The 72,089-nt window shown below is 39.7% G+C and overlaps 1 protein-coding gene across 1 annotated transcript; it reads left to right on the plus strand.

Moving 5' to 3' along the window:
• The first annotated feature begins 30,531 nt into the window (after positions 1–30,531).
• LOC134623889 (platelet glycoprotein Ib alpha chain) lies at positions 30,532–35,179 on the plus strand. Its single transcript, XM_063468898.1, has 6 exons — positions 30,532–30,708; positions 31,842–31,937; positions 32,047–32,238; positions 33,128–33,223; positions 33,343–33,522; positions 33,863–35,179. Exons 1-6 carry the CDS (start codon positions 30,547–30,549, stop codon positions 35,177–35,179), a joined length of 2,043 nt encoding a protein of 680 aa, XP_063324968.1. The 5' UTR covers positions 30,532–30,546.
• The last annotated feature ends 36,910 nt before the right edge of the window (positions 35,180–72,089 follow it).

A 72,089-nucleotide genomic window follows, 5' to 3' on the forward strand; every position in this document is an offset into this window, starting at 1 on the left:
GAGGGGCACTCCCACACGTTCTGCCTGCTGCAAGGACTACACCGCCCATGAGGCTACAGTCTTAAAGGGACATGCCTGTAACACTCTGCCGTCGTATTAAATCATTTCGTTCATCGTATAATAGTTTTTAAAAAATACTTCTTCACATCAATATGCGGGCCGCAAGTAGAGGTGACGTGGGCCGCAAATGGCCCGCGGGCCACGAGTTTGAGACCCCTGCTTTAGATGCTTCAAAAGAGAACAATGAAAAACAGTTTCCGTTCAGAGGCTGTGATTTTAAAGAAAATGAGTAAGATGTTTGTCACATGAGGCGCTTGTCTTTCCTCCCCCTGTTGCAAGATGATCCAGGGCAACTTGTCCATTATTCGCACTCTCTATGTCTGAACCTTTTTGTTTGCATTCATGAATGGTATGATGGGGCAGTGTTGTGAATTGTGGGATGTAATTGTCTACTTGACTTTGTTGATTCTGTTCATCTGACGCAGCGTTTTCACCGGGAGAAACATTTTGTCATTATCCAATGCCGTCTTCATTCGTACAGAGGTAAAAGTCAAAAATAAAACAGGAAGCATACACAAGACAGATTCTCAAAACAAAAACAATAACTACACAACTTAAAATAATATGATTAACCCCATGGACCATGTCAGGGCTTAACAGAGAGCTATGATACATAATGTACAAGTGTATTGTTTGCAGATGTGTTTTTACATGCAGTTTTTAAAAGAGGCCACAGCTGGAATATTCAAACCATGGAGGAGGAGGACTCTTTCAACAACACTTCCTGATTGTTTGTGAGTTGTTTCACTTATCAAACATGATCAGAATTTCTGCCCTTCAGTGTTTGTGGGGTGTTTAAAAAGCTGTGACATCTGTCACACTGATCAGTGTAGTGAATTTCATTCAAAGTGTCCCTAAATATAAACCACGTCATGAGCACTTTAGTTGTGATTTACCAAACCTAATTATGATAAAGCTGTGTGAAAAGTCATATTTAATTGACATCAAAATATTATCAGTCATCAGGCAATCCAGTCATGGCCAGGAGGATGAAGGAGAAGTCAATAGTTTTGTTGTGTGTGTCAGAACAAAGAGGCGACTGCTGAATGTTACAGGTGTTACAGGAGTGATACATCTGCTGCTGTCAGGCCTGCAGGTATCAGGCTGTTGTTTCCTTTATCTCATAGTGGACAGAAATTATTTTTTGGAGTGGCACAAATAATTTGTGTGGCATCAAATTTGATGCAGAACACCTGATTGTTCTGTAAATAGTTTGAAATGTTTATTTAAAAAAACGCCTTGGCAGCATTTTTAGGTAAACAGCTGCAAAAACTTTGTTGTTTGCATAACTCAGTTACTTTTTTGAAGAAGTAACTATATAATTAATTGCCCAGCATTGGTCTTTATATCCTGTATTTTGCAGACAGAGAGTTACAGGACTCTCTCTGAGACCACAGACTCATACTCATAATACAAGTCAGAGCTTTATAAAATAAATAAATAAATAAAAAAGTTTTGTTTTCAAAATTGGAGTTCAAGTTATTTTTACTTCCAATAGTGTTAACATACTACACAGGTCATGAACAAGATTTTTTACATTTTCATTGTAACTGGGCTAAAGCAGTTAATTAAAAGTAGTCTATCATAAATGTAAATGCTGTAATTTGATTATTTTTATAAACTATGTAACTTGGATAAGACATGCTGGCGTGACCACAGTGCACACGTCTGCTGTTGCTCACGGTGGTCCAAGGGACCGCTCAGGGAGTTTGTGTGTTCGCTCAGACACATGAAAAATTAGAGGGAACATTGGTCAGATGTTACCTTGGTTACACACAACAAATAAAAAGTAAAACAAACAAAAAACTTTCCAAGTTCATGTTCGGACACCGATGACGTCACTCTGTTGTAAGGTTTTTTGTTTCCCTCAGATTGAAGGATTCATCGGCTATATCCTCCCACCACTTCCGATCCTAAACTTCACTGTGGGCCTATGCCTTTTTAATATATATATATTTATTTTAAATTATTATTAATTTATTTTAATTTATATTAGCTCACACTCGGGAGTAAAGTTTTAAAAGTAAAGAACGAGTTTAGTGTCTCTCAGTCATCCAGCGGCACAGTCTACTACAGCAGGTAGTCAGGGGCAAGGCAAATCCTCCCATTAAATTCGTTTCTGTTTAGCTCTTTAGGCTTTAAGGTTGCTGTTTGGGGCTATTGACACAAGCTTGACTGCCAACTTCCTGAATTCTCAGATTATTCTTTTGCTCTTTTGTCCACATCAGTTTTAAGTAACATTGAAGCCTCTTCAAGAAGCTAAAAAAAATACACATATCTATTAGGACTGCACAGTAAATGGACTGGTTCATATGTAGTGCTTTTCTACTCTCATTGAACACTTAAAGTGTATACAACTCTTTCATTCACCCAATCACACAAGCACTTTTTTAGTCTTTCTACCTCACACTGCTGTGAGATAGAAGGATATTTGGTATGCAGACTGGAGCAGACTGGGATCAAACCACCAACCTTCTGCTTAGTATGTGATTTGTTTACTTTAATCCTCAAGTAGACATTGATGTGCAAAAGGGATGTTTAAAAAATTCTTCCCGAAAAAAAAGGCACCTGATTGGTCCAAAATTATCCTGAAGCATGAAAATAAAACCGAACAGAAAGCCATTGTCAACGTGGCAATTTCTGTTAGTGTTTAAACTGTGTGTATTTTTATTACTAATAAAATAAATCTGTTCACTCAGTCACTTTACTGTTCTGTATGTACCTGATTATTAGAAGTCTGAAATGCAGTACATCAGTACATATTCATGTTTTTGTTGTGCACTATTGTTATTGTTGTTTTTTGCTTATAAATCGCTCACCACAACAGGGATGGTAAGACATGGGAATCCTCATATACCCTCTTCAGTAGTATGCTGAAGATTATTCTTTTGTATTTTCCCGAGGGTCTAGCGAATGACACAGTGCCTAGTTTTTTGGCACTCTTGCTTAGTCACTGATACTTGTTGGTCGGTGCTGCTTTCATCCTCCCAGTTGTCAAGAGCATTAATATCCTTGTTATTAAAACATTTAGTAAATATTGAGAGAAAAAACAAAACAATACTTTTTAATTTTAGATACAACTTAAAATGGCAAACAAACATTCAACATACATACAGTGGGATGCAAAAGTTTGGGCAACCTTGTTAATAGTCATTATTTTCCTGTATAAAACGTTGGTTGTTACAATGAAAGATGTCAGTTAAATATATCATATAGAAGACACACACACAGTGATTGAGAAGTGAAATGAAGTTTATTGGATTTATCAGGATACATGACCTGCCATTATCCAATGACACATCTGCCTCCTCTTCTTTTCTCTTTTTTCTAAACTGAACACCTGATGGCTTTGAACTTTTCTTGTATGAACACCCATCCCCCAACTCGAGGATCACCACAACATAATCTAACACACCTACACCTTAGTTCACAGATTCACTTTGTCTAAGGTTTATTTCTGGGATTTCGCACAACCCAGGATTCAGATCATGAATACATAATGGGCTTGGATTGACAATATTATGAATGAAATGTGCTCTATTTGGAAGCAGCCAGCCCCTTCTCTGTCGACAGGTTGTGTGTGAGACTTTAAATCATCAAACTGTAAAATATACATTTTAAATTGTTATTGATCCCTTTACCCCTAGTACTAAAAAGTAGATTTATTTTCTTACTCTTTTTATATATATTGTTTGTTTACTTGCACTACTGTAACTAGAGCCTCGTCGTCTCGTCCCTCTATATACTGGACTGTATGTAGCTGAGAGGACAATAAAGTTTACTTTGACTTCAGCAGCAAACAGGCGCACCGAGGGCTCTCGCGCTCACTTTTCGCGTACAGAATTTCCAAAAAAAACATCGGTGCAAATTATAAGTCTGTATCATAATATCATAATGTCCGGTGTTTTCGTGTTTGTTGGTTTGTTTTTATTTTTTTTAATTTAGTCAGTTGATTATTAGATGCCGCTTCAGCCAGCCAGAGAATCCTCCGCCGCCCCGCCCTTGCGCACCTCGCAAGCGGAGGGCACCCTTACTCCTAGCAATTGGGCGATTGAAAACCGATCGGTGCCTATGCCATTCCCAATATGCGCTGGCATGACGTCGGGGCAGCATGAGTACCAGTAAAAAAAATTTTTTGCCGATGCCCGTGATGCCGCCCCCACCACGATGCCGCCCCGGCCAACTACCCGTGTCGCCCGTATCAAAAACCACTACTGCAGTCACAACAGGATAACTTTGGATTAATGTTAACAATGTCATTACTATTACACTGTCAGCTTTAATAAGTATTTTAACAATGAATCAACATTCATTTGAAGACTGAGATTTAAATCTTGACCATAATGACGATCCTGTTAAAGAATCAACATTAATTTAATGTGATTTTACGATCTGGGTTAGGATGTTTCAGCACTTCTAAAGTGCAGTGATTTTGAAACACTGCTCAAAGTGCGGTTAAGACCGCCTTTATGACCGCCTTTATCCTCAGATCAGTATCATTTTTCACTTAATTTTTTTATGAGCACGTATTCAGTGAAAATTCCAAAAGACTCAGACATCTAGAAAAAAAACAAAGAATCAGATCAGCAGAACTCGAGAACACAGACATGTCTCCTGTAACTGCGACACTCTGCGGGACTCTGCTGTGTTTCAGCGTCTTTGTGTTTGTCTCTGCAGGTGAAATTTTAAAATTTAAATTTTTATAAAATTAAACGATATTTTCCTGTGAGATAAACAGTGTTCAGTAGAGTTATTTTCATACTGGTTGAGTTTGTCCGTGTGTGCAGAGACTGGGTGGAGTCACTCAGAGTCTAATAAAGACTTTCTCTTGTATTTTCTGAATATTACATTCAGTTGTCAGAATGTGATTTTATTCTGTGGAGCTGGTTAAAGAACAGCAGCATGTAGAAACACTTTTAATCGTCTCGTTTTGTTTTCTTTTTTTAAAATCAGCCTGCTGCCCCTTAGGACAAAGTCGGGGATCGGAGCCAGTTGATATATCTGTTACCGTAATCTGTGATTTTCACCTTTATTTAAACCTCAAGTTAAACCAGGGGCGATTCTAGAATCAGAGCTTTAGGGGTGCTGAGCACCCAGAGAGCTGCCCATCCAGGCAAGATAAACTTTACTCGTCACGATGAGACTTCTTTCTTTATTAAATCATAAGATTCTTAAATTTATCAAGTCTCTCTGTGCCTGGGTCCTCGTCACAAAACATGACATCACTGTTTTGTACATTTTAACACAATTTAATCCCCACATTTGTGAAAGAAAAGCAAAACACTTTTTTGAAAAGTCTGTAACAAAACCATCAAATCTGATAAAGGTTATTTAAATGCTGCAAAAGAAGAATCGATTGGAATTTAAAAAGAAAATACATATCCTAACCTTAATTGCTGCGGGAGAATAATGAATAGAATACAATGTATGAAAAGATCTTTAGTGCAGATACTATTATGGCTCTGCAGATTTTTTCTTTTCTTTTATCCTATGTCGCCTCACCTTGAGGTTGGCAAATCTGTCTATCACATTTTGGTGGTCAAGTCTCTCAAGCATCTCTTTCTCAACTGACATCACAGCCAGGTGCTGGAGTCTGCTTTGACCCATGGTCCTTCTCAGCCAGGTATGGAGCTGAGTCAAGACACTAAAAGACCTTTCACAGCTACAGCTGCTAACTGGGTTTGTTAGGGCAACCTGAATAACAGTTTTCAGTGTGGGGAAGATCCGATTATCCAGAAGATTGTACAATGTTAACATATCTGGAATGGCACCAGCCTCACTCTTGAGCTTCAAAAAGTTTTTGGCAACCGTGACTGAAGTTCAATATGGTAATGCAGTGCCAGGGCTGACAACCCAGTTTGTTTTGCAGATTCTGTATAGCAGCTTTAATATAGGAAGAACACAACTTCCAGATTGTATGAGTAAAATTAGTGGTTTTTTTTCCTTTGCCAGTTTAATAGTTTCTGTTTTGCCTGTTAGTACTCCCTGTCTGTTTTCTTACCTGGTTCTTCCTGACCTTGTACTTTCTCCTCATGTTCTCCTCTTTCCTCTCTCGTTCTTTGGACTGACAATCATACACAAATAGATTGTATTCAATTAGATTTAAAAAAAATACTATTAAGATCACTAATAAAAAAGTCTTCTCTCAGTGTACTTTCAACCAAAAGGCAAATAACCAAACCACATGTACATCTAATAAAAGATATAAACATTGAAACACTGATCCAACATTATCCTGTATTGATGGATCATTTGTTCTTACACTTTTACCTGAATGTGGCTCCTTTTTTGAAAAAAAACTTCCTCATATCCATTATGAACCTGGCTGTCTCTCTGTACACGCACACACACACACACACACACACACACACACACACACACACACACACACACACACACACACACACACACACACACACAACAAACAGGAGTTATAAGGTTAATGGGAATCCAGTCAGTTAGCTAGTAGTACCTTGGGTTCAATATCGGCACATGCACATATGACAAAATAACCAGTTTCTCTCATTACATTTCAAACAGGACAGTGTTAACAGCAGCAGGCTACGGACAATGTTAAGTTTTAGATTTTAAATAGGCTGTATACATTTCAATGGGAGCAACAAGACGGTCAAATATCGCTGATTTTACTACTGAGTAGGACGGATTGTAGGTAGCGTAGCAAACATAGTCAGGAAACACGTTTTCAACACAGCAGGTTACCTGGGTGTAATGTTTTTCAGCTAAAAAGAAACATGGCCTGACTCCTACCTAACTATATAAAGAGTAACTGAAGGTTAAATGCAGCTAATGTGTCCTGTTTTAAGCCAGGCACTTCCACCTCCGCTCCGCTGAGTCTCAGCCACCATCGCTCTGGCAGCAACGACCCTAGAGCCAGAGCAGGGGAGACGCGAGCTGGAACAAACCATTTTGGGAGGGGGGAGGGGTTATCTATACTTTTGTTGTTAAAATGTTCCATCTCAATTAAGTACTGTATGCTTTTTACATTTTTAGTAGTGTGTCCCACAAACAGCAAATATTGTAATAAAAAAAAAAAAAAGAAATCTTTGGGGGTGCCTTGATTCATTTTGCTGAAGCACCCCCAAAAATGGGCTAAAATCGCCCCTGAGTTAAACCATGAATTGAGTCGAGTTTAAATGTAAAAAAAAGAAAAAAAAGAGGTTTCTATAGCTCAAGAGTCAGATCAGCAGCATCTCTGCTGTAACTGCGTCACTCTGCTCCACTTTGATGTTTGTCAGCATCTTCGTGTTTGTTGTAAGTTTTAATTGTAAGGGACTAATCTGTCTGTCTCTGAGATAAAGATGAATAAACAAAAAGTGGTTTACATGTTACTAACCAAAACATTATTATTATTATTAATTTCTTGTACATTGTTTCAGTGTGTGTAAACATGACTTGAGGCTTCTTTCTCTCACACATTATGTTCACTTATTATCAGCACATGTTTTTGCTGTGTGGAAGCTAACATCTTGTTGTTTCTGACACTTTGCATGTTTATCATGAGGCTAAAATCCCCCCTCAGTCGGTCACAGGTAACTTGGTGGATGTTCAGAGGTTCATTAAATCCAACATGACTAAAAACTCAAATGTTAAAGGAAATAAACAAAATATTTAAACTAAATCATTTTGATCATAATTGTACTTTGTGTCACGGTACTGGGTCGTGCGACCCAGTCAGTGACGACTCAGTGTTTGAGTTTTTATGTATCTTTTGTATTCATTTGTGTTCTAGTTTAGCTCATCTAGTTAATTTCTAGGTTGCAGTTTAGTCCTTTTTTTCTCAGTTGTTTTTGTCGTCTCCCCCTGTACTGTCTCCCTGGTCCATGCGTCTACCTGTCATGTTTCATGTCTGTGTGGTCTTTGTTGTCAAGTTCGTGTCATGTCTATGTCTCCATGTTTCCTGTTTTATTTCGAAAGAGTCTGGTGTTCTTTGTTCATTGTATTTCGTTTCACTTCCCCTGTCCTGTCATTAGGTTCATGTGTGTCAGCTGTTCTTCCTCGTGTGTTTCCACTTCCCCTGCTCATCCCTGTGGGTATTTAGTCTCTGTGTTTCATTCAGTCTGTGTTGCATCATCTGTTACCATTCCTGTCACTCTAGCTACACGTCATTGCCTTACTTTATGTTTGGCTCACTTTGAGTTTAGTTAAAGTTTTGCCTCCTTCGTCTGTGTCCGCACCTGGGTCCTCCAAACACCCTCCACGCGGTCTGCCCCCACTGACCGCGACACTTTGACCTTTAACCTTTAACCTCTCTGCTCTGTGTTGTTTCCTCTTTCAGACCTGAAACTGATCACAGTTGAATCTGGACAGGACGTCATTCTGACATGTCAGGCTCCAAACATCAATACTTTAGAGTGGAGCAGACCTGACCTGGGAGATAAGAATGTCTATTTGTACCAGAATGGCCAATTCGAACCAAATCACCAGCATCCATCTGTTAGGAACCGGGTGGATTTGCAGAACAGACAGATGATGTATGGAGACGCGTCTTTGATTCTGAAGAATGTGACAATTGGTGACACTGGAACATACGAGTGTCGTATCAACATGGAAGGAAAAAGCCGCAAGGATGCTAAACCTGTCAGTGTCTTCTACCTCCATGTTGATCCTCCAGGTGAGTGAGTAGAGTTGAGTGTGTGTGTGATCAGAGGTGAAGCTGCTTCCTGGTTGTTGATGTTTGTTTCTAAAGATGTTGTTGATGAGACTTTGTAGAAAGCAGCTGGTCTGAGTGATGTGATCAGAGTGCAGTAGATAATGTCTGACAGCAGTTTGAAGAGGAAATGGATTCTGAGACCCCAGAATACAAGGACCCAAGGAGGCAACCATGCCACCCTCCTGGGAAGAGCTGAGGAAAGCCCCAAAACGAGATGTCACCCAGCAGCCACGGAGCAGAGGCCAGAGGGGGTTGCAGTGACGTGCCCGCGGGCTCTGCCGGCAGCCAGCTGTGTCAGAGGACCGGGCCTCAGGCCCAGAGGCCTGAGGGCACCCCACCCCCCGGAAGGGGCTCAGACGGGCCACAGGCGCCAGGGACAGCCAATCAGTCACCTGGAGTGAGTCGGTACACACATGAGTGGCCAGCCCCAGACACCAAGAACCACCAACACACCAACGTCTGAGGCCATCAGCCACTGGCAGGGAGTGTGGTGAGGAGAGATAGGCTACCATACCTTGGAGAGCATGAGATGTTCCCAGAGAGGTGGAGTCTAAGACCCAACCTGACATATAGACACAGACGAACAGGCGCACGCAGACTCAAACGTGCATTCCCACCCCCATATACAAAACCAAATACTCGACACTCACCCGATGTAGAGACAGACACAAATAGACACTGTACACACATTCACACTCCGCAAACATATTCTATATCCCAGGTCCGGGTACCCCTGCCCCAGGGGGGCAAACTGTACCCGGACCCAGGAGATGTAACCCTTCTCTCTGGGGTGGAGGAAAGCAGACTGCCTCCTTATCGGCAGTTGCAGGGAGGCCCCGCATCCCGACCCCAATCTGACGGCCAGCACCTCCTCCCAGCCCCAACGGTAAACAGAACGGGGGTGAGTGAAGACCCCAAACCTCCCTCCGCCCTTTCATATGTAGTGTTGCTGCGTGCTGTTCTAAAGTGCATATAAAACACAGGAGGGCATGGTGCTTCCTGCCAGAGAGCAGCACGGATCCTCCTGAAAACAATCAGTGTCTATATGCATTTAAAATTGAGGGTATGGCACCAGCACCAGAGGTGGGTTTGAATACACAGACCATCCTCTGCATGCTGTGTAACGTACCCACGCTATTTACCTATTTCTTTTTTATTAAGAAGCAAAAACAAAAAGGAAAAAAAAAAAAAAAAGAAACAGGGCGGTTCTGTTCTGTTCTTCACTCATCACCTACCTGACAGCTGACACCTCACACCTGTTTCTCACCTGCAGCTCAGACAGGAGGATCTGTTGGACTGAAAGCTGGTCTGGTAGTTCCTGCTGTGCTTCTTGTTGCTGCTACTGTTGTTGGTTTTTGAAAAGAAACACCAACAACAGCAGCAACAAGAAGAAAACAGTCTCGAGGTTCAAACGAGCGTCCTGCTGAACAACAGAGTGGACAACCTCTTCAGACTTAAGATCATCAACCAATAAACATCCAGTAGACGTCAAACACTCAGAGTTTGGATTTCTTTCTCATTTCTCTGATGATCATCATGTTCAGACTCAGACCAACAGTGTGTGTCTGTGCTGTCTGTCAGTGACTCTGAACTACTGTTTATTCATCTTCATGTTGTTCATGAGATTTACTGACACAAAGTCAAACTGTGTTACAAACATACTCGCATGTTTTGTTTTTTAGCTTCATGTTTAGCGGCTTTTTGTAAGAAAAACTAAAGATCAGCTGTTACAGTATAATTGTTGTTCTGTGAATTATAGACTATTAATAATCTGGCTCATTGTTCAGCTACAACCACTTTGGTTGACATTACTTATTATTCTCTTTTTGTATAAAATTTCAAGTTTTACAGCTTACAGAGCAAAATTGTGTAAAAGTAAAAATTTGTGTAGTTACAGAGTCATATTTCTTCTCTGATCCTGAACCTTTCTAACCCCTTTCATTTAACATTTCCTCCAGTGAATCTTTGTAAATCCAAATTTCTTCATCTATGTTAATAAAGATTTACATTTATACCTGCTCAAGGTTTTCCAGTGTTTCTGTCATTTGAAGGTTTTGATTTAATTTCTGTTTATTATTTTGTTACAAACTTGTCATCAATTAGATACTTCTAAATATGTAATCAGTTTAAACCTCTTTTTATATTTTCAGTTTGTTTCTCTCATCAGTGTCATGTGGAAAACTAAACGATTTCTAGGTCATCGTATTTGTCTATGTGTTTATACAGCTCTCTGCATTTAATCATTAGCTATTGTTAATCTCTGGCTCTCTTCCACGGCATGTCTTTTGTTCTTTTCTTTTTTTTTCCTTCTTTGGCCAAGTGGGATGAGAGAAGGCCCTCCCTAACCCTATATATATATACATACATGCATACATAAGTGTGTGTGTGTGTGTGTGTATGTATATTTTAGGGGTGCAACAATACTCGTATTGATATTGAACCGTTCGATACAGTGCTTTCGGTTCGGTACGCATATGTATCGAACAATACAACATTTTTAATTTATTTTATCAACTTTTCTTCTGACGATGCTGTCTGTGTTGACCGCTCAGTGGATCTGCGTTCCACTCCTCCGCCTAGGCTGCACTGTTGAGCGCAGATCCACTGAGCGCAGCGCATTTGAGCCTCCCCCACCCTCATTCAGATCTGGCGTTTGGAACTATTTTGGTTTTCATGTGAAGCGTGACCCTGAAGGTAAGCGCTTCATGGACAAAAGTAAAACAGTATGTCGGATGTGCCACGCAATGCTCAGTTACATTGGTGGGAACTAGTGCGTTAGCGCAGTTAGCTTGTTAACGTGTTGACGCCGTCCAGCCCCACGCACGGGGCGATCCGCGGTAACTCGTTAAGAGAGATTTACCGCGTTATGGCGTTAATGTCATTTTAACGAGATTAACGCTGACAGCACTAGTGGGATCACAACGAATATGACTGCACATTTACTCCGACATCATCCTAGTGCAAAGACAAGTGGAAGCAGACAAAAACAACAAGCACGCATGCTACAGACTTTACACGAGTCATTTAGACAGCCGTTAGCACATGATTCTCCTTATGGGGACCTGATATGTTTAATATGCTGCTGAGAATATACCCCAGAAGAAGCGTATAGTATAGCTTTTATTTTGGAAAGAGCCATTTCTCTGTAATAAACTCTCTTTTCCAAAGATGAGTGATTTCTCGATCAGATTTTTTTAAAATTATTTTCTTGTTTCAGCAACATTAAATTTAAAAACTGTACTTTTGAGTTAAAATATATAATAATTTTTATAAATGACAAATTAAAAAGGCATGAACATTTTTTGTATAGAAAAAATATCAAACCGTGACACCAAAGTATCGAACCGAACCGAACCATGAATTTTGTGTATCATTGCACCCCTAGTATATATATATTAGGGCTGTCAAAGTTAACGCGATAACAATGCGTTAATGCAAAAAAAAATTTAACGCAGAATTAACGCACTTACACACTTCCGACCTGTGACCTTAGGTCCGCACTGTTTTTTCAGAAATCAGGAAGCGACGCGGCAGTTATAAATGTGAGCAGAAATGGATAAAGAAAAAGGTCTGAGATGATGGTTCTCTTGACAAGACCAAAGTAATTTGTATTTACTGTCAATGTGAACTGAGTTATCACCGTAGTACGTCCAGTCTCAAATACCACTTGCTAGCCAACACACACAGCTAACACAGAGAGCCCTCATCCCTCTCGCTAAAGGCAGTTCACGCTGGATAGTTATCAAAGGAGACGTCTGGACAATTCTACAACCAACAAACTTTCAACAGCCATAGCAAAATGGGTGGCTGCAGCTTGCAGGCTGATTAACATTGTGGAGGATGAGGGGCTACTTGAAATAATTTGCATAGCGTCCAACGACTGCACGTATGAATTGCCTTCGAGAGTCACCACTGTAACCAAGATACACAACTTATGAATATGAGAAAGCCAAAGTCGAGAAGGCTTTGGAGCAGACCAACACAGTTGGGCTCACCGGAGACTATTGGACTTCAGTCGCATGCTTTGACAGTTATGAAGACGGAGGAGAGGCAGATCGCTGACATGTGCACCGAACACTTTATGCAGGTAAGACAGTGGGGAATTGAACACAGAGTCAGCACGCTGACCACTGACAGTGCATGCAACATGGTTGCAGCGGCCAGGCAGCTGCCATTTTAGCATATGCCTTGCGTCGCATACAGCCTCCATCGAGCCATCACAGTTTCTCTACAGAACAGTCCATTTAACAGTGCATTGGCAAAATGCAGAAAGGTCATAGGCCATTTCAAGCATAGCCCACCAAACGCACTGGAGCTCGAACAAGAGCAAATTGCACATTTTCATAGGAAAGAGTCACTTATGCAGGACGTATCAACAAGATGGAACAGTACCCTGGAGATGATCAAGCGTGTTCTAAGAAATCAAGAACCACTGAGAGTATTTCTCTCAGTATTTCTCTGAGGGGAGAAGTTTGTTTCCTGCTCAGTGGTGCTGCCAGCTTTGTGTCACCAGTCGCGAGTGATGGAGGTCTCCGAGGATGTCCCAGCTTACATGGTTCAGTTCAAGGAGACCTTGAAAGCAGAAATGGAGAAGCGAAAGGAAAAAACTAAAATCATGTGGCTCAGGGTTGGAACAGCACTGGATCCTAGGTTTAAGGATCTTAAGTGTCTGAGCAGACCTGACAGGGCTGAGGTGCGGTGCTTGATCAGAGCGTTGCTGAGGGAGAGGGAGAGGCCTGCACAGCCTGAACAACTAGCAACATATGAGCCATCTAAGAAAAGATCAGCTCTCATGCTTGCCTCAGACTCTTCATCTGATGAAGAGGAGGACTGTAATGAGAAATGTGTGGAGCGATACAGGGCAGAGCCCAAGGGCGTAGATTTGGTTCTGGCATTGGTGGGGACGGATGTTTCAACCACGGAACCCTGCCCTGTTTCTTTTTTTTTTTTTTTTCCTTTTTGTTTTTGCTTCTTAATAAAAAAGAAAAAAAAATACTTGCCTACATATGCAATTCTACATGCTTTTAAACCATTTAAAAAAAATCACAATTCATAGTTTTATATGTTAATTATATAATGTTAAATTACTATTAAACAAATGACTAAGTATTTTAGGCTTTAGTTTACTTCAGCTATATTCCTTTTTTTTTTATATTCCATATAAATCAGGTATCATACAAAAATAAAAATAGCTTCAAATACAGTCATGACAATAAAAGAATATGACTTTAAGGACTTAACAACATTACTTCAGTTATAGTACGCCAACATCTGTTATATTTTGGCACTAAGGGAACACTGAATGACCTCGTGGTTTTTGTCCATAAAACTACTCATCTAAGATTACCACAAAGTAAAAGATCTCTCAGCAAAATCATGCAACAGTTTAGGCACTATTGCTCCGATCAAATCAGTGAGCTGGGATTTTTTATTCTAAACATGAACTACTGTTACAGCAACAGACATGGACACAACAACTCAATGTCCACTATGTGAAGGAGCCAAACACATGCCTGCTCCTCTCGTTGGCATATTTGTTTTACATCTATACTGTCCAGTCTCTCCTGGTGGACATGGCATACAGCAGCATTGTTTAATCTCATTTGAGTCATTGTTAACCTTAGCCATGTTTTTAGTCTTCTGAGACACTGAAGCTTCTTTCAGCCTCAGTACCTGCGTTTTATCCTCAGATTAAAATTATTATGTGCTTGATGTGATCACCTCTGGCCCTGGCTCTTCCCCTCTGAGTGCACTAGGACATATTGCCACCTGATAAAATAACACATTGATTCGTGCCATATAAAAAGTGAGACATGTCAATTCAGATTCTTTGTCAAATATACACTAATGAATCAATTTACATCAGCAGCCTAACAACTGTCATGATAATAAATACTAGTTAATCTATAGCACCGAATCATCAGTCAGTCACCTGTGACCTCGCCTCTTCACCTCTGTCTGAGCTACAACATGGCAGAGCTGCCTCTGTCACCTGATAAATAACAGTGAGACACTCCACATACATGCAGTCACACATGTGCTTCAAATACAGTAATGAACCAACAAGTCATCATCCAATTCCACCTGTGACCTTGTGTCACCATTACTCTCTGAGCTTTGTGTTGGTTCTTCTGTCACCTGACAAATAGGACATACATGACAATAAGAATAAAATGTGTAGCTGCTTCAGTGTTTCTGTCAGTTTGTGCAGATCTTGACTCATCAGTAATGTTTGTAGGGTGAGTGCATTTTTAAAACAATTTGTGCAAACTGCACCACAAGGTGGAATATTTGCAAAATCACGACTGCCTCATGATATTTTGTCTCAAAAATGAACCCTATGAATATGTCAACACTATTAGGATGAAATTATTGTGTCACCAACATTTTACCGTTAGACATATAATTTTAATGGCCTCTGTAAACTAATATCCTGGCTTGCTCGAGGCTCCGTTTTCTCTGACAGTTTCAATCAAAATTAGAAATGCTACTCTGAGACTGAGATAACTAATAGAGCTGCCTGTTGTGCAGTTAGTTTCCAAAACACGTTATTTATGGTTACATACAATTTTAGACTGATGTGGGCCAAAGCCTAGCATAGCCTGTAACGTTATTATGATGGACACATTTTATGAGTGAACTTGACTTTAAGTGACTTACAGGTTTCTTTGAAAAATACTTTCGTATATCGAGGTTCTTCCTTTTTGCTGCCATCCTCCTCTCCTCCTCGCAGCGCAGGCTTGCCGCTGCTAAAACTAAACAGAGCTCCCTGAAAGGCACAGCCAATCACATTGGTCATATTTGTCACATGAGGTAGGACTCCAGTAGAGAACGTAATTTAACTCTTTCTGCACCGCTGGGTGAATGAGACGTTGACAGATCGGGTTTTTTTTTTTTTTCTTTCTATCGGGTTTGTTTTTCTTTACTTGAAGAGATCAAATTATTGGTGGGGACAATTCAGTAATCGCTGGATATTGGTGGGGACGTGTCCCTTCCGTCCATGCCAAATCGACGCCCTTGGCAGAGCCAACTATTGACATTGAGGACTGTCCCCAGAAATGGTGGTCCAAGCATGAAGGGGCACACAGTGAGATGGCCTACCTTGCATGCAAGTACTTGGCAGCACCTGCCTCATCCATACCATGTGAGAGGTTATTTTCACTTTCTGGGCATGTTGTTCAGAAGAAGCGAGCTGCCCTGTCATCTGAAAATGTCAAAATGCTTGTCTGTTTGAGCAACTGGTTTAGTGCAAAGAAACAAAAGTAATAGGGACAACCCATGCTCTGTATGTTTTTAGTTCTTTTTCTTTCCTTTCTCCTTTGTGGTGTTTCCATGTTCATGTTTTCTTAAGAAAACAGACAAAGGAAGGAGCTTGCGTTGCTCAGCCTCTGCTAAATACAACTGGAGAGCAACAAGAAGTATAGCCAAGTGGAGATATCATCTGAATTTCAGGAGCGGGACCACTCCTCCTTCTGGCCTCAGCCTATAAAAGCCCCCCTTCTCCAATACCCGCTGTTCTCATTTTCATGCGAACACTCCTCGTCGTCAGACACCTCGCAAATCCTAAGAGCTTGATTCCTACTCACCCTTCGGCTCATCACCACGAAAGCCATCGGACCAAGACCTCGCTCCTTCTCCACCTGATTTTCCCCTGGCAGTGCGGGATCTGCAAACCGATCTTCCTAGCGGAGCTGCCGCGGAGTGCCCTATTACAGCCGACCCGTCCGGCGCGCCTTCCAGCAGCCGTCCTCGCCGCACAGCTGTCAGTTCTGCCATTCGCATTCCCCGGAACTCCTCTCAATACAGCAGCTCCGGTCACTCCCCTTCCCTGCAAAACTGCAACATCCGATCTGCTAGAGGACCATCCCCTCCCAGTAAATGTCCTCAGCAGAACTCCACTCCAGAGCTGCACCCGGCCTAGCCTTTTCGCCCAGGCTCCATTTCTCCAAGCTAACACCACCCAGTTTTCGCCAGCCACAGCAATTCTTCCTCCCAACCCACCGGCCCCAAAGCCTTCTCCTGTATCTGCTAACCTTCGCTAACTAATCACTGCCGGTAAATATGTGGATTTAGCTGAGCTCATTCCTCCTCCTCTCACGCAACCTGCTCTTCCTAAGGTGATCGATGGCCATGACGGTTCCATTATTATACCTGGTGCGGCCCCTTCTCAGTCAAAAGAGCTCTCCCCGGTCGAGTTTGCTCTAGCCTTCTCGTTATACAGAGACGTCCTCCGCACCGCTTTTCCCTCCCGAAGACCAGACTTCGACTCCATCTGACCATTATTCTCAACCTCGCGTTACGATTTGGCGGCACCGGATTCTGTCAGTACCTCATTCAGTTCGCTTCTCAGGCAGCTGCTCGCCTTCAGCAATTTAACCAAGACACTGAGAATTATAACCTTGTTTTCTCCTTGGCCGTCACCTAAGGATTTACATCCCTGATATGCAGGAGACCCACTATCTGTTTAATGTCTCCTGTGGAAATAAAAGAAAATACATTATTGCTAAACATGGCTTTTGTTAGTGGCATGGCATTTTATTAAAACTTTTATTAAAGGTGTAGTTGTAGATATTTTTATACACACATTGCAAATGTGGTCATGAAGAGTTGACGTTCAGTCCATTTAAGGTCATAAGCTTCGTCTGGCGTGAATGTCCCGACGATTTATTGTGTAAGTGACTTCGAGTGTAGAAGGTCAATGCAAACACGTTTACAAACACAAATAACTATATAGAGGAAAGTCTAGGTCAGGAATACATTTTGCTTGTAACTGCATTTGTGCCTGCATAGCAACAGTCAGTACAGAATGTGTTAAAGATTAGAATAAAGGGGCAAAGCAACAGAAAACATCTGGAGGGTAAGACGGTTGAAACAGCCATGTATGTTACAAAGTTGCTGATTATAGTAGCTTGTATAACTGTCACTAACTGTAACTGATGCATGTCATGTTATCTGCTGATGCAAGAAGGGGCGTAACCCTGACATACAAAACCAATTTAAAGTGTGCTTTTTAACGGAGATCTATGCTGATGATGCCACGGTGTACATCTCCCCACGCATGTGTTCAATAAAATCATTGTTTGACTGAACTCATCTGGACCAGTGTTTGTTTGTTCTCATCCTCAAATAAAAGAATTCGGGACACCCCCCATTACAATGGCCTCACCGTGTTAACATTCCACATGCATGTAAACTAGTGACGATTGTATAGGAATTTCTTTTACTTATGTATTAATCACATTATTTTATTGTATAATGCCTTGGTGCCACTGGATTTTAACATGTCTCACACCAATACTGTAAGACAAATGGTGGGGGTCTATTTAGGAAGTTGGGGGAAGCAGACAACTCCACAGGAAGGAATCTTTTGTCTCTTCAAGGACCCTGGGAGGTAGCAAGGGAGTGTGAACCTTAAGGTGTGAAACAACTGTGTACTGCCTTTTGTTCCTGGAGAAGGTATTTAACTGAGAGCCATGCTAGGCTCAGGGAGACTCTGCTGATCTGCCCCGTGGTCATGTAGGCTCTCCACCAAGCTTGGTTGTCTGTTCTTTGTGTGTTTTGATTAAAGAATGTTAGCTACTTCTCACCGCTCGTCTGCAGGCTTTATTTAAATGGAAAAACTTCCACAACACAGTAGTGCTCATACTATAGGGCTTTGGAGCGTGATGTCACGGGAGCGGGGCCACGCCCCCTCCCGCCATGACAGTAGGCCAAAGAAAGCACACGGAAGCGTCAGCTATGGTTCGTACGTGCTGTGTTGCAACGTTAGATCACACGATAGGGAAGGCAAGAAGCTGGAAAATGGGCTCTCTTTTCATCGTTTCCCCTCCTGGAGGCAATGGGAGGGATCTCATGTATCCGATATTACTAAATGAAGACGTCAGGCTTGGATTGCAGCGGTCAGACGAGCGGATATCGAGTTCTCTGCCATCCCCAATTTTTTGTTGGTTTGCTCGCGGCATTTTCTTTCCGGTGAGTTCTAAATAAATTCATATCTCTCTTAATAGGCTTTTAGTGTTATTTTGAATGCGCTGAGGTCATAGGTAATTAGATAAAACATCCTAATGTGTGATGCTGCAGAACCACGTCATGTTGACGGAGTAGCGTATTATTTGGCATTATTGCAGGCAAACCAGCATATGAAATATGAAACAGAAAGCAAAAGTATGTTTCTTTTGTTAATTCAAGATCTGTTGACATGTACTTAGCAAGTACATACACATGAAATGCAAACTATTTACATGGCAACGCACAGCTGGCAACCTCTGGCTGTATCTTGGTCATATGGTCAACCGTTTGTGAATTAGATGTGCGCCTCCAGGAATTCATAATTCCGAAAATGATTCGCCGTGTATGCGACGATATCGGAATAGGACAACGGCGGTAGGCTGTCTGGGTTTCCGCAACACTGCCTTATTTCATACGGGTCCACATTACCGATGCACGCTATTTTTTCCAAGTACCGTCTCTTGGCGTCTGGACGCAATCGGTCGCGATACAGCCCTTTGTCTTTTGCGCTGATTTTAAGCGTGGTTCTGGCAGTCCTGCTTCCAACACAGTGTGTTTGTTTTGATTTTTGGCCTTCTGACATGGCGCCGCGATCCCACAATGCACTGCGGCGTGACGTCAACTCCAAAGCCCTATAGTAAAGTGAGGAAGTGATATTACTATAACTAATGTGATATGATTACATATGTGATTAATACATGAGAAAAGAAATCTGCCCCCACATTCCACCCTTTGTGATACCACAATTAAGAATTTAAAATAATTAATTAAGAATCACATAAAAACACATGGAGATTTCTTTTCTAACTACTGAACATCAGCACCATTGTGTACTCAAAGAATTCACAATGTGCATCTTCCCTATAGTCAGAAGGAACCAACAAATTCACATTTTATGGTCATCTTCTCTCCATTTGGGTCTCCACCCTTTGTTCAAAGGATGGCAGTTATATCATAAAACAAAACACAATATGAGATCATATACAAAAATGAAAAAGCCTTGGTTGTTCATCTGCAAAGAAAACTTCAACCTTAGTTACATAAACGTGCTCTTTCACAAGAACCTGTTATTTACATAAGGAAGTTTTTCAGTGTGTGATATATTTTCCCACTTTATCATTAAATCCATCAACCCATGTTTCCCAATGTATTAATTGGGATTGTTCCCCAGTGTTATTAGGGATTGAGGCACACATGCCTCACCAAACATCACACACACTCCTTTGTGCCATTTGCTTTGCCCAGTCCAGATGTTTGCCATAAAGGACAGTGACTATTATTGTACCTGTAGGTAAGTGAATACCACAAACATAAACTAACACTGATGTTAGTGCTTCTCGAGTTCTAGAGTAAAACCCAGAAGTAGCTATGAATTTCCACACAGCCAACATATGTAAAACACTTCTGAGCTAAATTTACAACAGAGTGATAGATCATTCCTCTCTGCAGTGTACTGCACTCTTCACTGTTGTAGGGCCATCAGCCCATTTAAAAGGTGTAAAACATCTTTACTGACCCCACATCAGTGGGAAACCAAAACAACCACATTTAACTCTGGAAGAACAACCTCCTTCTTTAGGTGCTTCCAGCATGTTTGAGGCCTATCAAAATCCCTCAATGAAATGTGATGAACTGAAAATCTTACCTTTAGGTTGTTAAACAATGTGTCAAAGTTGAGTACACATGTCAAAAGAACTCACAACTGTTGTTACTATGTTTACTCAGACAATGAGGACCTAATGCACTTACATCATGAACTGACATGGTAGAAAATCAGTCTAGCTGCCGTACAAAATGCGCACAAGTTGCTGTAGAGCTTGCATGCTATAATTACTCCAATCACTTTTACTCATGTTCAGGACTCTAACAGAGTTTGTGATGTTCGGAGAGTCATGTAATTGCATATCATTAATAAAATGATTATTAACTTCACACCAACGACCACCTTAACTCAAAAACACACAGAACTACTTCAGGCAAAACTGCCTGACTGTTTAATCAGGTGTCATCTGCATTCATTCGCTGATCCCTCTTGGGTGGCACAATAAGATGCCACACAAATTATTTGTGCCACTCCGAAAAAAAAAAAAAATTCTGTCCACTATAAAGGAGAACATCACAGCCTGATACCTGCAGATCTGACAGCAGCAGGTGGATCACTCCTGTTTCTACCTGGAGACAGCAGTAACCCTAACCCCAACCCAGGAAACAACGCCACGTATATCATGTTTATCATGACTCTGGTTTTACGTAGCCTATCAACACAATTTATAAACTGGTATATATCACCTTGTTGCTTTGTCTTTAAGTGGTCATGTGATTGGCTTACCACGACTACTTTATTCTTCCTCAGTCAAACAGCAGCACTCATGCGATTGTTTTGCCCCTTAGCTCCAGGTGTTGTGCTAGACAGTGATCGTGATTACCGTCCGCGGGAGCGCGCAGCTGCTTAAAGCTGTAGCGTCCAGATTACTTACAGCTACTTCCGTACAACTGATATAAGATGTGGTAAGGTGAACACAGCTTCAACCGTCTGTTTGTTGAAAAATAGTAACGGACCGCGTTTCCTTGTTAGTAACTGTAACAGCGTTGTAACGATAGGAATAGTAATTAGTTAGATTACTCGTTACTGAAAAAAGTAACGCCGTTAGTAACGCCGTTAGTAACGCCATTAGTAACGCCGTTACTTGTAACACCGTTATTCCCATCACTGCTTATAGGTTATCAAAACCTCATTTGAACATGGGTGTACCACCTGTATAAGACTAATACCAGTACGTGAATTGTTAATCCAACAAATCACAGTAAAAAGCCACGGACAAAAACATCATAAAAAAACTCATGAAAAACATTGTTTTTGAAACAACGTTGAAACAACGTTTGAAAAATGTTGTTTCATGTTTATTCTGGAATCCCTCCTTTTGACACATGTTCTCTCCCATGAGTCAACTCATCAGAACTAGGAGAATAACAAAAAGGAAAAGTTAGATCATTTCTCAGACAGCATCAGGGCTTCTCCTCCTGAGTAAATTCGCTCCAGCCCTGTAAACCCTGTGTTAGAGAATGAAATTAATATTAACGTCATTTTAAGTGGGTCTAACCCTTGGCTCTGCCTGGAGCCAACATCCACACCCCAATCACCTAGAAACCAAAATCAGTGAGTAAATACAAACTTAACACTTGCAAACAACTGTAGGTTATAGGAGTAATAAGGCATCCCAAACCACAGACACAAGTGTGCCATGTGCAGTTTATTTCCCCAAATCATTAAAAACACTACTGTTACCAAAATTTACCCAAATGTGTGTATTCAAAACTGACACCAGTGGTCATGGAGAGTCTCCATCCAGCTGGAACTGTACAGTGAAAAGTATTACAGTTAAAGAGTGCATAATATGTATGCCAGCACAGCTACCCAATGTAGCTATACTAGGTGAAGATAACATGACAGAATGTGTGTCCAGGTGTTACAACAGCTCCACTATGAACTGGTCAGAAAACATGACAGCAATGGGGTTTGAGATGACACATTACTATGACCTATTACTATTAATATAATCACTGGTGAGCTGAGTGTGTGGAGTTAGTGTTGATGAAGCTGTATGTAAATGGATGAAATGCTGTAGTTTGTCTCTGTGTTGAGGTGGATCAGTGATCCTGCAGAGTCCTGTCCTCCCTGTGATGGAGGGAGATGACGTCACTCTGCTCTGTAAAACAATGACCACTCCCTCCAACCTCCCAGCTGCTTTCTGTAAAGGGAGGCCCCTTCATACAGAGGGGGGAAGGTTCTGGAATTTTCACTATTGGAACTGTACAGTGAGGGAATGTTAGGGTGGACACACACACACACACACACACACACACACACACACACACACACACACACACACACACACACACACTATCAGGCAAGGTCAGGGAAGCAGACATGTGCTTGTGTTTCTTTTACCAAGATAATTGTTGTGGAAATTTTAACAATAACCTGCAACACACTAAGTTAGCTTGATTTGAAGTGGGTTTAATAAACACATTGCAATGTGGAGAGAGCATCCCAGTGAAACACCTGGACCATCTCTGAATTGTGGCCACCGCCCTTACATCTTATATACAAACACAAAGACAAAGAACATTCCACAAACACACATGTTGGCCCCTCTCACGGGGGGCTATACCTTCTCCCTTACAGAGAGAATTATGACCTTGGTTTCTGAGTGGCCTTCACCTAAGGATTTACATCCCTGATAAGCTGAAGGAGTCTCACTATCTGTTTAACATCTCCCATTACAATGGCCTCACTGTGTTAACATTCCACAGGCATGTAAACTAGTGACAGGAGTGCTCTTACTATAGTAAAGTGAGAAAGTAATGTGATATGATTAAATATGTGATTAATACATGAGAATGGTAAATGGTAAATGGCCTGTATTTATATAGCGCTTTACTGGTCCCTAAGGACCCCAAAGCGCTTTACATATCCAGTCATCCACCCATTCACACACTGGTGATGGTAAGCTACATTGTAGCCACAGCCACCCTGGGGCGCACTGACAGAGGAGAAAAGAAATCTGCCACCACATAATAAAAAGAGCAGAGCGGGGAGAAGAAGTCGGAGATGTGCTAGGAGCGGAAGATTGTAAACACCTTTGCTTCTTTCTCCCCTTGCTGCAAGTAAAACTCAGCTGGAGTGTCCGTCTCTTCTTTGTGTCGAGTGGTTTCCTCAGAATGTACAGAGTGGGAATTTAAACCCAACAACCTCCATCACTCTCTCCTCCTGTTCTCTCTATGTTGAGAAAAGGAAGAACTTTTAAGTTCACATTCCGACATCGATGATGTCACTCTGAGGCTAAGTTTTGGTTTTCCCCAGAATCAAGGATCTGTATCCTCAAAACACACCCTAAACTTCACTGCGTGCCTCACGAACTCTGCCGGGGGTAAAGTTTTGAAAGTAACGAACAAGTTTCACGTCACTCAGCAACAGACTGTAAAACACTAAAGAACGTTAAGAACTGGGCTCAGAATAACAGAAGGCGATCAGGCACCGGAAATAAACCCGGTCAGTACTGGTCAGTACTTGAATATGAATACTCCGCCCTTAAAATTATTGTTTGTTTATTCATTTATGTATTTACGATAACACGAGACAGGAGTCTGTTTACACGCTGTTATAGATAGATAATTAAATAAAACGAGCACGCGAGCGCTGTTAATAAAACTGCAGATGATCCATGTTGATGATGTCACTAACATCAAACTGTTCTCTTAATGTTCTCACTGCCATTAATATTCTTCACACACACCTTTCTGTCAGCACCAAAACTACAGCTACTACAATCACACAGTTAATGTCATTTTGGTTATATCGCGTGTGCGGCAGATGGAGAAAAATTTACACTTCGGGGGAAGGAAAAAAATGAGAGAATTATTAAGACAAAATAAAGATGAGCTGAAGTTTATTCCCACATAATTAGACGGGTAATAAACGGGGGCATCCTCCATGTCTATGCTGTACACACCCGAGCCTGCTACCGTAACATTTCTGACCTCTTACCTCTTTCTCTGATATATGAAATATACAAAGAATTTCCTTGTGATCCTACAATTTAAAATGCATCTGATTAACCTTTGATATCGTTCAACACTCTTTTTGTTAACTGCCATGTTTATATCCTTTGTCTTAGGTCTGCACATGTCCAGAGTCAGGACACAATGAGAAACCCACTGAAATACCTGGGCAGTGCTGTTTCTTTGAGGGAGAGGTGGTGGGACGGAGGCTTCCCACCCTGATAATACACCAGGACAAACTCAGCAGCGTGGTAAGAAAAGGGTGAGGAAGATAAGATAAGATAACCTTTATTAGTCCCACACGTGGGAAATTTGTTAAGGAACCAGCCAGCTGAGTAAAGGAAATGAGAACAGAGAGCTGTTCTCTTTTCTTCAAGGACTTGTGTGAACGTTTAAAATAACTGTATAGTAATGTTGTCATCACAGTAATCTTTGATATGTGTTTGATTTTAAGAGGTTAAAATGTCATAATTTCCGAAGCAGACAGACGCTGTAACACCCAATTTTTATCAGTAGATGGCGGCAGATTTTCAATATGATTCACAAGATTTTCAGAAACCTTACTCTGAATGTGTGGATTATTAAATATTAGGTCTCTCTCCTCCAAGTTGATCAGCAAATCGATTTACTTGCCTTACAGAAACCTGGTTGTAGCAGGTAGCAAACGCCTTGGCTGCATTTTTAGGTAAACAGCTGCAAAAAACTTTGTTGTTTGCAAAACTCAGTTACTTTTTTGTAGAAGTAACTATATAATTAATTGCCTAACATTGGTCATTATATACTGTATTTTGCAGACAGAGTTACAGGACTCTCTCCCAGACCACAGACTCATACTCATAATAGAAATCAAAGCTTTATGAAAAAAAAGAAAGAAAGTTGTGTTTTCAAAATTGGAGTTCAAGTTATTTTTACTTCAAATAGTGTTAACATACACTGTTAAAAAAAGAAAAAATCCTAGAAAAACAGTAATATTCCGGCAGCTGGGGCGCCAAAATAATACCATAAAATAACAGAAAATAACTTCATCATAAAAATATGGTTATTTTCAGTAATGACAATACAGTTTGTTGCCCTAATTTTACATTGGATTTTGCCTTTTTCAAGTGCTTTAAACGTTAAATTAGGAACATTTTAATGTGATTAAACAATGAAATTTCCTATAAACAAGTCAATGAATGTGGCAATATGAATAATAATACTTAAATGTACAGAAATATACAGTTAACAGTTGGTTAAAATAATAATGGATTGCATACCCTGGGACAGACTGACAGAGGCAAGGCTGCCATATCGCACCATCAGCCCCTCACCAGTAGGCAGTAGGTGAAGAGTCTTGACCACGGACACAACGACCAAGAGTGTCCGAGCCGGGGCTCGAACCGGCAACCTTCTGATTACAAGGCGAACTGACAACTCTTGAGCCACGATCGCCCTAAATAGCGATAATAGTAATAATTATTTGATGTTAAAAAAGTTTATAAGAATCATTTCATATATTTTTCCATAGCATTACATTTGAATTAACAGTTCAATCTTTCAAATAACGGACAAATATTTGTGAAATTATGATACATTTGTGAATGTATTTTAACAATCTAAATAGGTGCCAACGGGGCATTTGCAAAAACAGCAAAACAAAAATGGAGAAGTTGAGGGCAAGAACGGCGAGTGTAAATGGGCCCCTGAGGAAGAAGAGGTGCAGAGAGGAAGTGGAGTAGGTGCTGCGCTTGTCTTACCTGTCAGATGTTTGTTTTTAAGAGCTGTGTTTGTATATTTGAAGTGTTAAGTCTGATTTTTAAACACGTGAAATGTCCTGACAGGCAGTTCACCGTCTCTGGCAATCGTGGGAAATGCAAGTGATGTGTAACACATGATGATGTCCCAAGGTGGGAGTTGATGTTGGAGCTCAGAGACATAATCATGAAGGGATGGATTGGTTTATGTAGGGCTAGATAAACAAGGAATTCTGGGAGATGTATTGAGAAGGAGAAGGTTTTGAGGGAGAGAAGAAGAAGCTGATATACAGTAAGCTTTTTGTTTTTGAAGAAGTAACAGACACTACAGCATGTCAGGTGTGATACAAGATTCCTGCTGTAAGGATGTGACACTTTTTACTTTATGTCCAATTCAAGAAGGATGGGAAAATTCACTGCTGCCTTCCTGGCACGTAGGGATCCTGGAAATTGTGGCCTCCACCTGCTTCAGGTTGTTTTTAATTTCTTCTCTTTTTCAAACATGACATTTACACACACGTATTTTTGCTGGTGTTGTGTTCACTTCAGATCTTTAAGATAGGAAACAAATTTCCAGCTTCCTGCATCCTGATGACGATGATGATAACTATGATGAAAATCAAAGAAGTGATTGCAATTGGCCTGAGAAGCATGATGTCAGCAGAATCTCTGGAATTGACCAATCACAGGGCAATCTCTAAAGCTGCTTCCACTGCCGGGCCTGATGGGGCTAGATAAGCAAGGAATTCTGGGAGATGTATTTTGTTTTTTGTTTTTTAATTATTATTATTATTTCTTTTTTTTTTTCTTTTTAGATTTTTTTCCAGCTTGGGCCTCTGATTGGCTGTTTGTTTTTCATTTGTGTATCACATCATGTACTGCGTATTTTAACCAACCTCCATGTTTGACCTTTGGTTTATGATGTCATCAGTCATCGTCACTTATTAATATAATTATCCTAAAGTTATACGTGTCATTAATATTTGGTTATTGTGGATGCTGCTAAAGGGAGTTTCTTTGCCCTCATGCAAACCGTTGAGATAGTGTATGTGTTTGTGTTGTTGAGTGTGTGTGTGTGTGTGTGTGTGTGTGTGTGTGTGTGTGTGTGTGTGTGTGTGTTGGGGGGTCTGTTTGTGTGTTTGTGGGAAAATTTAGAATCAAACTTTAAAGTTTGTTTTACTTCATAAAGCTGATTTTAGTCATTATTCTTTTTCTTTGGTTAGTTTTGTTGTTTTTTGAGGTGGAATGAGGGAGGGACTTGGAGGGGGTGGGGTGTTGCCATGGCAGCCGTGACTTCCAGAACATTCTAGAACTCCCCTCACTGACAGGCTGTGCCCATTCCCTGCACCTCTGCTCTAATCATGACCTCAGAATCTGTGACATTACGGCGCGGTGTCGCTTCATAACTCGAAACACGGATATGGACATGATGATCATGGTGTAGCCCTCTTGCTGTTGGCCCAGACCCCCTCAGTTGTTTTTTTTGTTTGTTTTTTTTGTTGTCTTTTTTTTCTCTCTGCATGTGTTGGGTTGTCTTTTTTTTGTTGTTTTGTTTGTATCAGGAACCAATCTCAGGCTCTACCTGCAGACAACATGATGGCAATAAACTGTCTCCAAGATTCAAAATAAGACTCACTTCTTGTGTTTTTATTGGGTCTTCATCCACGAAGGATGGCTATGGAAGCTGAGAGGTGTCAGTGCACTCAAAAACCCCCCTGCCGAAAAAAACAAACAAAACATAAACGTGGGTGTAGTTTCCAGTTCTGAGGGGAATGCTGAATTGTCTTAAAACTGCATTATTTCTAGTGGCCAGTAGGGGGCATCTCCTGGTTGTTAAATGATTTCCATGACAAAAATGAACCTGCTGTTTACTGGTCCAGATCCACCACCTGTTTGTGAAAATAACTTTTCGTATTAGTTTGTGGTAGTAAGTGAAAATTGTGAAGTAATAAACCAGAAGTCTAATTTATGGATGGCAACAATGTGTTTTTCCAGGGTGCAAACAAGTTTCCCCATAAGACAGGGGTGGGCAATTCCAGGCCCTGAGGGCCGGTGTCCCTGCAGGTTTTAGATGTGTCCTTGAACCAACACAGCTGATTTAAATGGCTAAATTAGCTCCTCAATATGTCCTGAAGTTCTCCAGAGGCCAGTGAGATCTAAAACCTGCAGGACACCGGCCCTCGGGGCCTGGAATTGCCCACCCCTGCCATAAGAGTTGCTTTAATTTAGTCCTAGAATAGAAACGATAACTCAGATAGAATAGAAACGACAAAGCAGAAAGTATTTTTCTTTGCAAAGATCACAAGCAAAAAGAGCTGTTCATTTATGCATTTTTTGTGTGCGTGATGTGACGCAAGACAGAATTCATCTGTCTGTTAATTATCTTCCCTTTAAGGCAACGTCACAGTGGCAGTGGACTAAGCACAGTCGCTCTTAGGGGATTCCCAAGAGGGGTTTCAGACCAGATGGCATATAGAAATTTTCCACTGAGTTCTGGATTTACATCAGGGTCTCTTCCCAGGTAGCACTTAATGCATTTATATTAATTTAAAAAATGCAAGCTAATATAAAAACAGGATAACGGAGGCAGGAACCTTTACCTGGAAACAAAACACTAGTTTAGCTCAATGCATCTTTGTATTCTCTTGTAAAACAAGCTTTTTCAGGTGTATCTTCCACTCTGCAGTAGTGTTTATTATGGTGACTGATGGCTGCTTTGTTAGAAGTCAAATCCATGTGCTTTAAATTTGAGTCCCAAACTCACAAATTCAATTTTTTCTTTTCAGTGTGACACCGTTTTTTATTTTAACTAAATTGAAGTCAATTCTATCAACCACTCCGGCTTTTCCTGCAGCTTCAGAAACTACCTGAGAATCTCTGTTTTTATGTTTTTGTTCAATCTCACATTATCCCGCAATAGTATGCATCACATTACAAAAACATTTTGATGAAAATGACTCACTTTTGGAGCCCCATGTCGACATCAGAGGATCTCCAGCTTTTGCTATTCTGTTGTTGTGAAACCAAAGGTTTCTCGGTTTACCCTGGGGTCTCTTCCTTTCCTGTCTGGAAAATCACCAATTGGAGGTGCCCAGGAGGCAACCGAACCACTTGGCCAAATCACCTCAACCTCACCTGCACCTCCGTGCGGCATCCTGGCTGTTTTCTTTCAGTGGACCAGGGAGGTGGACCCCATCCAGAAACGTTGGCGTTATGGATGCAGATTCAGCTTAGAAAGTTACAGGGTCAAGCTTGGTGAAGAGGCCAGGTGAACGATGTTCATGTGATTTAGCTCCCTGCAAAAATATGTTACATTTGGGACTTATATAGCTACTGAAGTGAGTGTATGAATGTGTTTGTAAATGGGTGAATAAGGCCTGTATTAGTCCATTTACCTTTTAGTAGACACAGGCCTCATAGCTATAAATGCTGACAGCATTTTTACCTATTTACTACTGCAGAATGGAATCAGCCACTTCAGTTCAACTATTCATAGATTCACATAAATGAAGCGTAGTGTTATGGATACTGGTAAGGTTGGGTTGCCTCTATTTTAAAAACTCAATTTTCTTGGTTGCCAGGTTGACATGTCTTTGTTAAAGTATGTTAACAGCAGTCACAAAGTATTCTTTCTATCCATTGAGCCATCATCTTTTCCTTGTCCAGTGTTGGGTATTCACAATGTCCTTCTCCTCAGACACACTTGCCAGTTCCTCCCTGGAAGTCCTGAGGTATTCCCAGGCCAGGTGAGATCTAAAATCCCAACCCCAAGGTTCCTTGTTTATGTTGAGATCTCTGCCTAGTTGGGTATTGCTGGTAAACCTCTAACTAGAGGTGGCCAGAAGACATCCTAACAGGATTCCTGACAACCTCAAATGGCACAATTTGACACTCAGGAGGAGCAGCTCTACTCCGAGGCTACATCAGTGCTGCCTTTGGGATAGATGTGAAGAAGACTTTCTCCTTTGCTTACATGGAGGAGATGGGGTTTATTGCAGCCATACACTGTGTTTATTCACTTTAGCAGATCCAACCTTACTTCAGTGAAGTTTCAAATGTAACACACCTTATTTTTTTTCCCCCGCATCAGCTGGATTTAACTGAAACAGAGACTGCTTGACTCAGCAGATTTCCTGCTGTAACCCACACATCAGTGCTGGCAGCTCTGCTGTCAGCGTGCTTCAAAACATCCTTATCGACTCTGGTTCAGAACAGCAGGAAGTTTGAACATGCAAGTAAACATTATGTGAAACACACAAAGAGGAAGCTGTCGAGAAGACTACATGAAAAAATCGAAAAACACATGCCGTGAGGCTGGAGAGTCAAACATACACAGTCTGTCAACTGAACAGTTATCACACTTCCTGCTTCAGCAGCTGTCAGTCAAAACACACACACACACGTACACAGGAAGTGCACACTTCCTGTTCTACCAGGCATCTCCTCCTTCACTTTCCCCATCTCTTCTCTAAGACTGAGACATACCGACAGTCTCCGAGAGTCTCAGTGAAGATGCGGCACCTCCTCCTCCTTCTCATCCTCCTGTCCTGTGTTTCCATGGGAGTAGCAGTGGCCGGTTGCCGCAGTGACCGGGACAAGGACCACCGTCCCAGGGAGAACTGCACAGCAGCCGGCTTCAGCGACATCCCAGTGGGGCTCGAACCCACGACAAAGGTAATGCCACAAACCACAGGAAGTCAAGTGTGAAGGAAATAACTCAGTTTAATTAAAAAAAAACTGTGAGTGTGAAATTATATTTATAGTTTCATTCTGTAATTAGATTAAATCATTTTAAGACATCAAATTTAATTTAAATAAATTAGAATGATGCTGAATGTGTTACAAAAAAACATGTTTATTATGACAAACATAAATTCTTCAAGGAGCTTTTTTATTGCAATTGGCTTGAAGTTGATCTTTAAAACAGAAATTTCAGAATGAGTTTAGTTTAATTAATTTCTGCAGAGAAATGTCTTTCTTACAACTGCTTAAACTAGTAAAATACTAATGATGACAAATTAACATTTAGTGAATAGAAAAGATACACCTGCAAATATTAATAATAATTTGATAAAGTAGAAAATGGACAAAGGACATGAATGGAAATTTAGGAAGTTGAACAGACTTTAAAAACCAGTAGCATTCTGAGAATTTACAGTAATAAGCAGCCCAGTAAGCAACCACCTTATACCATATTTTAGGTTCCTTTATCCATATCCATGAACCTGGCATCCATTTTTTGTAATTTCTTACACCAGTACATTATAAGTAGGTAATTTATTCGGTGAGAATATTTGACTTTCCCAATAAATACACAGGATTTACTAAAATGTAAAACCCAAATATTGAAGGCCTGCTTAATGTGACTTAGTTTCTCGTATTTGCAATATTTATGAAGAAATTCTTGTCTTGATCTTTACTTTTTAATATCTATGTTTTGACAAACTGACCATTTTGGACCTTTGTCAAGAAGCAAATGATTATCTGGGATTTGCAGACTCTCCGCTGTGACAACTGCAGCTAAGCCTGACAGCCAATATCAAAAACTTTTAGCTAATCTCTCCATGGAGCTTGACAATTATCATACACTTACACAGCTAAACACTCTTATTGTAACACATGCAGTGAGGAAAATAAGAAAATTTTGTTTAAAGTGTTGAAGAAAAAGTTTAAATCCCATAATGGATCAAGTGTTTGACTGACAGGAGGAGACCAAAGCGGAGACACAAATTTCCTGTTTAAGAGATGACACTTTACAGGAAACCACCACAGCTCTAAAGGCTTCCACATTTTTTGTCTATCTTTAGGTCCTGTTGTTTCCCAGTAACCTGTTCTCCAGTCTGTCCTGGTCCTCCTTCCAGGTCTTCCCAGAGATCTATGAGATCGACCTCACGGGAAACAAGGTGTCTGTCTGCCTGCACAGTGGTCGCACAGTCAACAGTGGTTTTAAATGAATCCTAAAAAACATGAAGTTAGTCAGCTTCTAATACAAAGGGATGTTTTGTTCTCCAGGTTCCAGAGGTAACCCCGACTGCTAGTCCCATTCTCCCCACACTTAGTGTCCTCAGGCTAGGGTCAAATCGTCTGACCTCCCTCCCTGACGGCTCCTTCTCTGCCTGCCCAGGTCTGACTGAACTCTACCTGGAAAACAACGTTATCAACTCTCTGAGTGATCACACCTTTTCTGGACTCACTAAGCTGGAGGTCAGTATGTGCAAAATCATAAAGGAGGTTTAGAAAATACAGACAGTCAGTGTCACGTCATCAACACTTGAGAATTGAAGGTCATGAGAAACATAACTGATAAGATTCAAGAAGTAAGAGTGTAGCAAAGTGGTCCTGGAGTTTTCCAGTTTATTATTTTCAACCCAACTTGGCTCCCTTTCATTATGGCCAAAACTTGATTGGACTTGAAGTCATTAATTTCCACTCACCGGCTAATGTGTTAAATACACACATTCAACTGCTTATTAATACAATTATAGAATCAGCCAATCACATGGCAGAAACTTGATCCATTTAGATCTGTATGCTCAAAATTGGCAAAATCAGCAGGATAACATGCCATGTCTCAAGTCTCAGATCATCTCAAGTTGGTTCCTTGAACATGTGAATGAGTTCACTCTACTCATATGGTCCCCACTGTCATCATATCTAATGCCAGTAGAGACTCTTTGGGATGTGGTGGAACTGGAGAGTCACCTTATGGATTTACAGCTGAGAAATCTGCAGTAACTGTGTGATGCTCTCTTTTTAATTGGACCAAAACCTCTGAGGAATGTCTCCAGAACCTTGTTGAATCTATGCCATGAAGAATTAAAGCAACTCTGAAGGCAAAATGTGATATAAGAGGTGTACAAAGTGTAAAATTGATCTCTGGTGTGAGTGTCCACGAGTGGATTATTTTCTTTTAAATAAACTTTTTGCGTATTTAGACCAGTAGAAAGTGCATTCATGTAAATTAATAAACAGAAGAAAATTGAGCAAGTACATTTTTTGTGGTTCAGGTGCATCAATCAGCTGATTTCTTTTTCTTTTTTTTGTGTATTTCAGTAGCTTCAATGTCACATTTTTTTTCTTTGTTTCCCTCTAGATCCTGGAGCTGTCATCCAATCACATCAAGGTGCTTCCTCAAAGTATGCTTCACCCCCTCCCCACCATAGAAACTCTCTACCTGGAGAAAAACAAGGTGGGAAATACACACCAAGGAGTATGTGAACACAAGTTTAAACCATCTCTCAGCTGCAGCCACTCATGGCACAGCAGTTATTTGCTTCTAAAATTGTTAAAGTTTCTGTTCCATTACAGATCAGCGTGATGCCCGATGAATGGTTCAGCCGAAAGGAGGAGGTGCCTTATCTCTACCTCTCAGCCAATCCCTGGGCATGCACCTGCTCCCTTGGTTATTTGCGCAGGTACCTTGATGACTATGAACTCAACGTCTATGTGCGGGATGGTCCCGAAATCAAGAGTGATGCAGAAAGCGTGGTATGTACTACAAACAGAAAAATTAAGCAAATACAGACACATCTAAAGGAACACAAAGACTGGGCATTTTTGGTTCTGCACAGCTGCTATTAACGTTTTAATATCCAACAAGTCACTGGTAAACCACTTAGGGTTTAGGTTACAGAGGTTACTAAACATAGTTTCTGAAACTTACCTTTCAAATCAAGCTTTCTGCTCACATTTTGGCCTTACACTTTTTTCTGTTTGGACATTTCTATATAAAAAAATGTTTGAGTGTGGTCGGGTCATCAGTGATGGTGGAGATTATATATATTAAAACTATACCTGAAGTGTTTTATAATGGTCGCTGTCTTTATAGGTGTGTGACTCTCCCCGGCAGCACAAAGGTACACCTGTAATAAGTCTGGAAGAACCTGATCTGTGTTCAGCATCTGGTCCAGATGGAGATTTCTACCAGCCAACTACTCAGTACTCTTTTTATCCATCGACTTCTCCTCCTGACCCAGCTCCGTCTACTTCTTCTCCTCTCGATTCCACAACATTTGTAGATTTATACACAATGCACACAACAATCACAAGGTCCTTGTATGAAGTCACCACCAGGCTTATTGAACGGTCAGAGTATTCACACAAAGAGATAACAACAGAAACATCAGTTGGGCTTCATGACTTGACCACTCATTCTACTACTTCTACTGCCAGACATTTGACTGAAACTCAAACAATACCTGTTGAAAAAACCACAGCTATTGCTTTAACTACAACACTGCCAACAACAACGATGAACATAGTCACAACCACCACCACTGAGGCTACCACAGCTTATCAGGCACTCACCACCACTAAATCCAGCCCCGATGAAAAACAGGAACATGAAAAACTTATTACTTCCAGGCCTGCAGGGGTGTTCTGCATTTGGCTGTTCGCGGGCTGCCTGCTGCTCTGCGTGGCATCAGCTGCATGTATATTGGTAACTTTAGCTAATATGGTCATCTGGTACAGGAGAGTGTATAAGCCGCTATGTTTGCAGTTAGCGAGGAGAAGAGGAGGAAGTGAAGGATTGATGCTGTTAACGTACAACAGGGTGGAAGGGAAGGACGTGGGAGGTGAAGGAGTAATGGCGCTTTATCGCTCTGTTCTGTTGGTCCACAGAGAGGCAGGAGAAGGTATGCAAAGGGAAGATGTAGGTGAGGGAGGGGAAGGAGACGGGAAACAAGGGCAGCTTGTCATTCTAAAACCCGCAGGTGGAGGAGCAACAAGGGAGGAAGAAGAAGAAAGAAGTGGGAAGGAGGAGCGAGCAGTATATAAGAAGACTTTGTACCGTCTGTTAAGCAAAGAGGAGGAGATAGAGGGATGGAGGGATGTGGTGGAGGAGTGCAGAGTGTCTGAAGAAGATGGAGGTCAAAAAGGATATCGGGGGACAGAAAGAGAGAGGAGCAGAGGTGGAGAAGGAGTGTCCAAAAAGCGCTACAGTGTGATTCTGAGGGAGGAGAGACAGGATGTGGGGGGAGGTAAAGAAGAGCTGGACTGGGTGGTAGGAGGGTGGGAAGTGAAAAGAGGAGGGGGGGAGATAGAAGAAGAGCCAAGGAGCAGCTGGGGGGAGTGGCTGGCACACTATTTACCCAGCATGCCGTGGGGAGTTACCACACCTCCTGAGGCTGAGGCAGGCCTTTGATGTCATCAATGGAAAAGAACCTCTAGTGCTTCAAAAAACTTGCTAAATCAACTGATACTTGAAATATTCAAGTTTTTATTCACTTTCAGTCTCCTTCTGCACTCCCGTAGCTCAGTCCGATTCTTAGGTTCATTTTTCAAGTCTTCAGTGTGCATTTTTATGCTGACGACACCATCTTTTTTGCTATCTGACTAAAAACACTCAAAGACGACAGGTTTGGTTACCTGCAGACCCTGCTGTTAATATAAACCACCAACAAATAGCTCTGAGTTTCCTAATCCAGTCAAACTTAATGGATATTTCTTATTTGGCTAGCAAGCAAAAGGACCTACAGATCTCATTTTAAACATTAGCGTCACCTAGCTTAAAAAGAACAGCTTGATTCATCTTTGAATCCTCATTATACAATTCACTGTACTGTTACCCAAATCACAAATTAATTAGAGGTGTCAAAGATACAATGACAAAGGGTCAAATTAGATCCAAAAGTGAAAGCTCAGTAGATGCTGAAATAGCACTTTGACATTATTTGAATGTCATTTTAATGAATATGTATTTGTACAACTGAATCTTGAGCCATAACATACATACAATGCAGTATTAATAAACTGTTGTCAAATCACCATACCCTATATTATCATGGTAAAATTGTTAGACACTGTAACCTCCAGGCCAATACAGACAAGCTCACTATGTGCCACAAGATGGAATAAAAGTCTTTGTACATAGATTGAACATTGCATCGCTTGATCACAGGAAATGTAAAATATTGATGTAATCTACTGAAAAGAATGAAAATAATTCATAAATAAACATACATGAAAATGTTTATTAATTTTATTTATATTTGTTATGTATACACCACTTCAGAGTTGTTTTTTGTTGCATAAATTATGTAATAAATACATATTTTTTTGATTAAAGTGACCTTTATTTAGTCTGAGCTACAGCAAGCACGGATATGAAACTGGGTCAACTGCAGTATCGGTGATTTCCATTTTTTTGTTGCTGCTGTTTAACAAAATTATAAAATATGACACGATCACCAGGTTCAGCCCTATAATTTTTTAATTTCATCCAGAATGTATCGTCAGTCCTGTTTGGTCTTTTATGATGTCTTATATTTAAGGTTATCAAGATCTTTAGTCACGTCAGACCTGAAACATGGTTTCTTAACACAGTGAACATGTAGGATGTAAATGGTAAGTATTCATTTTACTGGTCCCTAAGGACCCCAAAGCGCTTTACATATCCAGTCATCCACCCATTCACACACTGTTAATGGCAAGCTACATTGTAGCCTGCCACCCTGGGGCGCACTGACAGAGGTGAGGCTGCTGAACACTGGCGCCACCGGGCCCTCTGACCACCACCAGTAGGCTACGGGTGAAGTGTCTTGCCCAAGGACACAACGACTGAGACTGTCCAAGCCCGGGCTCGAACTGGTTACAAGGTTCGATTACAAGGCGAACACCCAACTCTTGAGCCACGATCGTCCCAGGATGTGTAGAAATCTTCCTCACATTGGTCTCAGCTGTAAATCTTTAGCTCTCTTTGTGTCCAGAACATTTGTTCACACTGTTGACCTGTAATGTTTTCAGTAGCTGCTTATACCCTGAGCACACGTTTTTAATGGTTCAAATGTTAGTAAAGCAGTACCATTTTGGCGCAACTTGTTGCATTTTGTCTGCCACCTAATACACAGTTACTATGCAGGAGAGAGACAGAGATGTGGGAGATGTAGAAAGATGTAAGGAGGAAAGCACAAAAGTGGAAGACGAGAGTTTATTTTTAAAGGTAAATATTTCTCAATAGCATCTGATGAAGTGGAGTTTTTTGCTATTGTGCAATTTCTTGTACAACAAATTGAAGTGTAATAACGTTGCATTATTTAAACATTTAAAACTACTGGGTAATTGCGATTTACATTCATATTTATAATTCCCCAGGTTTACATCAGTGATGACCCAAACCTATCAGAAAATATAGTTTTCCTTTCTTCCAAGTTTTGGCGAGCAGGGAACAAATTAAAATAAGAAAATAGTTGGATTTCTTTACTTGCACAAAAGATCTTTAAGTAAAGAAAAAGATCATTGTTTCAGGTACAGGTTTCAAGTGAGGATGCCCAAGCTTTGACTAAACAGCAATATCTGATACCCTAATTTATAAAGATATATTTTACCTTTTTTTTTTTTGTAAATTAATGATTAAATAATATCAAAATATAAGAGTAATAAGGAACAGATAGCATTTATGTTTTGTAACAATAAATTAATATTTACTCTAACTGACAGTCTGTTTATTAGCCGTGGTTATTTGTAGCTTTTCTAATGCATTTTTATGGCCTCCTTGTTGGGGCCAGACTTTAGGATTGCCCGTGGTGACAGAGGCCCGAAGAGGGGGTGAAAGAGCAAACAAAAGCCTGATCTGTTCCACCAACACGTCTAACACATTGATCTTGATGTTGAAGTGTGGATGAGTAAGAGCAGAAGGCAGGAAAGACTCTGCAGCCACATCTTTAAGCTCACACTCTCACTGAGAGAAAATTTGTTTCTGATATTTGCCTTTTACCTGATGATCAGTCAGACACGTTAGAGTCACTCCTTCCTTCTCTGTCTGAGAGTGCAGCAATGAAGGAAGTCCGGAGAAAACCACAAGGTTTGTAGTTAAAAACAAACTTTTTTCAACAGCTGATTTTAATAAGAAAAAGCCTGAACTCTCTCAGTGAAAAACGGTAATATGTCATAAACATGCAATCACAAAATATTTTAGCTAATTTTCTTCACATCAGCATGTCCCCATGTGCCTGCTACTTTAAGGCTTATGAGAGACAAGTTTAAATAACTGGACTTTATTAATAAGGTTAAGACAGGGTATCTTATTAAAACGATGTGCAGGTACATAGCCTGACATTTGCATAGCTCTGTGTCATAATATCACACCTGAAAACACAGAAAACATCTTTTATGCTTGGCTTTTCGTACGTCACTGACCTATACACTGCTGTTTTTTCATTTGAAAATCTGTAAAATAGGAAGGGAGAAAAGCTTTAAATTGAATAGTTTTCAGCACAGATGAAAATTTCCATCCAGTGTTTAGAAAGCAGCAGAACATAGAGGTACTTCAGTCAAAGTACAAGTGCATTAAAAGTGTAGTTATTAGTAGGGTAAATAGTCACCAAACCTGCCTTTGCACAGATTATTTGTGGGTTTAACATTTATTGCCCAAAGAATCCTTACAAACTTCAACTAAAGACTTCAGAAGTAAAAACATGTCTATGACTTTTGTGAGTGATTTTTAAAATCTGGTCTAGTTTTAATTTTTTGTTAGTTTTCATGTGTAAACAGGCTGTTTCAAAGTTTCTGTAAAACTACAAATGGCAGCAAAAATGAGAAACCTGATCCATGCTTAGGTTTTTAAGAAGCCACCAAAGACCAGCAGACAGCATCAGCATGGAAACACACAGAGCTGAATAAAAGAGAGAAGCAGATCATTCGCCTTTACACGAGCCCCAAAGAGCCAGAAATATCACTGCTCAGTGTCACACACATGCCTGACTGTCGGCAAAGCTTCTTATTTATACTTGTTGAATGGGCTGAAACTGCTGTGACAGAAAGAAGGAACAGCCACATTCATTCTCTGAATGAATCAGAGGTTTGAGCGTGTTGCAGAGGCAGTGAGTCATTTTCTCATATTCACTGAGTCTCAGAGCCTCCTGTTGATCACCTTTGGCTGCAGAGATGAAGCTAAAAGAGAAGTGATGTGCTGCAAACAGGAAACTGAACAGGAAATGGAAAAAAACTCAGATGTTCACACAGTTTCCTGAGTCTGACATTTAAGAAGATGCTCTGTTGTGCTGCTGCACTTTGAAATAATTAAATAACAGGAGGATAGATAACAAGAGCAGGAAACATTTTTAATCCTGAAATCTGGAAAAGCAGAAGAAATGAAACTAAAAAGAAGCTCAGTTAAAGAGAAAATGCAGAAATACGGAATGATAAAAAAAACAAAAACACGGCTTGTATGATTTCAGTCCATAAGAGAAAAACACGAGACTCAGAATAACACAGAAATAATTCATTTGTTTTGCTTCTAAATAAAGAGATTTAAAGGTAAATGTGAGGGATATATTTTTAATTTCTGATTCTTTTGTAGTCAAAGTTCACAGTTATTCTCAGCTGTGATATTAAATACACTAACAGCACTTACAGTCTACGGGTCTAGTTTGGTTCCACCCCACATCATTTTGTTTCTTAAGTCACCTGTTTTTCAGTTGCAGAAGGTTTCCACGGGTTTGCCTGTAAAAGACTTTTTGTTCTTACCAAACAAGGAACGAAGACTCAGACTCATGAATCGACAGCCAGTAGACTGAATCCCTCGTCTGAAAACCAGCTCACTTCTTCCCAAAGGTTGAACTGAAACAGCCTGAAACTTTTTCCTCGTCTCACAGCAGCCTCAGAGACTCCGGGCAATCGTCTGAGTCGTGGCACTGGAAACTCAAACACCTCGCTGTTTGCGGTTTGGTTCAGGTCGTTGCAACTTCCTGGTGTCAGACTCGGTCTTAACGTACAGGAAGTAGAATGAGAAAAACCCCCATGTGAACAGCAGGCTCAGCTTTTCGTAATCAGCGGGCTGTTCATCGGAAAGGAATGACACAGTGTTCACACGCTGGTGGGTGTTTCTTTAGTCTTCAGACACTGAGGTTTTCACAGCTTCTTTTGACGAAGCTTTCCCATGAAGTGCTTCAACCAGAGCTTTAGGAAGTGCAAATATGCTTCACCATCACATCACAAACCTTCATTTTTGATATGTCTAAAGATGAGCAGGAAGGCAAAGCTGCGGGTTGATCTCCCTCACCTTGTCTCTCAGAGCCACAGATATCACCTTCCTGCTTTCTTTTTTCCTGTCTCATAAAGAAAGTTGATTTTTCATCAGTTTCATGCAGCAGATTTCCGGTCGCATCACCCCCACAAACCCACCAGTACTCTCTCTCTCTTTCACTCCCAGAGTCACACAGACACTTTATTCACATGCTCTAATTTGGCTGTAAATAAAAGTCTCACACACTAACTTGGGGCTGTGCTTTTTACACGTGCACCTCTTCTTTTTCTCATCATCACCATCTTGCAGTCATGCATGTAGATACCAATAAAGTTTTTAAAGTATAAGTATAAGTATAGCTTAATATCATATTCCAGCCCAGTGAGAATAAACAATAAATAATACATATTAAACTTCTGATTATGAAGTTGAATCTGTACGTGATGTATTTCTGATGTTCTCTCATGCCATTGTCAGGCTGAATGATAATTGTTGCATCATTCAGACCCAGACAGTTTAACAAAGTGCACACTAATCTGCAGTTTGAATGTGGTGAACTGGAAATAATAATGAGCTGAAGCAGTCAGAGGAGCTCCGTGCTTGGGGAATCAGCCTCCTTTCTCACTCCCCTGGTTTACAATGTGATGGTGGATGTTGGTGGTGTAGGTCTGTGACAAGAAAAGCTCATCTTAGATACATCCCAAGAGAACCATGAAAAACACTGCTTCAGTGCAGAGGAAGGAAGTATTAAGTAAGGGGATTAGAGGAAAGTAATGTGTCACATCAGGGGCTAATGTGTCCTCCTGCTGCTGCAGAGATGATCCAATGTAACTTGTCCGTTATTCACACTTTCTGTGACCTGTCACCTTTATGTTTGCTTCAGGAGCAGTGCTGGGAATTATGGGATTTAATTATCTGCTCGACTTTGTTGATTCTGTTCAATCTCAGCGGGAGAAACATTTTGTGTCCGTAAATATAAAACTCATGTCAAACATGTCAACTTTTACATCTGAAATCTGGAAATAAAGCTCTAGTTGTGATTTAACAAAACTAATTATGATAAAGCTGTGTCAAAACTCATATTTAATTGACATCAAAATATTATCAGTTATCATGCAATCCAATCAAGGGCAGGAGGACAGAGGAGACGAGGAGGCTTAATAACATAAGGAGTGCTCAGTAGGGAAATCAATGATATGCACAACAGGAAATGAGAAAGGGGGAACGATAAAAACAAGCAGAGTGGGAGGAGTCATCAGCTTCACTGATGATCTGTTTGTATCCGTGTTAGTGTTTAGAATCCAACATCTCCCTCTAGTGGCCATATGTAAATCATGAAAGTAAGTTTTGGGTCAGTTATGGTATGCATATTTTGAATTTACCTTTGCAAAAAGAAACATGCAAACAGAGTTAATTTGACTGGAAGCAATTTAGGTCTTTTCTTTTTTCTAATTTGTACAATAATTTAATAATATGAATACATTTTCGGGCTGTGTGGTCAGCAAGGTAGGATCCAATTGAAGGACTAATTAGGACTTTTGCTATCTTGTCACATCAATTTTAAAATACACCAGGAGGAATAAAAAAAAAACAATTAAGAATAATAAAAGTTACATTAGTAGTTCAGTTCATGTGAGGAGTGTTATGGGGCCAAGTCTGTAGTCTGATACAGGAAACTAACACTAGCCACATGAACCGGCACTAAGAGAGTAGGTAATGCAGAGCTTGGATGGAGACTCACCCACTTTTACCTGCTTTTATCCCTCTGAATGTCGATGCGGCTTCCTCTGCAGACAGACCTCTGCAGTCCTCTATTATCCATTCACTTGGTAACTACCTGAGTTATAATGCCGTGACCTGGAATGGCCTGGAAGGCCACGGCAAGGGTGTGTTCGTTTTTGAAGGCTAGAATAACCTGTAGGAACCCTTAAGTAGATTAAAGGTTCATAAAGGTTTCTTCTTATTGTACGTGTTATACATTAAAAGGAATGTCCACAATTTAGACATTTTAAATGAAGGATATTTTATTAAAGCAATTTGAATGGGGCAAAAGCTGACTCATATAATTATAATCACATAAAAATCACTGGAATGATCCTTGTCCAGTTAATTTAGCAGGAGCTTAAAAAAATGCTTAAAGGGTTAAACTTAATAAAAAGTGAAAATTTGCAGAAATTTACACACTTTCTAAAATAACAGAAAGTAAAATTATACACAATTTTTCAAAAATATTGCATGCAAACTCCTGGAACTACAACACATGACTCCAAACCCGAGTTTGGAATCTGATCAGATGAAGTGTGAGGTTGTGAGAAAGTCTCTGACTGCATTCATAGATGTGTCCTTTCAGCTGCTCGCTCTGATCCAACCTTTGGTCTCTAAGGAAGAGGCTTCAGGGAGATGTTTGCAATATACTTTTCATGCTTGTACAACATAATATTTATTGTTCAAACAATACAAATATCACGTTCATACAACATATTGTAAGAATGTGAAATGTTTTTGTTATAACGTGATAGTTATGTATATTGTAATCAGTGTTGGGCAAGTTACTTTGAAAAAGCAATTACTTATAGTTACTAGTTACTTCTTCAAAAAAGTAACCGAGTTAGTAACTGAGTTACAATAATCTAAAAGTAATTAATTACTTGAAAAGTAACTATTGCATTACTTTAAAAAAATGTTTAACCCTCTGGGGTCCAGGGTATAATTGGCAATTTTTGATTTTCCCTCCACATTTTACCTTTAAAAACTATTTACTTTGCCTTGTTTGGTATCATTCTTTTCAGCACACCCTCACGTGCCTGAATTTACAGTCATGTTTTCATGTTGACATACTGTATTAACACAATTCATCTAAAATCAGACAAAAACCATAAAATCAGAGTAGAAAAACTTATATTTTTATATTTAACAACCACAAACATGTTTAATGAATCATATTTCATAACTTCAAATGCAAATATTAATTGTCAATTTTAAAATCCTATGCACAAGTTTTGCAAACAACAAAGTTATTTGCATCCATTTACCTTTTACCCTTTTTTAAAATAACCATTTCAAACTATTTACAGAACAATCAGCTGTTCTTCAATACGATGCCACACAAATTATTTGTGCCACTCCAAAAAAATATTTTCTGTCCACTACAAAGGAGAACATCACAGCCTGATACCTGCAGGTCTGACAGCAGCAGGTGTACCACTCCTGTTTCTACCTGGAGACAGCAGTCGGCTCATTGTTCTGACACACAACACAAAACTATCCACAACACTACACACTAACAACACAAGACAACACATTAACTACACACTCCAAACACACTAAACGTCACATATCTCACATCTCAAAACTCGCTCTCTCTCTCTCTCGCCGTCACTCCTAAAACTTTCCCTGTTTTGTTTTGTTTTTTTTGCTCAGAGTGCTCGGGTGCTTGCTAGCGCTAACGTGGCGAAACTATTGAGGAAAAACACGTGTATATATTGTTTATCATGACTCTGGTTTTACGTGGCCTATCCACACAATTTATAAACTGGTATATATCACCTTGTTGCTTTGTCTTTAAGTGGTCATGTGATTGACTTACCACGACTACTTTATTCTTCCTCAGTCAAACAGCAGCACTCATGCGATTGTTTTGCCTCCTTAGCTCCAGGTGTTGTGCTGGACAGTGCTCGTGATTAGCGTCCGCGGGAGCGCGCAGCTGCTTAAAGCTGTAGCGTCCAGAAGATGCGGTAAGCTGAACACAGCTTCAACCGTCTGTTTGTTGAAAAATAGTAACGGACCGCGTTTCCTTGTTAGTAACTGTAATGGCATTGTAACGATAGGAATAGTAATTAGTTAGATTATGATTCTGTGTTTATGCCATCCTGTTATTTTATTATGATAATCTTTTTCTGGTATGTGGTTCTGTCCATTTGTAATCTGGTATGGTGTTCTCTGTAATACTGAAAGTGAAAGATGCTAAACAAGTGAGAGAGATGTTTATGTTATTTCTTAATAGTTTTAATTTCAGAAACACATCCGTACTTGCCAGTGAGAGTGTGTGTTTGATGTGTAAATAAAGTCCTTCAACGCTCTTACATCATTCCACGTCTCTGGCTGGATCTTATTACTAGGGAACCTTTCAGAGATTTTATTTTTTAACTGGCTAGGTTAAATTTCAGTTTCACACCTCTGGAGTTGAACAGAAAACTGAGAACACGGTCAGACTGTGAACACGGTCCAGTGAGTGAGCCCTGAGGGATAAGTGCTGCCCTGCTCTCACATAGAAAGTTTTCTTTAAGTCTGCATTTCAGGCCTGAAAGCAAATGGAGGAAGCAGCATTTTGCAGCCCTGTTCCTGTTCCTATATAAAATCTAAGGAAGGCAACCAGCCTCCACTCCTCACACCAGACCAATAACCCCATCACTGTACATCTCTGTCTCCTCAGCCGCCTTTCTTACACACGCATGCACGCACACAATTTTTTTAAGAGAAGGAATAACATTTTTAATGTTAAATAAGTCTGTCCGAAAAAGCTCAATCTTGTAAATGAGAGATTGAGCCAGTGTGAACAAAGGTTAAATAAGATATTTTTAAAAAGACTAAATCCAACTTTACTTAGTTTTTGAGCTAGGTTTATGTTTGACCTTGACACATATTTAACCTTTAGGATAATCTCTTTTTTTTTTTCTTTTTTTTTCGCCTGTCCCGTTTGGCTCTTTTGCCATCAGAATTATTGTCTAAATTCGAAGAAAGATGCCCAACGGATTTACTTTACCAAATTGACCATCCCAGCCTTGCCATAATGGTCTATTTGATTCACCTTTTATTGTTTATTTTATTTTCACTTGTTAAATACGGGACAGACTTGACTGGGGAAAAGAAAAGGGAGAAAGAAAGAGGGAAAGAAAAACAGCTGAGAAGAGGGACGGGGATAAAGGGCAAAAACCAAAAACTAACAAAATAAGCAGACAAAAAATACATATATCAATCACCTGGATCACCTGTTGAGAAAGAAAAAAGAAAACAAGCAGAAGAAAAAAAAGAGCAATATAATAAACAACATCACGATGATCTATGGGAATATAACAGTAAATACTAAATTTGTGCAGCATGCAAGATCGACAGCACACAGTGTGCTTTGAGGTAGGAGCCAAAAAGGGTGTAGTTTGTGTGTGTGAGCACCAGTGTGTACACCTGTGAGCATGGACGCGCTTGTATTTTAAAGGTTCCTTCATGTAATGATCTGCTAGAGGGTGTGGGGGGCCACAGCCCCGTCTACCAGGGCATGAAGCAGGTATGGAGGAGATCAAAACTCCAGACATCCAGAGGCCCCCAGAACACAAGAGACCAGGGAAGACCAACAAAGGGGCAGCAGCGCCACTATCCCTGAAAGAGCTGAGGAGAGTCCCAGATGAGGGGTCACTCAGCAGCCGCGGAGCAGAATGGTAAATGGTAAATGGCCTGCATTTGTATAGTGCTTTACTCAGTGCCTAAGGACCCCAAAGCGCTTCACACTACATTCAGTCATTCACCCATTCACACACACATTCACCCACTGGCGATGGCAAGGTACATTGTAGCCACAGCTGCCCTGGGGCGCACTGACAGAGGCCCCCCCCTGGACAGAAGCCGGGGGGGGGGTTGCAGTGACGTGCCCGTGAGCTCCGCCGGCAGCCAGCTGTGCCAGAGTGACCGAGCCCCAGGCCGAGAGGCCGAGGGCACCCCACCCCCGAAGTGGCCCGAGCGAGCCCTATGCTCCAGGCCCCAATAAGCAGCCACCAGGAGTGAGCTGGTGTGTACCTGGACGCCCATCCCCGGACACAAAGAACCACCAACGCACCGATGTCTGATCTCTTACAGACATTTTTGCTTTTGAGATTTTCATTTGTGTATATCAGACAGGCAAAAATTTGCATAAAGAACCTAACCCTAAAAAGATGTTTGTAGTCACTGACTTTGACTTTGGAAAGCATGTTTCAGTTGTACAGAGTTGGAGTTGGGCGTTGCCTCTCAGACTTAACATGTCCTAATAATAACAAGTGAACATAATATATTACAGAAAGCAGCCTATTACTATCAGACACTGCATGCTGTCTTTTCTGTAGGTACATCTGTTTGTTAAATAGTCTTTAATGAGGTTCCACCCATCCTCTGAAATAAAAATCACAGAGAGGAAATCCCATCACACCTACCGACATTCCCCATTAGCTTTATCCACATTCACATTTCCAGATGTCACAGAAATATTTTTTAAGTTTCCTGTGATATTTCCTGTTAACAAAAAGAGATGGCACTTTTGTTTAAGCTCCATATTCTTTTGTTTGCCTTTGTTTTTTTAATGCCCTTTTCTTATCTCTGTTATATCTTATATCTGTTCCTTCTGTCAGGTTCTTATGTTTGAGTTTTGATCTCAGTCTTAGTCCTGTTTTATTTTGATGGTCTCTTGTCAATTGTGCTTTGTTTCTTTTCCTGCTTCCCTCGTCTGGTGTTCTGCGATTTCAGCAGAACTCGAGTTTAGATAACGAGGGGAAAGTTTCAGCTGTCCTCCAGTGGGAGGACAGCTGAAACTTTCCCCTCGTTATCTGGTGTGTATTTATGGTGTGTATTTATCGTCTTTATCGTATTTATCGTCTCTCCTTGTTTTTCTTCATGGTTGTCTTCTTTCTTGTCCTCTAGTTTCATTGACGTGTTTCCTGTTGTTTTAGATTCTTTGTTCCTGACCTGCAGTGATTTTGTACTTTGAGAGTTCAGCATCGAAACTGCTTTTGAGTTTATATTTTGTCCCCTGGATCATTCATTTAGGCCCCATTAGCACTGTTGCCTGAAAACAAGTTTTCTGCACATTCCAGCACATAAAATAAAATAATTTTTGTGTTTACACTCACTCTTTCAAATAGATGCAAGTAAAACACAGCAGAAAATAAATACAATCAAAGACTAGCGGTCCTGTTGCTCTATTGTCACCTGTAAAGCAGGAGTGGGGTAGGTGGCGGTTTACCCTGGTGTAGGTGTGCCACAGCGGTCAGTGGAAGAATCCACGAGTTTCTCTATGAATTTCCCATTACGTGGTAGCGCACTCGCTGCTTCCTCGGACATTTAAGGGTTTTTTCGCTGTAAAAGGAAGTTTTCTTCCCACGCACAACGGACAATAATGTTTTTGTCACTTTTTACGGAATCAAACTCAAAGTAAGGTCAGTACTTCCACGCTTTAAACGCTGCATGCTCATACTCTCTCCCGCACTCGATATATTATGCATTGTTGATCTGCACACAGCTGTTGTCAGGAACATCGCACTCGCTTACGTCACTGTCATGAGACATTCTCGCAATAAACTCATGGTTTTAGCAATGCAGAAATGCAGGGAAAATTACAGTAATCTAATTACAGTTTTTGCAATAGTAATCCCTTACTTTACTCATTTTTTGAAAAAAGTAATCAGATTACAGTAACACATTACTGCCCATCTTTGGGTATGAGGATACTCCGGCTTCCTACCGTGGGGTTAGGTTTATTGGATACTCTAAAATGTCATAGTTGTGAATGCTCAGGATTTTGTTCTTCCTCTCCTTGTTCTCTCGGGTGGAGAGGTAGGCCCGAACCTGTGTCTCCACCTACGGGGAGACATGCCCTTTCACAGGATTACATTCAGGCACCAGCAGCACTTTACTTCATCAGTGGTTTGTATTTAAGGACGAGCAGTGGCTTACTCTCTGTCTGAGTTTCTAATAATCTGACACTTTCCACAGTGACACCTACTGGCAACTTTTGCTATCTCGTCACATCAATTTTAAAATACACCAGGAGGAATTTAAAACTCTAGTTCAGAAAAACAATTAAGAATAATAAATAAACAATAAACAATACATAAACATTAGTAGTTCAGTTCATGTGAGGAGTGTTATGGGGCCAAATCTGTAGTCTGATACAGGAACCTAACATTAGCCACTTTTACCTGCTTTTATCCCTCTGAATGTCGATGCGGCTTCCTCTGCAGACAGACCTCTGCAGTCCTCTATTATCCATTCACTTGGTAACTACCTGAGTTATAATGCCGTGGCCTGGAATGGCCTGGAAGGCCACGGCAAGGGTGTGTTCGTTTTTGAAGGCTAGAATAACCTGTAGGAACCCTTAAGTAGATTAAAGGTTCATAAAGGTTTCTTCTTATTATACTAGTTATACACCAGTTTTGAAAAAAATGGAATGCCCACAATTTAGACTTTTTAAATGAAGGATATTTTATTAAAGCAATTTGACTGGGGCAAAAGCTGACTCATATAATTATAATCACATAATAATCACTGGAATGATCCTTGTCCAGTTAATTTAGCAGGAGCTGATGTGATTCTTAATACCTTGAGAGGAGTGACAGACAGGAAATCAGGCACATCCAGGCCTGAAGATGCACTTATCTGTGAGCCTGTAGCAATAGTCTAAAATTCAGGGAGCCAAAACTGAATTTTAGTCTGAAGTCAGCAGTGGTTAATCCTCTGGTGTTTCCTGGTGTTATCCCATGTGTGGATTCCCAGAGCCAGGATGTTCTGTATACCACGAATATTCCTAAGAGTCTTCTTTTATATCCACAAATATCACCTCCTCTCTCCCTTTTCTCTCTTCTTCCTCTAACCAAATATGACTTGGTCATTCATCTGATTCCCCTTCTCTCTGTCATTAACTGTGTGTGGCAGGCAGGAAGTAAGGACCCAAATGCAGACTCCAAGATGTAAAAGGTAAACTCAGAAACAGCTTTATTGATGAACACAGGGAAAACTGACATTGACTAAACTGAGAATACAATATAAACTAGATGGACAGGCAAGATGGCAGACAGAGCACACAGTTAGGAATGGTGGAGATCATGATTCTGGACAGAAAAAGCTATTAGTCCAACAGATCCACCATGTCCTTCTGATCAACCTGCGGGTGAGAAACAGGTGTGAGGGGACGAGTGAAGAACAGAGTTGAATTCATTTCCTCTTCTAGTGCAGAAGATTAAGTTAAAAAATGCTTAAAGGGTTAAACTTAATAAAAAGTGAAAATTTGCAGAAATTTACACACTTCCTTAAATAACAGAAAGTAAAATTATACACAATTTTTCAAAAATATTGCATGCAAACTCCTGGAACTACAACACATGACTCCAAACCCGAGTTTGGAATCTGATCAGATGAAGTGTGAGGTTGTGAGAAAGTCTCTGACTGCATTCATAGATGTGTCCTTTCAGCTGCTCGCTCTGATCCAACCTTTGGTCTCTAAGGAAGAGGCTTCAGGGAGATGTTTGCAATATACTTTTCATGCTTGTACAACATAATATTTATTGTTCAAACAATACAAATATCACGTTCATACAACATATTGTAAGAATGTGAAATGTTTTTGTTATAACGTGATAGTTATGTATATTGTAATCAGTGTTGGGGAAGTTACTTTGAAAAAGTAATTAATTATAGTTACTCGTTACTTCTTCAAAAAAGTAACTGACTTAGTAACTGAGTTACAATATTCTAAAAGTAATTAATTACTTGAAAAGTAACCAAATAACAAAGTTATTTGCATCCATTTACCTTTTACCTTGACTTTTTAAATAACCATTTCAAACTATTTACAGGACAACCAAAATCTCTCACATCTCAAAACTCTCTCTCTCTCTCTCTCTCTCTCTCTCTCTCTCTCTCACACACACACACACACACACACACACACACACACACACACACACACACACACACACTCCTAAAACTTCCCCTGTTTTTTTTTTGTTGTTGTTTTTTTGCTCATAAGCAGAGGGTGCTTGCTAGCGCTGTCGTTAGAAAATAAACGTGACGAAACTATTGAGGAAAAATTCTTCAATGGCAAGTTATGGACTTGAACTGAACTGGACTAATGCTGGCAAGTGTGTGTTCATAGACCAAGTAAGTCACATTGGGAAAATATTTGATTTCTGTTGCTGTTTATTTACGAATTTAGACACCTATTAGGCCTACCTTGTGTTAGCAGCTATGCTGTAGGAATAAAGTAGGTAACCCCTGCGTAAAATTGGCATTTGAGTGAGCAATTGTGTCCACTAGAGCAAAGGTCCGTGGCGCAAAAAAGGTTGGGGACCGCTGCACTAGAGGGTGGTGTTGACAAATTAGGGAACGGGCCTAAATCGATTATGATTCTATGTTTATGCCATCCTGTTATGTTATTATGATAATCTTTTTCTGGTATGTGGTTCTGTCCATTTGTAATCTGGTATGGTGTTCTCTGTAATACTGAAAGTGAAAGATGCTAAACAAGTGAGGGAGATGTTTATGTTATTTCTTAATAGTTTTAATTTCAGAACCACATCCGTACTCGCCAGTGAGAGTGTGTGTTTGATGTGTAAATAAAGTCCTTCAACACTCTTACATGATTCCACATCTCTGACTGGACCTTATAACCAGGGAACCTTTCAGATATAGTGGGCCAGGATGTCAACTACAACAATAATCATAATGGCTTTTTTATTTTTTAACTGGCTCAGATAAAATTTCAGTTTCACACCTCTGGAGTTGAACAAAAAACTGTAATCAGACTGTGAACACAGTCCAGTGAGTGAGCCCTGAGGGATAAGTCCTGCTCTCACATAGAAAGTAATGACAGATGTTTTGAGCCCTTTAAGGACATTTTCTTTAAGTCTGCATTTCACTCCTGAAAGAAAATGGAGGAAGCAGAATTTTGCAGCCCTGTTCCTGTTCCTATATAAAATCTAAGGAAGGCAACCAGCCTCCATCCCTCACACCAGACCAATAACCCCATCACTGTACATCTGTCTCCTCAGCCGCCTTTCTTACACATGCATGCACTTTTTTTAAGAGGGACGAAGGAATAATATTTTTAATTTTAAATACTTTTGTCTGAAACAGCTCAATTTTGTAAATGGGACATTGAGTCTCAATCAGACTGCCAGTGTGAACAAAGGTTAAATAAAATATTTTTAAAAAGACTAAATCCAACTTTAGTTAGTTTTTTTCTGCTAGGTTTATGTTTGACCTTGACACATATTTAACCTTTAAGATAATCTCTTACACACATTTGTATTTTTGAGATTTGCATTTGTGTATATCAGACAGGTAAAATTTGCATAAAGAACCTAACCCTAAAAAGATGTTTGTAGTCACTGACTTTGACTTTGGAAAGCATGTTTCAGTTGTACAGAGTTGGAGTTGGGCGTTGCCTCTCAGAGGTAACATGTCCTAATAATAACAAGTGAACATAATATATTACAGAAAGCAGCCTATTACTATCAGACACTGCATGCTGTCTTTTCTGTAGGTACATCTGTTTGTTAAATAGTCTTTAATGAGGTTCCACCCATCCTCTGAAATAAAAATCACAGAGAGGAAATCCCACCAGACCTACCGACATTCCCCATTAGCTTTATCCACATTCACATCTCCAGAAGTCACAGAGATATTGTTTAAGTTTCCTGTGATATTTCCTGTTAACAAACAGAGATGGCACTTTCGTTTAAGCTCCATATTCTTTTGTTTGCCTTTGTTTTTTTAATGCCCTTTTCTTATCTCTGTTATATCTTATATCTGTTCCTTCTGTCAGGTTCTTATGTTTGAGTTTTGATCTCAGTCTTAGTCCTCTTTTATTTTGATGGTCTCTTGTCTCTTGTCAATTGTACTTTTGTTTTGTTTTGTTTTTTCTTTTCCTGCTTCCCTTGTCTCATCTTCTGCGATTAGTTTCAGCTGTCCTCCCACCTCTTCCCTTTCCCCTCGTTATCTGGTGTGTATTTATCGTCTCTCCTTGTTTTTCTTTATGGTTGTCTTCTTTCTTGTCTTGTCCTCTGCTTTCATTGACGTGTTTCCTGTTGTTTTAGATTCTATGTTCCTGACCTGCAGTGATTTTGTACTTTGAGAGTTCAGCATCGAAACTGCTTTTGAGTTTATATTTTGTCCCCTACTTACAAACCCATCACTGATAAAACTTGACTGGGTTGGTGAGAATTACAGAAAATAGTAGTGGAGTATAATTGAGTACATTTCCTCTTTTTTCATTGAGTTAATTTTCTTGGGGGGGGGGGGGTAAAACACACACATGAACTGACCATCTTGTTTTTAAATATAGCCGCCATGAAAAACAGCCCAGAGTGGAAACCCTCCAGCTTGATAACCTCATGATTACATCACTTCTCTTCACACATGATGTGCTTCTTTGGGCTCTACAGGTGACCTCCAACTCACACTGTTCACAGCTGAGTGTGAAGCAGACGGTCCTCAGTCTGAAATATTTGTGTTTGTGTATGTGTTTTGGTGCTGTAGAAATAGAATAGAATTGGCCTGAAAAGGGTGAAGTGCCCACTGCTGTTTGTGAAGGTGTTACTGCTTCAATTGGAGGAGTTTAAGCATCTCTGGGTCTTGGTCACAAATGAGGGGAGAAGTAGACTGACAGACAGATCAGGACATTGGCTGCAGCAGGGTCTGGGCAGTGACCGAAAATGACATTTTGGATGACCGAGGGCTGGCTGGCCTCTCCCGAGATAAGGTGGCAGATTGGTGTGGCATTAGAGGTGGGGCTGGCACTGGATGTATGTTTTGTATCTGCCATTGCTAACACAGAGAGACAGACAATCATTTAAACCCATGTGTAATTTAGCACCAGCAGTAAACCTAAGCCAACTGTCTTTGGACAGTTGAAGGAAGAGAGAACCCATAAAAACATGGGGAGAACCTGCAAACTATATAAACTATATGAAAAAAATATAAATGTAAGACTTATTTTATTTTTATCTTTTTATGCACAATACAATACAAACTTGTATAAACAACAGTGTCCAACACAATCATAGTGATTGTCGGCAAGAGTTTGTGTGCAAACGGTGGTCGGGCAGTGTTGTGGATTTTATTATGACATATATACCTGTATACACTAGACATGCAATCATCGTTACTTTCATAAATTGTGTGTAATCATATATATACTCATATATACTATGCATACTCACAATGAAGTGTCTCTATAGTAGAGTCATTGTGTTAAGCATTTAACTTGCATGTTCAAATCACATGACCCATTTATTTAGGTTAAATATATCCAACATTGTATGAAGAAAAGATTTGTGCCACTTGTTGTATGAACATATGTTGATTATTACTGTTTAAAAATGCAACAATAAGGATCAGTAAGAAACCTTTGATAGCTTTATGGTCTGCTGTACGGAGCCCCGCACACTGTAAAATCTAATTAGTTCCCAGAACTCAAAAAAATTATGGAAACTCGTTGCCTCAAAAAAATTGAGTAAAGCTTAGCTAAAAATGACTAAGTTAGGACAACGTATTTATTTTGAGTACTCTGTACAAGCTCATTTGTTCCTAGAACTCAAAAAAATTGGATCAAGTTTGCGTAAGATGACCAAGTTAGGGCAACTTACTCATTTTGAGTACACTGTACTCAAAATGTACACAGCCGTGTTAGTTCCCAGAACTCAAAAAAATTATGGAAACTCGTTGCCTCAAAAAAACTAAGTAAAGCTTACTTAGGATGACTGTTAGGACAACTTATACATTGCAAGTCTGCAGTATTAAGAATAACTTGATATTTCTGACTGTACAATACTAATTGTTTACCTACTGACAAACATTTCAAGTTCAACTAAATGAAAAAACAATTTGTGGTAACCTGATTATGACTAAAAATAATTAACAACACTTTTTGTAATGATGTTAAAATGAGCACAACTTTTATTTTCAAACACAACAAAGTACAACAGCCAACATACTGGACACTGTTCTGCTGAATAAAAATTATGTTGCCATCACTGTTATAATCTTACAATGAAACAAAGTCTCAGATGTAATTATTCTGAAAATAAGTTTAGGCCTACCACAAGTTTGTTTTGTACTCACTTATATAATCAAAATAAAATATTTGTTGTTCTGTCACAAGTGCAGTCTCTAATTTAAACAACACATTCGTTTTTCATTCCAACACATGAGCTGGAATGTTGTAATATTTTAAGGATGGCTTGTTTCCAGTCCAGGTATTACTGCCTGAATGACTGTCATGGATCGAGGTGATCCAAATGTAGGTGCAGAAGAAAGTCTTTAACTTCCCTTAAGTACAGTGGCAGTGGATGTGGGTTGGAGATGCAATGAGCTTGAACCTGCAGGTGACCACCTTCACTGACCACACCATCTGTGATGAAGGACTCATCTCTCCTGGTGTCCTGCAAGCAAACAATCATATTTTTTGGAACATGAACTTAATTGCTTTCTTAAAACATTTTTTTCTGCATTTGGTATAAAACAGACTCCAATTTAGACAATCTCAGGCTCCCTCCCCGCCGGAGAGGTGACATTCAATGTCCCAAATTGTCAGTCTAGATAGCCGTGACCACCACGCAACACACAATATTGTCATGAAAGCATCATTTTAAAAAGGGCTATGCAAACATGGGCAATAACTTTCATTCTAATGATGTGCAAAATGATTTGGGCACAAAACAAATTTTGCTGTTAGAAAACTTGCAGACTTCACTATATACAGTGTAGACCCTCTAAACTAAGTTTGAAGAAATGCAGACCAAACTGTTGTTGTTTGTTTACTTACACAGCATGTCTTGTAGAATTAACTGGAGTCACAGCAACAGCACAGTGCAGTCATATCTCAAGTCTAATAACAGAAGACAGGAAAAGATCAGTAAAGAAACAACTTCCCCAAACCAAAGCACAAACAAAACAATAAGTAAAACAGGCTGATCTAAAGTATGATTAAAGTTCAGCCTGATTAATATAAATGTCACTGACAGTTGCTAATATATTGGAAAACCAAAATACTTACCACTGAGTTGATGTCTTTCTGTCCAACAACAGGAGTGCTGGTCCCGAGCCTCAAAGACAGTAAGAAGCAAGCAGAGGGAGAAAAAACAGAACATTTTTCAGAAACTGATTTGATCCTTAATGGTTGTGCAATCATTGTAACATAGAGTTTGCTTATTTTGTTAAATAAAGGCTAGATTTGGCATTAATAGATGCCACAGATGTTCTAAAGCTGCCACAAAGCATGAAAAAATAGACGTCTCCGAAAACGTCGGAGCATTTTTGCAAATATGTGATGTCTTGATAAATCGAGCAGATATTTGAGCTTTACACAGCTACATTCTCGCCTGAAAATATCTTAAAAGTTTATTTTGTGACCCAGAAAAAGTAATAAGTTTTTTAGCCACGCTCCTCCGCCATTGCCGCGCTTACAAGTGCGCACAGGCTCCGACAACCATGGCCGACAAATGCGATCCTCCTTTTCCCCAGACTACCCTTTCTGGGTCACAAAATAACCTTTTAAGATATTTTCAGGCGAGAATGTAGCTGAGTAATGCTCAAATATCTACTTGATTTATCAAAATATCACATATTTGCAAAAGTGCTTCCACGTTTTCGGAGAGCTCCGTTATCCACCCCCCACACCCACCCCACCCCTAACGGCTGCACCTCCCAAAGAATTTTGTCTGGGCTCTTATCTCACTTATTTATTTCAAACAATCAACAAAAAAATTCACCGACATAGTTTTATGTAAGGTTTTTAAGGCTGTGGTGTTAATTTTTAAGTAACATGAGCACAGCGGCAGCAGCAACGCTAGGCTAACACTAACTAGCTAGCAAGATTATAAACCTGGTGCTAAACTAAGAGAAGCCACAAAATCAGTTTGAATAAGAGTAAACATTTACTCACCAAGTCAGTGTATCAGGTAAAGATCCACAGCAATGACAACAATAATATCTCCAGGTTTGCTCAATATATTCCATAACAAATGCTGGCGCCATGAACATGCGGACTGATCCGGGAGGGAGGAGGACGGTAGTCACGTGGCATTTTCAAAACACATCTTTCATCCTTCCGCCCAGAGAAGCAAAACTTCCAGCTTACTTAGTTTTTCTAAGTTAGGACAGCTCAAATTAATCGAGTTTATCAGCATTTTTGCATAAAAAGTACTGGTAAGTTATTTAAATTGAGTTCCAATAACAAATTGATAAAAATTGAGCTCAGCCTATTTAATATTTTTAATTAAACACAATATTACATTTTACAGTGCAAGGGACATGGGAGAAAAAAAAATTAAGATGAACCTTTGCGAGATATCGCAAAACTTTTGCATCTCAAATTCCAACAATGGCGGCAGCTACGTAGTTGTAATATTACTCTTTCTGGGTCATAAAATGAACTTTTAAGATATTTTGAGGTGTAATTGTAGCTGTGTAAACGTCAAATATCTGCTCGGTTTACAAGACATCACATATTTGCAAAAGTGCTCTGATGTTTTCAGAGATGTCTGACACCCACCATTCCATAGCTAATGGTGAGGTCGAGACCTACTTCAGCCGGGGGGAACACCGCTCTCCCGGCACATCGTGCCTCGACCTCCCGGTCAGCTTCGAGCTGGCGGCCTCTGAAGAATGCGGCTAAAACTTTTGCGAGATCTCGCAAATGTTTGTCTTAATTTTTTTTCATGTCCTTTGCGTACTAAACCAGAAGGCAAAGAAGTAAACCCTTACTCAGCATCGACAGCAGTTTATGTCTGTCATGTGCGCCCAACAAAATTGTTGGATAGATTAACTGATTAACTGCCTGTAGTTAGTAGTTATCTGTAGACTTTCAGACTCACTTTGGCCATAAAACTGACAAAGGGACCCACTGCAGTGATGGATGAGAAATTGGTTTGCAAGAAGTCATGGTGTAGGGTAGGTCATGTATATCATAAGTGGAAGATGAAAAGAAAAAACAAAGGATATCCAACAACGGGATGGGGGATCACTGTCCCTATAAGATGAGTACGATATGCATTGGGTAGCTTTTGTCTGCTGCTTCTTTCCTCTCTGTCTTTTGTTTGTGTTTTCTGTTTGTGCTTTAAGGCCCTTTACCCCGGGGTTGATTTGGTTTTTGTATGTTTTGCTTGCTTTCCATGTGTTATTTCTGCTGTTCATATGACAATGTTTAATAAACTCTGTTCTAAGAATTCTACTCTTTTCCAAAGAAGAATTATGAGTGATTTGATTTTAATTGGATCTGAAAAGGTGGACGTCCACAGCTTTGGTCAGATAAGGTTATCATATTAGCTTCAAAATTTGCGACCCGATGGCATTCAGTGAAAAGGCAATGGTGGAGGCTCAAAGTTTTGAATGTCTGTGGGGGGTTCAGAGAGAAGAGGTGAATGCAGATCTGGAGTTTGTGTGTGTGAAAGCAGGGAGTGATAGTTTTTTTTAGTAGGGCTGCAGAGCACTAAATCATCAACATACTGCAAAAGAGCTGTACTATTAGTCAGTTGGCTGCAAATCCGGTACAAATACAGTAGTTACTTTACTAAGTATTACTGTTGTTGAAGCCTATAATCAGATTTCAGATAATCAGAACAAAATTTTCATCCCAAAGAAAAACGCTTTGACATTAGTTAGTTAAGTTAGTTAGTGGACTCAACACATCTTTAACAAACTTAACTTGATATTAAAGATACATTTTGTTAAAGTGAACTTCAGAACATATTCAAATTTATCATTTGAAACCCTAATCCTTCATTTCTGTTATTTGTAGGATCAAAAATAAGCAGGAAGGCAGAGCAATGGATCGCTTTCTCCTTGACCCAGAAGTCACATATTGTTTCTTTTTTTCCTATTTCACAGCAGCTTGTTAGTGCAGGCCTCCTTGCACATAAATCATGGTTTTAACTCAAAAGTTGAAACTAAGATAATTAATTATTTTTTCACATTTTAAATACTATGGTTTATGGTTTGACCTAAATGCATTTCAAAAACAGGAAGAAAAACAAGTCCTAACAAATCTAACACATGAGCAAAGAGAGGAAGTAGGGAAATCCGGGAGATTAAGACACTTGCCAGGTCTTGCTCTCAACCACCCCCTTGTGTAAATTTAAAATAAGTAAGTAAAGTAAGTAAAGTTTTATTTGTATAGCACCTTTCAAGACAAAAATCACAAAGGGCTTCACAGAAAAGCTAAAACATATAAACATATCAACCAAAAGCAAGTTTTAAAAGATGGGTTTTTAGCTGTTTTTTAAATGAAACCACTGAGTCCACAAAGGAAGGGAGTTCCAGAGTCTGGGGCCCACAGTTACAAACGCTCTATCGCCTTTCGTTTTCAGCCTTGTATGTTTGACAACCAGCAAGCTCTGATCACATGACCTCAGGGACCTGCTGGGGATGTACTGATGTAAAAGATCTGATATAGGTTGGTGCTTGTCCATGCAGAGCCCTGAATGTCAAAGTCAAAAATTTGAAGTTGATTGTGAATTTTATGGGGAGCCAGTGCAATTCGATCAGCAGGGGTGTAACGTGGAAGATTTGGTCAGAAGCTTTGTGGCAGCGTTGTAATCAACTTTTTCCATAGTTTTTCCCAAGTTTTCCATAACCAAAGGTACCATTTTTTTGGGAGCACAAACAAGGACCTCAGTTTTCTACTCATTTAATCAAATCAAATCAAATCACTTTTATTGTCACATCACATGTGCCGGTACACTGGTGCAGTAAATGCGCATGAAATTCTTGTGTGCGAGCTTCACAAGCAACAGAGGTGTGCAAAATACAATAACATAAGGACAAGCAAAATATAAGAATTGGTAAATCTGAGAGTTATATATTATTGATCAAAAATCAATATACACACTTTATTGTTCTCTGTTGTTTCCATATATGACTTATTGTCTAGAGTAATGCATACAAAACAAATACCCTTCCTATTTTCAAGTTACAAAAAAGAGCTATAAATCAATCAAAGAATCAACTAAGATTTTTGTTGTTTATTAATTTTTTATTAATCTGAATACCCTGAAATTTTATGATTTAGTTGCATATAAAATGGCTAAAAAAAGTATAATGTATAAATCACAAAATAACTTGCTTTGATGCAGTAATCAGAAGCTGTTTAAAGTCAGATAGAGTCAATATGACTCTATCTGACAGGTTTCTTAAAAAGACAAGATAAGGACAAACATAGAGCAGAGATGTGTTTCTGTTAGATATGTTAACTTGTTATGACAGTGATTTGAAAGGTGAAGTTCATTTTCCTTGTTTAAAAACATGTTTAAAAATAGAGTATTGGTAATCTTTGTTCTGTATTCACTGAGATATTTGAATGCTAATCAATAAATCAATAAATTAAAAAAAAAAAGCTGTGCAGTATTATTTGAAAGAGTCAGCTCCTCTGACGCAGTGTAATCTAGTGGAGATACCGATCCTCTCATGTTCATTTTTTCCCTTCTTTGCTTTAGGCAACACTGTTTTTTTTTTTACATTTTCTTAAACAGAATATTATCAATACAGTAAAAATGCTTTTGTGCTTGGTCATGACCTGTGTATTTAACGCTGTTATTTCAGCTACAATATGCAGATACATGAAACGAGTAATTTATAGATATTCACATTCAGCTAATACAGCCAAAAAGGGAAAGTGGTTGGTTGTTAAATGTACACATCTTACTTGTAATTTCAATAAAATCATTTTATGTTTCTATGGAACATAATTGAATCATGTAGGATCTGCATGAAATTTGACAACTTAATTTATTCTTGCTGAGATGACGTGATACAATCTAGCAAGAGTGGTTTGTTGCTTGGACTCGTGATTTCATGTCAGATTTCAAACCACAGGAAAAAAGTAAAGACAATTCTGTATTAAGCCTTGTGATCATAATTTTCCTTCTTTTTTAAGTAAGGAGTGCAGAGCATTACAGCTGTCGTACCAGGTGGTGATACAGCCAGTCAGAATACTTTCAATGGTGCATCGATAAAAGTTTGTGAGTATTCTGAAGTTCATGCCGAATCTTCTCAGGCGTCGTAGAAAGGAGAGCCACTGTCTTGCTGCATTGTGATCACACCAACATGGTGTGACCAGCTCAGATCGTAACTGATAGGAATACAACATACAAAAGACAAAACCACCAAAACCCCACAAAGCCAGAACAAAAAAACAAAAAAACAAAAACAAAATCTAAACAGTCACAACAAAAGTCACCCGACAATTATAGTGTAAACAAAATTTTCTCTTTTTTTTAAAGGAAAATATCCTTAATGATACAGAAAATATACCCTGAATAAACGGTTCCAGTTGAAGTAAATGTCCGTAGTAAATAGTACAAACTATAGTACTACTATACTGTAAATCTACATAATTTTCCGCTTTACCCTCTACGGAAAAGTCCGTTAAGAGAAAACAAAATGTAGAAAGACAGAAAATCCCCAGGAGATTTTTGAAAAGTATATATTTTTTTTAAAAAAAAGTAGGCTATATTTAAAAAAATAAAAGTTAAAAAAAGTATTTTTTTTATTTTATTTTAGCAGTGTAATTGTTCATCATTGCTGTTGTCACCTATTAACTTTCTTCTAAACAGTAAAACCAATAAATCAAATCTCCATTCTCGAATACCAGATACTCCTTTGTTTTACTGGCGGTTATAGTGATAAGTCTGTTAACTTAGTCACCAGTTTTTGTGCCTTCTTTTCAGGTTTTATATAAACTGAATTAATATAGCAGCATGTAATAGCGCTGTTTTGTTTACAGCAGCTATGATGCTTTCACTCCTCTTCACATGTGTCTAACATGATACTTTTGTCCTGCTTTGTAAAATGAGCCGCTCTCATGTCAGTGCACTTATTCGTGTTTTAATTGGTCAGAGCTAATAACCAGCTTCGTGTGACCGCCTATCCCAATTTTAGGATAACTCCAGATAACAGAGACAGATTGGGCGTGACGAGCTGACACAGCACAAGGACCTGTGCTCACAGTCAGGGAACTTCAGCTTTATTTCAACTTTAATCTGATTCATTCAGGTTTGAAACTCAGGCTCTGTTATTCACTGCAAATACCAACACAGACTAAGAGTCGAATCAAAACCACACGGCAGTCGGATTAAAACTGCACTAACACCAACATGTCTGCTGGAACTGCGGCGCTCTGCTCGATTTTGCTGTTTGTCTTCGTGGCTGAGTCTGCAGGTGAGTTTCCCTCGGAGATCAAAGTAAGAAGAGCACTCTCAAAAAATGACCCTTTACCCTCGACAAACATAAAATACACCAAATCGAATGTGTATTTATTTAAATATTTAAGTAAGATATGTAACTGAATATTTCACAATGAAGCAAATGTCATTAAAATAGAAATGAAGATTTTAATTTGAATTTATATAAAAAAAAATACATGGGAAATTGACCTGTAACTAAATTAATGTTTAAGATAACTTTCTCTTTACTGTGTTATTCATTTTATCCAGTTATCACGTGTTTTTGTTTCAAGGAGATTATTATTCAAGCTGCGTTTTTGTGCTGCGCAGTTAGTTCTGACCAGTCTAAAGTCGAATGTACAAAACACTCTGATAAGTGAATGACAGATGACGTAGTAGTACGAATAATTAATAAATATTTGCCTTCGTGTCAGTGTTTGCAGGTGAGAGTTTCCCTCTATGATCAAAGTAAAAAGCGCACACTCAAAAATGATAAAACATAAAGATGGAGCAGAGCGAGCGTGTTTGTTTCCTGCAGTGTGAAAGAGATTTAGCAGCGGATTGGAATCAAGTATAAAAAAATATTGCGTTTTCTAAATCACCAAATGAATCCATGAACTTTCTTTTGACGCGCGCAGTTTGCGCTTGGTCCAGTGCTTCAGTACAAATTGTATCCCCCCTGCAGAGAAAAAAGCTTTAAACATGCTGTAAATTAAATACTCAGAGGCGCTTCCAGACTTAAACTGAAGCTCTACCAAAGTTTGGTGCTGTTTAAAGGTTTGAGAGTAAAGATTAAACACAGAAACATAATTCAGTTAGATCTATACTGAGCAGCTACAAATTTGATACGAGGACCAAAAATACAGCGTAGGTGCTTTTTTCTTTTGTTTCTTTTAGGACCAGATAATAGATAACAGTGCTTACAGATAGATAAATTCGGTTCAGTTTTATTTATAAAGATCCACATCACAACAAGAGTACACAGCAAATTCAAAAGTGTTAAATGTATTGGTGTTAGTAGTCTTCTTGCAAAAGCAGAGTTAATTTTACTCTTAGTAGAGTCACATTCCTTTAATATAACTCTGAGGTGTAAAATTATAGTAGTTAAAACCGAGTGTTAAAAATGAGTGTTTCTATGTCAAATCTGGAGGTGTTACAATGGAAACATTAACTCTTGAGCTCTTAACTCTGAACTCCTAGAGGGGCTATGACACTAATAGAGTAAATTCACAGACTCCGCCCCCAGCACTCCAATCGAAGCTGAAGTGAAGCCGTTTCAGAACATTTTGCTCTTCATATTTGAGTTTGCCATGCTTGGTAAGTCATTTTTTCAAAGATTGTTTCACTTATTATTATTAGCTTTTACTTCTGTGGCCCTTTGGAGTTGAGAAAAAGCTGTGTGAAAGGCATTAGGCATGTTGCTCGGTGATAGCATAATATTCTGTTTTAGCTAGCTGAAATGTATTGTTTGCGGGCAAATACTACAGCCTCAGTCAAATTTTTGGTCAACTTAAATACACCTAAAACAATGTCTAGAATGTGAAATGTTGGTATAATGGTGCTACTTGAAGCCTGAAAACGATCTCCCTTAAAAAAAAAAAAAAAACGAGCAAACAGCAGTAGCTGCTGTTTGCTCGTTTTTTTCTAAATATGTCCTGACTGGGTTCTACGTTAGCATTTTGATCCCTCCAGAGCTTTGTGCACACGGTTTAGGTAAAAATGAAAAAGGTTGAGGTTTTAAATTTAGTTCAGTATTACCTGTTGTCTGTGTCCTTGTATTTTGGGAAAATACACAAATAATGGCTCAAAAATGATTCCTTTTTTACTGTGCTGCAATTGATTACTGGATTATTTGTGCAATTAATTAGTGTCAACTAATTTTTAATCAATTTTTAATCAATCTCCACACAGAATATGCCGTGAATATGAAGGTGGAATATGGGGGAGAACAGAAGTGCGTTGAAGTTCCACTAAGTGATGAATGAAGGACGTGCATATTGTATTGAAGAAATAAGTGATGAGAATGCTGTTATTTATTTGCATTTACCAGCTCACCTATGTCAGACCTTTTGATAAACAAAATTCTAATGAAAGTGAGAACATGTACATTGTTACATCTTTCAGAAAATGTTTTAGAATAGAATAGAATAGAATAGAATAGAATTCAACTTTATTGTCATTGCACATGCACAGGTACAGGGCAACGAAATGCAGTTTGCATCTATCCAGAAAATGCTTTAGCCGTGATATAGATATATTACAATATATATTAGCAATAATATAGATGTGTAAGTATGTTACAGAAATGGGTCTATTGTGGTATGTTATAATGTACACAGTGTGAAGTATGTTATGAATATTCTATAACTATAAGTATGTACAGGCTGTAGTGAGTACAAGCTATGTACAGGCTATGAACAGGATATAAATATGAAATAAAAACTATACAGAAATCTGAGATATACAGTTATACAGAAATGTGAACTACGAAAGTTATAAACAGTTGTATGATTAAAAATTATATGTACAGAATTATTATTTACACAGAACTATACAGTAATGGTAAAGTGCTAGTGGTTGTGGGTGTGTGTATGTTCAGTCCATGAGTTTAATGTGGGGCAGATGTCAGGAGGCAGAGTTCAGGAGTCTGACAGCTGTGGGGAAGAAGCTGTTCCGGTACCTGGTGGTCTTAGTCCGGAGGCTCCTGTAGCGCCTCCCAGAGGGCAGGAGGGTGAAGAGTCCATGTGATGGGTGACTGGGGTCTCTGATGATTTTCCCAGCCCTTTTCAGACACCGCTTCCTGTAGATGTCCTTTATGGCAGGAAGTGGTGCTCCGGCGATGCGCTGGGCAGTTTTCACGACCCTCTGCAACGCCTTCCGGTCCAAGGCGGAGCAGTTCCCGTACCAGACTGTTATACAGTTGGTCAGGATGCTCTCGATGGTGCAGCGGTAGAAGTTTGCAATTGTGGTGCACAGTTCAGAATAAATGTTTTTAAAAAACCATTGAATCTTTTTAATGTTTATTTCCAAAGGAATTTCTAGAAGTTCAGAACAGTAGAATTTCCACTTTTTAGAATTAATTAGAAGATAACTCTTATGTAGTTAAACTAAAATACTCTTTGAGAGTTAATATATAAACTCTTAACACCTAGTTAGCATTAGTAAGTGTTAAATTATCAACTCCAGATAGATTTGGTGTTTAACACTAAATCAGAGTTAACTTACCAACTCTCCAAAAAGAGTTAAATTAACACTCTCTGGTGTGGACCCATATAGACACTTTAATAGTGTTGAAATCAAATCTGACAGTGTTAATTTGGACATGCTGGATTTGCTGTGTAGCCTCAAGGCGCTTGGTATTGTAAGGTAGAGCTTACAATCCTGCCATCAGGGACAAAAAGAGAGAAAAGAGGACAATTTATGTTGTTAAGACAATACACGATTCAAAAAAAGGATGGACGTTTGCGGGATCTTTCAGGAACGGTGGCGTTCTGACCTGCTGATCTGTAATGTGGAATTTGTTCACATATCATCACGGCGATTCGTCTCGTTGCAGTGAAGAAAACCCTGAAGTTACCTTGATAAATCAAAATCCTGCTTCGTAAAGCCTGGCTGTGCTGAACTTTAGCTGGGATTGAGCTTTTATAATATGCTCTCATTGTCATCTGTTGTGATTTTATTTTGAAAGGATGCTTCCTGTTATGCTGTGGAGTATACGCAAGAGTTCAATAAACAAAGTCACCTTTTGGTGTGAATGTTCCGGTAAAAGCCTTTGCCCCACGTGTGATTATTCCTCCGTCTAGATCAGGGGTGTCCAATCTCCTGCCCGCAGTCCATTTTTAATTGGCCCGCAAGTAATTTTATAAATAGAATAGAATATGGCCTGCACTTCAGCTTTTGCTTGAGTGTATTGTACTTCTTAGTTTTAACACCAGGGGGAGCTACTGTTGATCAAGTCAGTTGCGCCACCAAAAAGGACAATCACAGAAGAAATTTACCCCCAAGTTACTAAACATGGCAGAACCAAAGAAGCGAAAGGTAGAAAGTGAATGCAGAAAATTTCAGACACGGTGGGAGAGTGAATATTTCTTCAAAGAATTCAAGGGGAAGTGTGTCTGTTTGATCTGCACTGAAACTGTGGCAATTATGAAAGAGTATAATGTACGACATCATTATTAAACCAAACATCAGGCCTATGCATCCTACACTGGTGCTGAGCGAGAGCAGAAATTAAAGCAAAGGGTACCTATCCTGCGGGGTCAGCAACAGTATTTTTTTCGTGCTCAACAAGTCCAGGAAAAGGCTCAAATAGCAGCTATGAGGTCGCCCAGCTCATCGCAAGTCATGGCAAGCCTTTTTCAGATGGAGACCTCATAAAACACGGCCTCGTTAAAGTCACCGAAATAATGTGCCCGGAAACAGTGCAGGACTTCAACAACGTCAGCATGTCCAGAAATCCAGTTGTGCGGCGCATTGAAGACTCGTCAGCCAACATTAAACTGCAGCTGTCTGATAAAGCTGTGCTTTTGATTTTTACTCCATCGCATGCGATCCGAGCACTGATGTCACAGACGCTGCACAGCTGCTTATTTTTTTGCGGGGAGTGGACGAGAGCACGAGCACTTTAGGTGAGTAAAAATATATTCCACAGTACCCGTGTGTTAATGTGCAGGTACACATGCTTCAAATATCAATAATGCGCATCAATTCTGTCACTACCCTGCTTTTGCGCACCACTTTCTTATATGCGTTTTTCTTGTTAACACACAGAGTACACACCGCTGTGCACAGCGCACGCACACGCAAGTCAGCTGATCTCATCTGATGCAGATCTGCTCCTTGATCAAGTGACATTTGTCCGGATTTTTGCCACGAGTGGCGTACGATCAGCACCGCAGCTGATATTCACCTGAATAATTTACTAAAATTATACGCACTCCTGTTATTAAGTCCAGTTCAGTCTGTTAATGTTGGTAATCATTTCAAAGCGGACGTGAATAGGTGTGTTGCTAAGCCTAATATTTTAAATAACAAGCTTGAAATTTACTCGTCCCATTTTCCCCTTTATTGTTTTTCCTCTGTACTGTAAATCTTCTGTCCAAGAAGAAATCTGCTGCTGTTCTGAGAATGAGCTACCAAAGCTTTTTCTGAATAAATCAATAAAGATCAATTTATGGAAAGCTGTGATGAAGGCAGTTTTGTCTTTAATTATATTCAACAATATAACACATTTGACCATTTACAGTAAAGTTATGGTTATATACCTAATTTCTAATAAATGGCCCAGCCGCTCCTATATTTTTATGTATGTGGCCCTCAGTGAAAAAAGTTTGGACACCCCTGGTCTAGATAATAAGTATCTTCAATATTCATGCAGATTCTGCTGGAAGACCCGTCTTTGCTAACAGGTTATGGGCCCAGGAAAATATTGAAGCTACGCCAGGGGAAAGTTTACCACCAGAAAAGTCGCAAAGTACAGCGTGTTTGGTGAGGACTAGCATGCTAAGTTAGCACCACGAGTAAGCGTGCTGGTGAACCCAGTGGCCGATGGGCAAGGTTGGTTTTTGACGGAGATGAGAAGAATTATGAACTGTGGGAGACAAAGTTTTTGGGACAACTTAGATTACAAGGTCTAAAAGACACAATATTGAAAAGTAATGACGAAGATGAGGACTACGAAGATAAGAATGCCCAGGCCTATGCAGAGTTAATACAGTTCCTGGATGATAAGAGTTTATCGCTCGTGATGAGAGAAGCTGCCGATGATGGACGCGAGGCACTGAAAATTTTAAGAGACTATTATGCGGGAAAAGGTAAACCAAGAATTATCAGCCTTTATACTGAACTGACTTCTCTGAAGAAGGCAAGCAGTGAGAGCGTCACAGAGTACATCATACGCGCAGAGACATTTATTACAGCCCTGAGAAATGCGGGAGAGACACTTAGTGATGGTCTGCTTGTAGCGATGGTGTTAAAATGTTTACCAGAAGCATTTAAACCTTTTTCTGTTCACATTATGCAAAGTGAGTCAGAAATCAAGTTTGCGGAATTTAAAACAAAACTCCGCAGCTATGAGGACACTGAGAAAATGTGCTTAGTGAAACAAGAGGATAACATCATGAGGGCGAGAGCGCAACCTAGCGCGAGACCCGCAGCAGCTGCTAGTGACCACAGGAGAGACATGTCAGACATAGTCTGTTTTAAGTGTGGCCAGCCAGGACACAAGGCCAGAGCATGCCGCTACAAACAGTGGTGCGGTCACTGTAGAAGCAACACCCATCGAGAGTCGACTTGCAGGAGACGACAACGGAATGATGAAGCGCGCACAGCCTCGGAGGAGGGCAGCAACACAGAGAGCGACGACACCTATGTCTTCCGGATGAGTGATGACTACACGGAACCTCAACAGTGACAGGACATCAGGACAAAAGGCCTGATGGTGGATGCTGGCGCAACATCACACATCCTGAATGATAAAACAGCATTCAAGAAATTTAATGGCGACTTCCAGCCGGGAACGCACTGTGTGGAATTAGCTGATGTTCATGGCAAAGAGTTACCAGGCATTGTTAAACAAACATGGAATAAGACATGAGACTTCAGCCCCATATTCCCCTCACCAGAATGGTACAACAGAACGTGGCTGGAGAACACTTTTTGATATGGGAAGGTGCATGCTTATTGAGAGTGCCGTACCAAAGGAATTATGGACGTATGCAGTTCAAACAGCGGCTATTGTGAGAAACAGGTGCTTTAACAACCGGACAGGACAGACACCTTACTTTTTGCTGACTGGGCGGAAGCCCAATCTATCCAGAATGCGAAAGTTTGGGTGTGAGTGTTATGCTTCCTTTGCACTACCTACCTAGTTAGAGAGTTAGTTTTTGTTAATTTATGTTGTAATTTATGTTAGGTCAGTCTGTCCTGTCTCTAGTTAGCTAGTTTAGTGATTTTCTGTTAATTTATGTTGTAAATTTATGTTGCATATAGCACCTTGGCCCTGGATGAACGCTGTTTCGCCTCACTGTGTACAAACTGTATATGGCTGAAGTGACAATAAAGCCGACTTGACTTGACTTGACTTGCTTACAAGCAAGACAAGGGTAAGCTGGATTCCAGGTGTACAAAAGGGATTTTTGTAGGCTACGACAAAAACAGTCCAGCATACAAGGTTTATTTCCCAGACAGCGCTAAAGTGCAAAAGTTTAGGCTGGTTAGGTTTGTAACCAAACACAATGAGGAAAAGCAAACACAAACTGATACAACATCTGAGGATGAGGACATACAGGTGAGGGAGAGACCAAACATGAACAGGGAAAGCCACAGTACCAGTTCACAGGAACCAGGCACTGACAACCAACCAGAAGTGAAAAGTCAGACGCCACTTAGTGATGAGACTGAAAACTCCAGAAGGTATCATTCTAGAACAAGAAAGAAACCAGATTATCTAAATGAATATGAGTCAGGAGAAGACATTGATGAGCAAGTGCTGACTAACATAGACTACTGTTACAGACTGATAAGTAACTCACCCGTGACATTCAGTGACGCTGTAAAGTCACCCAACTCTAAAGAGTGGAAAGCAGCTATGGATGAGGAAATGCAATCCTTAAAAGAGAACAACACCTTTACCCTAACAAGCTTACCTGAGGGAAAGAAAGCAGTGGGGGGTAGATGGGTATATGTGAAGAAAAACAGTGGTGATGGATCAGAAAAATATAAAGCACGGTACGTAGCTAAAGATTACAACAAGTGTTTTGGAATAGACTGTGACAAAACTTTTTCTCCGACTGCTAACCTGACTAGCATAAGAGTATTGATGCAGTGTGCGATACAAGAAAACCTGATTTTCCATCAGATGGATGTAAAAACTGCATACTTGCATGCACCAATAGACTTTGAAGTTTATGTTGAGCAGCTGGAAGGCTATGAAGTAAAAGGAAAAACAGATGAGAAACTGGTCTATAACCTGGAAAAGTCACTTTATGGGCTTAGACGCCGAAATTGGAACAGGACATTACATGACTATTTGATAGAAAATGGTTTCATGCAGAGTCCTGTAGATCATTGTGTTTACACAAGGAAAACAAGAAAAGACAAAGTGATCATGATCATATGGGTTGATGATATTATTATTGCAGCCAGTGATGAAAGTGTTTTGAAAACTGTGAAGGGAATGCTAACTGCAAGGTTCAAAATGAAAGATATGGGGAAACTCAAACATTTTCTTGGTATTGATTTTGAGTAAACCAAAGATTGTGTAAAAATGTCACAAGAGAGATATGTAGTAAACATACTGGAAAGATTTCAAATGCAAGACTGTAAACCAAGTTCAACTCCTTGTGAACAAAAGTTGAACTACAATGATGATGCTGAGAAAATGAACAATGTCAGAATGTACAGAGAGGCAGTAGGTAGCCTTATTTACTTGACCTCTTGCACATGACCAGATTTGAGTTTTGTTGTAAGTAAGCTGTCACAGCACTTCAAAGAACCAACTGTGGAACATTGGATTACGGTGAAACATGTTCTAAGGTATTTGAAACAATCAAAAGACAAGACATTGTGTTACAGGAAAAGTGAAAAAGATTTGAGAGTACAAGGTCACAGTGACTCAGACTGGGCTGCATAAGCCTGAATGAAGAAGGTACTTTGGTGTCATGGCGAACAAAGAAGCAGCCAACTGTTGCCTTGTCAACTTGTGAAGCAGAGTACATAGCTTTGGCAGCAACAACACAAGAATGTTTGTACTTGACACAACTGTTGCAAAGCATGTATGAGCATCAAAAGGGACCACCAAAGATTTTTGAGGACAATCGAGGGACTATCGCATTGGCAAAGAATCCTGTTAACAGACAGAGGTGTAAGCATATCGATATTAAGTATCATTTTGTAAGATCAACAGTTAATGCTGGAAATTTGATATTAAAATATTGTTCGACGGGTCTGATGGTGGCCGATGTTATGACAAAGCCAGCAACAAAGGGGAAGTTATTGAAGTTTGAGAAATATATGTTTGGAGTGTAAACAAATAGTAAAGAAAAACTGTTTCTTTTGGAATGCATGTAAAGCTGACAATGTGAATGCAAGTGGGGGTGTTGAGCTAGTTAATAGGTATGCCCTCATTGTCATCTGTTGTGATTTCATTTTAAAAGGATGCTTCCTGTTATGCTGCGGAGTATACGCAAGAGTTCAATAAACAAAGTCACCTTTTGTTGTGAATGTTCTGGTAAAAGCCGATGCCCCACGTGTGATTATTCCTCCGTCTAGATAATAAGTATCTTCAATATTCATGCAGATTCTGCTGGAAGACCTGTCTCTGCTAACAGGAACAACAAATTATTCCCATTATAACAGGACTGTTGTCAGAACTCTTTGTACCTCTTTCAAGGCCACCTGGGTCCACTGGAGACTGTTGACCTTCGCTTTACCGGGCGTGGTGACACTTTCTCTCAGCTGAACACGGGATACACACACACACACACACATGCACATGCATGAAACACGTACACTGATACTGATACACCCTCACTATCACTCTTCCTCTCCCGAATCCAACGCCTCCACCCCAGGCTTACTTAATGCCAATATTAGTTATATTATGATTTATCACAGCAGTAAGCTTGAACTCCGTGTCAAATACTGAGCTTCAGTAAAGATTCAAGTTGCATTTATTTATATTTCCTATCACCTTAAATCTTCACTCAAAGACAAGTATCTTTGACAGTGTATATACAGATGTATTATATATATAAGAGACAAATGTTGTTCTTTTATTATGTTGGCATTACTAAATTTGGCTCAATGCTTACATATATGTGTAAAAAGCAAATGTACGAGCTGTGATAACTGTTGCTGATAGAATGAAGAGTAGACTGATATATTAAATATTCCTTTATTGGGTGAGAAAATCAGACCATGTCATAACTGCTTTAAGTCATACAGAATAGATATCAGAGCCTTAAACAGACTGACTTCTGCTAAATGGGTCAAACTGGGCAGAAAGTAAACAAACACATAACATCCTTATAGAATATGATGTAACACTATAGATCAACTTACCTCAGAATATATAAAGCATATAAACAATTACAGCAATATGATGCAACAAACACAGCAGTGCTACTAATCCAAAATACTCAAAGCTTCATAGAACTGAAACAAACATTTATTTTTAGCTCCATTCTGCTGCTGATACATACTTTAGGTTTCTGAATATTAAACTTGTTGCTGCCTTTCATAGTGTGTAACTTGAAGGCCCTGAGTACTTTCTCCCACACTGAAAACACTGGAATGATAACATTATTTGAACATTACCTAATAATGATTCAGGACAGACAATTAGTTATTTTAAACTTTTCTAGCAGTGCTTCACAAACAGGGAACAGTCTGTCTATTCTCTCCATCTGTCAGCTGTTGCTGGCTCTTCCTCCTCCTCTTCCTCACACACTGCTGAGTTTGTATTTGTGGATATGCGACTGACTTTAATTATCCACAAAATCATCACATTCTCTGTAAGATTAAGGTCAACTATTGAGCGCCATATTTTTTAAAGTAAAGGCTTTAAAACCAAGTTAGTACAAACATCACTGATGTCACATAACTTTGCCGACATGTGGCCAACAGTAATGTTTTAATGTTTTTCATTATTAAACATTCACACATAAATAAGTGACATAATATTCAGTACTTTTGAAAGTTTACTCTTTGGCCATCCAGCATCAGCCATCCAGTGTTTTTTTCGCCAAAACTATCCAACCACCGCCACGCTATGAATTGTGGTATATATGGGACCACAAAGTCTACACCGGACCAAACTTCAAATGTGGGGAAATGAGGTTTGCCAAGATAATTGGCAAACCTTCTGGAGGAAACCTGGTCTTGTTAGGAGAGACGGCATCCATCCCACTTTGGATGGAGCAGCTCTCATTTCTAGAAATATGGACCAATTTATTAAACCCCCTAAAATATGACTATCCAGAGTTGGAACCAGGAAGCAGAGTTGCAGTCTTACACGCCTCTCTGCAGCTTCTCTCCTCCTGCTACCCCCCCAAAAAACCCATCTCCATAGAGACTGTGTCAGCTCCCAAACAGACAAAAAACAAACTAAAAACCAGCAATAAACAATTTAA

Source organism: Pelmatolapia mariae, linkage group LG3_W (assembly GCF_036321145.2).
Source record: "Pelmatolapia mariae isolate MD_Pm_ZW linkage group LG3_W, Pm_UMD_F_2, whole genome shotgun sequence".
Taxonomy (NCBI): Eukaryota; Metazoa; Chordata; class Actinopteri; order Cichliformes; family Cichlidae; genus Pelmatolapia; species Pelmatolapia mariae.

What these genes read in the sequence shown, in the direction of transcription:
- LOC134623889 (XM_063468898.1), top strand. Translation starts at nt 30,547, where the DNA reads ATGCGGCACCTCCTCCTCCTTCTCATCCTCCTGTCCTGTGTTTCCATG. An exon ending in CTGGACTCACTAAGCTGGAG is followed by an intron (nt 32,239 to 33,127) that starts GTCAGTATGTGC and finishes GTTTCCCTCTAG; the next exon opens with ATCCTGGAGCTGTCATCCAA. An exon ending in TCTACCTGGAGAAAAACAAG is followed by an intron (nt 33,224 to 33,342) that starts GTGGGAAATACA and finishes GTTCCATTACAG; the next exon opens with ATCAGCGTGATGCCCGATGA.